At 34.4% G+C, this 72,089-nt stretch overlaps 3 protein-coding genes and 4 pseudogenes across 3 annotated transcripts; 6 read left to right on the forward strand and 1 right to left on the reverse strand.

Annotated features, from left to right (window-relative positions):
* The first annotated feature begins 10,004 nt into the window (after positions 1 to 10,004).
* Positions 10,005 to 11,723, forward strand: LOC120124364 (aluminum-activated malate transporter 2-like). Its single transcript, XM_039143066.1, has 6 exons — positions 10,005 to 10,296; positions 10,369 to 10,509; positions 10,582 to 10,854; positions 10,925 to 11,037; positions 11,115 to 11,258; positions 11,340 to 11,723. Exons 1-6 carry the CDS (start codon positions 10,005 to 10,007, stop codon positions 11,709 to 11,711), a joined length of 1,335 nt encoding a protein of 444 aa, XP_038998997.1. The 3' UTR covers positions 11,712 to 11,723.
* An 11,536-nt stretch (positions 11,724 to 23,259) lies between these two features.
* On the forward strand, positions 23,260 to 25,110 carry LOC120124442 (annotated as a pseudogene).
* A 4,014-nt stretch (positions 25,111 to 29,124) lies between these two features.
* On the forward strand, positions 29,125 to 32,432 carry LOC120124322 (annotated as a pseudogene).
* A 5,895-nt stretch (positions 32,433 to 38,327) lies between these two features.
* LOC120124443 lies at positions 38,328 to 39,702 on the forward strand (annotated as a pseudogene).
* A 2,704-nt stretch (positions 39,703 to 42,406) lies between these two features.
* LOC120124445 lies at positions 42,407 to 43,444 on the reverse strand (annotated as a pseudogene).
* Positions 43,445 to 58,008: 14,564 nt separating this feature from the next.
* LOC120124319 (NDR1/HIN1-like protein 12) lies at positions 58,009 to 58,865 on the forward strand. The gene has a single exon (XM_039143025.1). The coding sequence runs from the start codon at positions 58,142 to 58,144 to the stop codon at positions 58,772 to 58,774; it is 633 nt and encodes a 210-aa protein (XP_038998956.1). The 5' UTR covers positions 58,009 to 58,141; the 3' UTR covers positions 58,775 to 58,865.
* Positions 58,866 to 65,135: 6,270 nt separating this feature from the next.
* Positions 65,136 to 65,939, forward strand: LOC120124320 (transcription repressor OFP6-like). Its single transcript, XM_039143026.1, has one exon. The coding sequence runs from the start codon at positions 65,173 to 65,175 to the stop codon at positions 65,722 to 65,724; it is 552 nt and encodes a 183-aa protein (XP_038998957.1). The 5' UTR covers positions 65,136 to 65,172; the 3' UTR covers positions 65,725 to 65,939.
* The last annotated feature ends 6,150 nt before the right edge of the window (positions 65,940 to 72,089 follow it).

Below are 72,089 nucleotides of genomic sequence, written 5' to 3' on the forward strand. Positions count from 1 at the left end.
CAATGGATTTGATAGAGGACTTTTGTGGTTGAATGTTTGTGGGGGTCTTTACTGATAGGCTTGATTTTGCCTTGTGTTTTACCCATAACTCAGATTTGGATGGTTTCTCATCCCGGATTATAAATATTGGAGTATGGGTTATAGGGTCTCTGGGGAGGTCCCAGAAAGTCCTCTACATCATTTTCTTTTGCGCCAACTTATCTCGTGAACTTGTCGGTTGGGTTCAGTTGAAGTGCCAAACTGCTGAGAGTTGGCAACCATTGTCGAAATTAATTCTCTTGCTGCAGCTGGTGTTTTTGTTGAACTATATTTTGATATACAAATTAAGACAAAATGTTTTTGTACTTGAATTGAATTTTTTCAAATTTTTTCAAAGTTTTCAAAAATAATTCAAAGTCCATTTAAAAGTAGAATTGAGCACAAAATGATTTTCTGGACAAGAAGTATTGATATTGTTCTTACAGTATCGATACCTCATGAACAATACTGATACTGTTCATATGGTACCAATACCAAAGGTAAGGGAAGTATCGATACTCATTAGGTAATATCGATACTACCAGCATTGCTCAAATTCCAGAATGCAAAAATGATACCGATACCCAAAGGGGTATCGATACTACTCTACATAGTAGTATCAATACCATAGGCATAGTATCTATACCATCAGGCCCCAACGACTAGTAACAGCTAGTTGATTTATAAATAGCAAATGTAGTATCGACACTCCCTTTAGGAGTACCGATACCCTCTGTTATGGGAATTTTTATTTTGCATAAAAATTGATCCCTAACGACTCCAATACACTCCCAACGGCCACAATAACATTCCAACATATAAATACAAGTCGAGGACACTTGAAGAAAGGTTGGAACACTTATCCAAGTAATCAAACACAAGAGAAGAGCTTTTCACTCTTTATTACAATTCTCTTGTAAATATTTTGTTCTTGTGAGCTTAAATTTGTAAACACCAACCTAGAGAGATTTCTTTGTTTACTTCTTTTATCCTTTTGTAAAAGGGGTTTGGTTCTATCTTAGCAAATTAAAAATATAGGGAGTTGTAAAGGTTACTCTTGATCCTTGAAAAAGAAAGTACAAATTAGTGAATTTGTTAGAAAATCCTTAGTGAGGAGCTAAGGTAGTGGAGGTAGACTTAATTGAGAAGTCGAACCACTATAAATCCTTGTGTTCATTGTCTTATCTTTTACCCTCCTTACTCCCTAAACAAAATTTTATCAATTCACCCCATTTGCACATTTTTTGATTGTTTGATTTGAGCCTTTTCGATCCTAACAGTTTTGTTCACAAGAGCTCCTGCACTAGCAGTGTCTATAGTTTTCATCTCCATTGGAAGCAACCCTTCATAGAAATACAGGATGAGTGTTTTCTCGGATAATCCATGCTATGGACAACTTGCACAAAGCTTTTTAAATCGCTCCAGTAATCGTAAAGCGATTCTCCATCTTTTTATCTTATTTCCAGAATGTTTCTCCTTAATTCACTTGCTTTTTCTGATGGGAAAAACCTATCAAGAAAAATCTGAGTTAAATCAACCCAAGTATTTATAGAATTTGGAGGTAAATAAAATAGTCATTCTTTGGCTAAACCATATAAAGAAAAAGGGAAAGCCCGTAGTTTTATTTGGTCTTCAGATACTCCGTGAGGTTTCATCCGTTAACAAACCATATGAAACTTTATGAGATGTTTGAGTGGACGTTCATTGAGAAGCCCATGAAATATAGGAAGAAGATGAATAAGGCCCATTTTTAGTGTAGAATGAGTTATGCCTTGAGGAAAAATGATGTAGAGAGGTTGTTGTACGGCAGGCGCCGCAACTAACTGTCAAATCGTATGATCTGCCATTGGTTCTGGCGTGTTCTCTGTGCCTAGTGTATCTTCGGTTATTGGTTTTTCGTTTGTATCAAAGGAAGATGATCCTTCCAGATTTAATTCAACATGCTTTATAGATATGGAAAACCCCAACTCGGACTATGTTGCCTCAATGAGAATCGAGCTCGATCTCAATTTCCCTTAGTGGACTGCCGCTAAGTGTGTACACAGGAAGTCGAACATGCTACCAGCTGATTCTTCCTCCCAACTACAAATCAAAACAATTTCCGAATCAACGAGCTCTTTTTGATTTGAAAATGTTTTGATTTCAAAAAGATAGGTCAATTTCCAATCTTATTCCTCCAGAAAATTGATAAAAAACTCGAAGTTATTTTAGTGCTTTTCAATCCTCACAATACGAATTTAGTCATCGCTTCAGCCTTTGGCTAGGGAGAAATTATCTAAGTATGGAAATCATACATAGCCTCTTTGAAAATAAAAATAAAAATAAAAAACTTTGAAAAAGAAAAGAAAAACTTTTTTCTAAAAACTAGAGAAAGAAAAAGAATGATTTCTGAATGTGTTTCTAGGCTTACTCTGAGAGGGTATTTATAGCCTTCAAAATCCTAAAAATAAGGAAAATATAATTCCTAAAATAAAGAGATAATTCATAATGAAAATACTTAAACTATTTAAACTAAAATACTAAATACAAAGATAAGATAAAATATAACTCTTAAAATATTTAAACTAAATCCTAGAGATAAACATGAAATAAAAATAATCCTAAATATAATTCCAAATGTTTTATTCAAATTCAAACTTTAAATCTCCTAAGTTATCTTTGCCCGTCCACTATCTAGAAGGTGCTGACTAGATCTTATAGAAAACTGCTACTGACTGGACCTTCTAGAAACTGCCACGTTAGACTGTGTCATGCCCAGAGTCGTGTCCATGTCTCTAGCTGTGACCAAATAATAAAAAAATGCGGAATGTGCACTTTTTACTTCTAATTATTGAAAGTAAGATTCTGCACGAAAATAAGCATAATACAACCAAATCACAGCAATAAATCCACAAGATCGAAGAATTAATGAGCAAATATTATCTATTTAGAACACTCATGAATTAGTTGCTAAATGCTACACTTAAATGTACAAAATAGATTACCTTGAAACATTTATTCCTGTTACGAAGATGAACTCCATGAGAGTTTTGTTGTTATTAGCTGCCAATCAAGGCTGGAAATTAAAACAATTTGACATAAAATATACTTTTTTTACATGGTGATCATAAGGAAGAGGTGTACCATAGATGTCCCACTAGGGTTTGATTCAAATACATGACAGGTAGTATACATGTTAAAGAATGTATTAAATGGATTAAAACAGTCTCCAAGAGCTTGGTTTGTAAGGTTTGCCAAGGTAATGATCAATTTAGGATCTAAATAGAGCCAAGGTGATTACAAGTTGTTTGTAAAACACTCAGCTTTAGGGGTAGTGACTGCATTATTAGTCTACATAGATGAAATTATAATGACGGGTGATGATTTAGAAGGAATAGAGAATTTAAAAAAGTGCTTAGTGAAATAATTCGAAGTCAAAGAGCTTGGTAAGTAAAAATATTTTCTCAGTATTGAGGTAGCACATTCTCGGAAAAGGATATTCATATCTCAGCAAAATACATAATAGACTTGTTGATGGAGACATACAAGTTAGGATGCAAACCAGTAGAGACGACTATAAAGTTGATCCACATGCTTGGAGATACTTTGAAAGACGTGGCAGTTAACAAAGGCTCCTATCAGAGACTTGTAGGAAAGCTTATCTACTTGTCATACAGTAGACTAGACATAGCCTATACAATTAGTGTTGTAAGTCAGTTCATGCACAACCCTAAAGAATCATATTTTAGGGTTATGTATTAGTTCTACAATACTTGAAAGGCACATTAGACAAAGGATTTTTATTTAAGAAAGGGGATAAGCTAACCCTTGAAGTATAATCTAATGCAGATTATGCAAGGTTTATAGTTAATAGAAGATCAAACTCGGGTTACTGAACTTTCCTAGGAGGCAACCTTATGACTTGGAGGAGTAAAACACGTAATATTATGGCTAGATCTAGTGCAGAAGATGAGTTTAGAGCAATAAACCTTGGGATTTGCGAGTTATTATGGCTAAAAAATTGTATTGAAAGATTTGAAAGTCAAGTGGGAAGGTCAAATGAATCATTATTGTGACAATCAACTATTAATATTGTGCATATTCTAGTTTAACATGACCGTATGAAATACATTGAAGTTGACAGACATTTTATAAATGAGAAGTTTGACAGTGGCTTGATTTACACTACATTTGTGTCCCCTAATGATCAACTAACATATATACTTACAAAGGGTTGTCTTGAAAGTTTTTTCAGAGATTAATAAGCAAGCTTGGAATGGATGAATATGGAATGAATGATATCCATTCACCAACTTGAGGGGGAGTGTGGGAAAATCCTCTCTAAATAAGGGAAATCGTGTGTGTATAACTGTAATTAACTGGGAGATTTTGTAATAATTCAATTATTGTAATCCTGATTGTAGGGAATTAGTTTTGGGTCAATATTTCTATTATTAGCCAATTTTATAGTTTAGAGTTTCATAATTTAGATCATCTGAAGTGTATATATGTTAGTGTACTTTCATTTTATTTTAATATAATTGAATTTAGCCCAATTTGTGTTAGATTTAAATACTCGATCATCTAGAACCATTAATCTATAATAATTCTCACTGAATAAGTTTAATCACTAAGTGATCTTCAACCGATAGAATTATAGCACAATCTAGCTTAATTTCTAATTAGAATATGAGTCAATATTTAAAAATGTCTCCATTAACAAAAATTACATTAAAAATTATCTTTAAATCTCCAACAACTTATTCTTATGTAAGCCAAATATTCGTTAGAGCATCACCATCAAATCTTTAAAAACTCCAATCCTTAAATAATATTTGTTGAAGCACCTACTTCTTTGCAGCTAAAAAAGCATTACATCAAAATTTCTCTTGCATATCTTGAATATCTATTATGAAATCCACTACAACAATTTTTTTTAAAACTACATAACTTGAACCATAATTATGATACAACTTGTTATAATAATAATAATAATAATTAAAGCAAGATCAATATAGAATAAGACATGCACAATACATGAAATTTAACGAGGTTCAACCTTATTTATCTCCATAAATGAGAAGAATAATAATCCACTATAAATGTAGAGATCATGAATGATACAAATACATAATTTCTCATGTATGTAACATAAATCATCGATGAAATAACAACTTATTTCAAAAATAATAAAAATAAGCATTCTTTTTTAATATATCACGTCAATATACACAATCAGTACACCAAACAAAATCTTTTTAAGGAAATAAGCAATTCGGGAGTACAACATCTATGAAGATGATGCTAAAAATGTTAAAGAATAGGGTTAATTATTTTAAATACCACTTACCTTTAAGTTCGGGCTCGTTTATGTCACTAAAGTTTTAATTTTGTCAACTTTAACACTGACGTTTATGTTTAAATGCAATTATGTCACTCCGCCGTTAATCTATTAACGGGACAATGACATGACATCTCGTTTCCGTGACGACAATGACATAGCTCCCTCACCAAAATGACGTCGTTTTGGCACGACCATTTTGATGCTCAAGAAGCTCAAAACGATGTCGTTTTTGTTGATAAAAAACTTCTTATGAAATTCGAACCATAAACCTTTAAAACTCAAACCTAACAACCCAACCACCAAGATAACATCAGAACTTGTTATAAACTTAACAATACTATTATAAATGTTAAATAACAGTTTGAATTTTTAATTTTTATGAACACAATCTTCATCTTCTTCCTTTCTTCCTCAACAAAACCCTTTAAAGACAACCCAGCATCATTATCTGCCCCGACCCAAAGTCGGAGAAAAGTTTAAACATGAGCTGGGAAAATACATGATTTTGCTTGGTCCTATAAAAAACGAAGGAAATTTGTTTAACCTTTACAATACAAAGAGAAAATGAAAAAAAAAGGTGTAAGATTATAATAAAGCGTTTGCTTTGTTTCAAGGTACGGTTTCACTTTCAGTCTTGACCAAAACACTGGGAAATTTAGAGATTCAATGCTTCACGCCTCTCTGCCTCCCACACTGTCATTAGAACAGACAAAAGGGCGACATTTTTTATGTCTTTTTTTTTGAACGATCAAGGAACATAGAAAATTTGAAGAATTCAAGTAATGAAACAAAATGAGTTTGAATACACCAACTGATCGGAATCGGATGGCATTAATGGAAGGAAAAAACAGAGTCAAGTTCAGAGTTTTATTTTAGCAGTTAGACGTTCATAAGAATCCCAGTAAGTCGGCCGGATTTTGCGTCAAAATTCCAACAAGGAAGCACCAAAATGTGTTAAACAGAGGAACAAATCGTAATCAATATATAGTTGCATATATAAATTATATGTATGTAAAAAGAATCAGTAATTACCTGAATCAGCAGATAATGATGCTGGATTTTTCTTTAAAGGGTTTTGTTGAGGAAGAAAGGAAGGAGATGAAGACTATGTTCATAAAAATTAAAAATTCAAACTGTTATTTAACATTTATAATAGTTTTGTTAAGCTTATTATAAGTTCTTATGTTATCTGGTTGGATGTTTAGGTTTGGGTTCTAAAGGTTTATGGTTTGAATCTCATAAGAATTTTTTTTCCATTAACAAAACGACGTCATTTTGGTAAGGGAGCCATGTCATCACCGTCACGGAAAATAGATGCCATGTCATCGCTCCATCAATGGATTATCGACGGAGTGGCATAATTGCTGTTAAACATAAACGTCAGTGTTAAAATAGATAAAATTAAAACGTTAGTGGTATAAACGAGACCGAGCTTAAAGGTGAGTGATATTTGAAGTAGTTAACCCTAAAGAATAATAGTAGAATATATGAAAATATCGTTGTAAAGGGAAAAACCCTAACGTGGAATCGTATACCATATCAAGGGTTGGAATTTGAAAGAGGAGCTGGAAACTGCAAAAATAAAAGAAACATTGTTCATATAGACCTCCGGTCATTATTCCCCAAGTGCCTTGAACAACAAAATCATATGCAGGTAAATTGTATATATATTGATAATTAGTTTTAGATATTTTCAAATTATCATATATTTTTTATTAATAATATTTTTTCACACTTTCTAAAATTTTATAAATTCACATATAAAACAAGATTTACATATGTCAGTAATTATATACAAACATGAAATGAAAGCAAGTGGATGAGTGAATATTCTAGATGTCTAATCTCTCCATGGCAGGAGCAATGGGCGGTGTGATATATGAAGAAGAAAAGCCTGCCATAGCCCATAGCTAAGGTTGGATCGACCATCGTACGTTGTTTATAGAGATATGGCATTTTCGAACATCTTTTGCTGATTTTATTTGTTTCCCGTGCAGACTGATTTTAACACGGCCACCCATGCTATCCATGTTAGAATATGTTTTGATGGATTTTCATTCACGTGTGATTGATGTACAAATATTTTCTATAATTTCTCATAAAAAAAATATGAGAATCTTTAGTCGGATTATTAAAATGTCTTGTCCATTTGATATTGGATTTGATTTTCTAGGTTTTTTTTTTTTGAAATTTGCATAAATATACTTTCCTTGTTCTTGGAAATAGATTGGTTGGTTGATCGGATGTATAAGTGAAGGTGTTGATAGCTAATAACATATATTTTTGAAATTTGTTAGAAGTATTATATAAAAGGGTAAAGTACATAAATGGTCCTTCAACTATAGGGTAATACTTTGTTGAGTCCCTTTGATTATTGAAAATTATAAAATAGTCCTTTGACTATAGGACGCTATTTTGTTGAATCTCCGACAATTAAAAGTTACAAAATTGATTATCTAACTACTCATGTTTCAAGCTTGTCTTTTTCTGTTAAAAAAATTGATGGTCGCCTGAGTTGAATATTAACTTATTGAATGAAATATGATAAAATCTAATCTCATAACCGTTTGAGTTGTATTTTGTGGGTCGACACCCCGTTTACATCATGCCATCGAGTCAATGCTTAAAACATTATGTTGTCGAACCAGTGCTTGAAATCATTGACAATGCTAGTAGACATCATTAAAACACGATTTTATCATATCTCAGACAACATGTTACCGTCCAGTGCAGACGACAGTTAGTATTTTAACAGAAAATGATGAGTTTGAAATATACAAATAACGAGAATCCTCATCAACCATTAATTTATTATTATTATTTTCATTTGAATAATTCATGGGAAAATATTTTTTATACAAAGAAAAATCACATTTTTAAAACGGAACAAATGTTATGGGGTAAAAATATATATTTTCACATGTACTAATTTTTTTTGAATTAATTACTGGTATCCGATCTATTGATCGACTAATCCAGTTCGGATACTGCATAGGCGAGGGCGACCCTCCCAAAGCAGTTTGCTCTATTCGCAAACTCCAAATTCAAACCCCTGACCTTGCTTAAGGGACCTAATGCCTCATCCCACTAGACCACCTGGTTGTTGGTTACTAAACTTTAATTTCCTATATGAGTGGATTATATTGAAGCGACAGACATTTGTTTAATTTTGGGTTTAAAATCTTATACTATCCAATAATCACATTGAGTTTCAATTAAATTTAGAACCATATGAGATCAGACTCATGAACATTTAAATTTAAAGAGCATGAAATTCCTTACCTGTCGACTTAGCAGGAGTTGATGAGACTTTAGAGAATTTTCTTGTGATGAATTTGAGAAAATCTTCTTAATATAGTAAAGATGTCGGGTCTTATTTGTGAAAAAGAAAAAAAAGTTAAAGGCATATATTCTCAATTCTCGTAATATGATCGGATGTCGTCCTTTTGTTAGAAGCAAATATTTCCAAGCTTTCACATAATCATTAATTTAAATTTTGCAAAATTTAGAAAAGAGACATGGTGACCTGGATAGAATGATTGGTCCAAATAAAATCTTTGGCTGCAGGTTACATATAAGTTATTTGGCCGACAGGATACCCTAATTGAAAGAGAGAATAATGTATTGTAATGTTTTGATGGAACATTGATATTTGGGAACTAAGTTGATAAATCAAATTAGAAATTTATTCTTTCGACTTTTATTTTATACACGAGCAATATTCAAATAGAATTCGAAGAAAATAGATGCGATAAGGTAAAAAAAAGTTTTATTTTAATTCCTTGCTACTCCTAGTTAGAAAGGAAATGAATTATTACTGACGAGCCATAGCAATTGCACCCATCAAAGCAACTAAAAGAATTATCGAAATGAATTCAAATGAAAGGAAAAAAAATCTAGTGCTAAATGAATTCTAATTTGTTGATTGTTACTTATTAAATCTTGTTCTATAATTTGGTTTGATCTTGCGGTTCAAATAATCTCGTACCATTATATATCTAACATAGTAGTAATTAGCGAAGCAAGAATACTTATACAAACCAACGGAGTAAGGCCGTTAAAGTAACGATAGTTAACAGTTCAGTGATCGAATTAAAACTAATTGATAACGTAAATTTTAATATTTTGAATTTTGATGATTGAAATAAGACAAAAATAAATTAAAAGTGAATTCCGTAATAATTTACCCAAAAATCAAACTTGATTTAATCCAATAATAAAAATAATTATTTTTTCTTTGCAAATTAATAAAAACAATTTAATTGAATCAACTTACCTAAGTGGTTAAAGGAATCATTGTTGTTCTTGGAGGTCACGAGTTTGAGCACCAACGATTGTAGCAGGGTGATTGAATGTTCATTGTCAAATGGTTGAGAGTATTTAGAATAAATACTACTTTGCAATCACCTTAATTTAATAAAAAAAATTAATTCTCAAATTTAAATAAACAAAATTGACAAACAAATTTTTAAAACAGACAAATGAACACCACAGTGATTTCAATGATGTATTTTTGGTGAAAAAAATAATTTGTATGCATGTTGGTTTTCCATATGAATGGAGAGGCCCACAAATCGTGCTTTGTAAAGGCGTATTCTTACAGGCAATCTCTTTATAATAATCTCTACTCTTCCTCTTCCTCGATGCAACCTTTTTCTTAGCTATGGATTTAGAGTGTGGAAGTGAAGAACCAGCAAAACAAGGCCTGCTTGCTCGTTTATGGCCAAAGATTAAAACCTTCAGCAACAATGTCAAGTCCGAGGTGTTTGAATTCTTCACAACCTTAAGAAAGCTCGGCCAAGATGATCCCAGAAGAGTCGTTCATTCATTGAAAGCCGGGCTCGCACTCACCTTGGTCTCATTGTTTTATTATTACCAACCATTGTACGACAGCTTCGGCGTTTCCGCAATGTGGGCTGTAATGACCGTCGTCGTCGTCTTCGAATTCTCCGTCGGTATGTTTCGTCACACCTTATACTCCAAGAGGTTTTCGATTTTCTGATGTGAATAACAATTTCTTCCAACAGGAGCTACTCTTGGGAAAGGTGTGAATAGAGGATTGGCAACGTTGTTTGCTGGTGCTTTAGCTGTTGGGGCGCATCAACTGGCTAATCTATCGGGACGGATAGGTGAGCCCATAGTGCTGAGCTTCTTTGTCTTCCTACAAGGTATAATAAAACCGGCGCTTGAAAAATTTATGCACCCGAAATTCTCTTCGACTTACGGATTCTAATATGCAGCTGCGATATCGACGTTTGCGAGATTCTACCCCAAAATCAAGGCGAGATACGATTACGGGCTGTTGATATTTATCTTGACGTTCTCCATGATATCGATATCGGGTTTTCGGGACGACGAAATACTGGAACTGGCTCACAAGAGACTGTTAACCGTGCTCATAGGTGGTTCAACCTGTGTCACAATTTCTGTTTTGATTTTCCCTGTGTGGGCTGGTCAGGACCTTCACAACTTGATCGCTTCCAACATGGAAAAGCTCGGCATCTTCCTAGAAGGTACCCGATCTTTCACTACTTGGTCCGACTCGACCTATCAAATTCGAGTTCTAAAATACAATGTTTACAGGGTTTGGAGATGAATACTTTAAAATGGCAGAGGACGGAGAATCGAAAGAAGGTAGATCCTTCTTGCAGGGATATAAAAGCGTTCTTAATTCAAAGAACAACGAAGAGGCCTTGGTGGGTTAAAAATACACTTGCTCTTTAAATTCCATCTCTCATTGGAAAAGCTTGCTTAATTTTTCTTTAATTATCAGGCTAACTTCGCAAGATGGGAGCCGAGGCATGGTCGATTTCAATTCCGACATCCATGGAAACAGTACCTAAAGATCGGAGCTTTAACTCGCCAATGTGCATACCGAATTGAGTCACTAAATGGACACATACATGCTGGCATTCAAGTATTCTATCTAAAATCTCCACGTCTCAAATTCATGTATTATATCAATGCTGACATTTCATTTTTATGGTAACATTTGCAGGTAAAACCCGAAATCCGATGTAAAATCCAAGAGACATGCACGAGAATGAGCATGGAATCTGGTGAAGCGTTAAGGGAACTATCGATGTCGATCAAAACGATGGTGAAACCGTTTGCTGCCGATATCCGTATCGATAACTCGAAATCGGCAGCCAAGAACCTCAACTCTTTGCTCAAATCAGGGTTATGGGGTGATGAAAGGGACCTGTTGGAAGTGGTACCGGTGGCCACGGTAGCTTCGTTGTTAATTGACGTGGTTAGCTGCACGGCCAGAATTGCTGAATCTGTTCATGAACTTGCGACTATGCTGAATTTCGAAGCCGTTGAGCCACTTGTCTCACCGGAGACGGAACCTGAAATTGTGATATCATAGTCCAGAAGATGGGAATTCAGCTTCCACGTCCATCAAATAATAAACCTACCAATAAATACTAACCACAACTACAAACTTTAACATCGAGATCGTGTTTAGGGTGAATCAAATATTAGCCGCTACTGGAAACTTCAACCACAGCGATGAAAATGCTTAAATATTATTGTTGTATAGATATACAGGTTATTATTTGATATATTTGCGATATAAAATTAATTTATTTATAATAATATATATTATGCTACTCTCTTTCCATATCTTTTGTGGAATTTCAAGCGTCTGGTGTTTTTGATCATTTGCCCGGTTTTTGTCTGGTTGAAGAAGTCTGTTCCTACGAATAAACTCAAAGCTTTCAAATTCTTTGACTCTAGGTCTACATGTTGAAGGGGATCCTATGTTGATTCTCTTTACCTGTATGGCTAAGTTTAGAAGGTTGCTTGAAGAGCAGTAAGTCCATAATCTCTCTAAGAGTGGGGATGGGAAAAGTGCTGTTGAACATATTAGCAGCCGGCGGCTTTTATTATGGTCAAAAGGGGCTGTTAAGGGGTAATTTTTTTATTATTTTGTAATAGAGATAATTACAAAATTGAATCATTGAATTTGAGGGTATTTTCAAATATTAGTCCCTAAACTTCAACTATAAATACCCTAGCTCATTTAGCTTCAAAATCATTTCAAATCATTTCTTTCTCCCAATACTAGAGAGTTTTCTTGTGAGTAGTGAGTGTTTTGTAAACACCTGTAAATTTTCTCTCTTAGTAGAAGATCTGTAGCAGTCCAGAGACGTAGGCAAAATTACTTGTACTCGGGTTTATTTCCCAACAACCAGATTAGTGAGAATGTGAAATAAAAACGGAAAAATAATATCAGAAATTGATAACGGAGTTCAGCCAATTATGCTTAAGTCTCTGGACTGCTGCAGATTTTTTACTAAGAGAGAAAATTTACAGGTGTTTACAAAACACTCACTGCTCACAAGAAAACTCTCTAGTATTGGGAGAAAGAAACGATTTGGGATTTTGGGATGATTTTAATGCTAAATGGGTTAGGGTATTTATAGTTGAAGCTTAAGGACTAATCTTGTAAATACCCTAAAGTCCAGTGACTAAAAATAATTTTCCCATGCCTAAAATATCAATAAAATTCAGCCCCCCATTTTGATTTTCAAACAGCTGCCGGCTGCTACTAATTTTAGCAGCCCATGTGTTTGACTTTCAACAATCTCCCACTTGAAGACTGATTTTAATCTGTCTTCACACCTCGATCAATGCAACAGCATTTCTACTCTTGTTACTGTAGCATGCCAACTGAAGTTGAACACAACTTCAGTTTGTCCGTAGTCACCGTCCTGTAAACCCACTTGTTATGGACTGCTTTCTTGCCTGGTGGTAATTCAACTAATTTCCAGGTCTGATTTGACATAAGCGAGTCCATCTCATCTTTCATGGAAGACTCCCACTTGACTGAATCCTCCACCTGCATTGCTTCATCATAGCACTCTGGTACACCATTGTCAGTCAGCAACAAGTAGTGCAAAGAAGGAGAATAACGTTGGGTTGGTTTAGGAATTCTGGAGGAGCGTCTTAGTTCTGGTGTGCCCGGTTCTTCTTGAACTGCTTCAGGACTGATCTGAACATCATTTCCAGAAATCTCCTCAAACTCAGCAAATTCCTTTGTTTCAGCTTCGACATTGGAGCTACTTGATTATACGGTTGACCTGTCTTTGTACATCACATTCTCATTGAAAATGACATCTCTGCTTCTGATGATCTTTCGATTTTCGTAGTCCCAAAATCAGTAACCGAACTAATCACTACCATAACCAACAAAAACGCATTTGTTGGACTTGGCATCAAGTTTACTTCTTTCAGCAGAGTTCATGTGTACATAATAAATACAACCAAACAATCTTAAGTGTGAAAGGTTTATTTATTTTCTGCTCCAAACTTCCTCTGGTAATCCGCCATCCAAGGGAACAGAGGGCCCACGGTTGATCAGGTAAGCTGCAGTGTTAATAGCTTCATCCCATAGAAATTTGGGCAAGTCGATATGTATCCTCATGCTTCTGGCACGTTCATTCAGAGTTCTGTTCATGCGTTCTGCTTTAGGTGTTCATTTTAGACTCTCCAAAGAATAGTCACCAAAGACGGAGGAAGAACGTGCACACATGGTGAAGGTGTCGTATGCCTCAACGATTGGAAGTCTGATGTATGCCATGGTTTGTACCAGACCAGATATTGCTCAAGCAATGGGAGCTGTTAGCATGTACATGAATAATCCGGGCAAAGTACACTGGGAAGCAGTCAAATGGATCCTTAGATATCTGCGAGAAACTACAAACAAAACACTTTGTTTCAAAGGTGGATATACGATACTGACAGGCTATGTATATGTTGACTTAGCCGAAAATGTTGACATCAGAAGAAGCACTACAACGTATGTCTATACTCTAGGAGGTACTGCAGTGAGTTGGGTTTCTCAACTACTGAAGATAGTTGCTCTCTCCACAACTGAAGCAGAATATGTCACTGTTACGGAAGCCAGCAAGGAGATGGTTTGGCTCCAAAGTTTCTTGGAAGAGTTAGGCAAGAAACAAGAAAACAATGTCTTGTATTGTGACAGTCAAAGTGATATCCATCTAGTAAAGAATCCGTCTTTTCATTCCAGGACAAAGCACATACAATTGCGATATCATTTTATCCGGTCTCTTGTGGAAGATGGGATTTTGAAACTTGAAAAGATTAGTAGAGCTCAAAATCCGACAGACATGTTGACAAAGACGGTGACTACGGACAAACTGAAGTTGTGTTCTGTTCGTGTGTTGTGAGTATTATAAATTATACGCAAATAATGTGCAAGTATACACAATCGCTCAAGTAATATAATGATGAGTGAGTATCGTCTCCACAGGGATTGGGTGAAATTACAAAAGTCTAACCAAAGCAATGCACTATTCTATCTAAGTATAGTTAGTCTTGATATATACAAATGTCACGACAATATAAATGTGTATGCTGGTGTATATGGAGTGATGGTCTGATGGTGTAGCAAATGGAAATGCAGTGGCAATGATGGATGTTTAATGTTGAGTATGGTGAAATGTCAAGGCAATGAAAAATGGTAAAAACAGTAAATAAAGATAAAATGAAAAGAAAATAATCCTCACGTGACAAGCTTCTAAGAGAATGAATGATAGGGATTGATCTACGGATGCTAAACTTATTTCTCAAGTATATTTAATCTAACTGGTCTTTACTTACTCGAAAGGCTTTCCTAAAGTGTTCTAAAGAACCTAACAGAATAGGATGCCAAGGCATCTGCTCTCACTCAACGATGTTGGCAGCCTACCCTATTGATAAAGACACCCTTTTTAGTCGTTGAAATCCTATCCTAGCCTCTTCCGAGATCTAAGGGATTAAGTTATAATATTCCTAGGCCGGTTCAAAACCCCTTGAAAATACTATAACTCATTGCTTATGAGGATCTTATCTTGCGTTTCTTCCGAATACTTACAAGTATTTTTAGTCTAGGATTCTTCCGAATACCTAACCTTCATCTAAGAAATAGACATTTCCATGCCTCTTACAAGCCTAGATGGTGAAGCATTCATAAGCAAAGCAAATAAATAACCAAAATAAACTTAAATATACCATTAAAAATAAAGTTCAAACAACCATTAAATCAACCACCACCAAATAAGTTAGTTCATGGTGGAGTTCAAAATATCCAAACACAAAGTCATGAAAATATTTGTTCCAACAACCCACAAATAAATATAAAATAGCAGCAAAAAGGGAAATTGAGAAGAAGCCTTCGACGCGCCACTGGATGTCTCCTCTCGGCCACCGTGAACCACCTAGCTCGCTAGCTCCTTTCGGCTCCTAGCTCGCCACTCCTTGGAGCTTTATCAATGGAGGAATATCCCAAGGAAGAAGAAAGGAAAAGAGAAAATAAAAATGTGATTTTTGCTACCGTATGTGTCCTCATCTCTTCTTTTTTTTCTCCCCCATGAGGTGTCATGTATAATAAAAAAAATATTTAGGGGTAATGATGAGGTTGTTGGGTGCAAAATACCCGTTATACCCCTAGAATCACATGTTGGGTGTGAACCTTATCCTCCAAGTGGCAGTGGTCCTTTGGAAGCTCTGGTAGGCGGTTACAGCAGTCCTTCACGTGCAGAGACAGCTGTCCAGTGCCAGCTGTCCTTATGCAAAATTTTTTGTTTCTTTTTCTGTGCCGGAAATGCCAAGGCATTTCAATCTGCTTTAGCAACGTGTGATGCCGCGGCATTACTTCCCAAAGAATCCTTTTTTCTCGCTATTCCCTGCACACCACAAACAAACTGCACATTTCCTCAAACAGCCCATAAGAAAAAAATAGCACAACCACCAGAAATGCACTATATGCAACTACATGATCCTAAAATGCCTAAAATGAGCTTTTAAACAAACAATAACTTAAGTGAAAAAGGCCTTAAAAGTAGACTTTTTAGGAAGTTAACATGTTCAGCTTCAGTTGGCATGCTAGAATAAAAGACCAGAAATACTGCTGCATTGATGTGTGAAGACAGATTAAAATCAGTCTTCAAGTGGGAGATTTTTGAACATATTAGCAGCCGACGACTTTTATTATGGTCAAAAAAGGGGTTGCTAAAGGGTTTTTATTATTTTGTAATAGGGATAATTACAAAATTAAGTCATTAAACTTTAGGGTATTTTCAAAGATTAGTCCCTAAGCTTCAACTATAAATACCCTAGCTCATTTAGCTTCAAAATCATCCCAAATCATTTCTTTCTCCCAATACTAGAGGGCTTTCTTGTGAGTAGTGAGTGTTTTGTAAACACTTGTAAATTTTCTCTATTAGTAAAAGATTTGTAGCAGTCCGGAGACGTAGGCAAAATTGGTTGAACTCCGTTATCAATTTTGGGTATTATTTTTCCGCTTTTATTTCACATTCTCACTAATCTGGTTATATGGAAATTACTTGTACTCGGGTTTATTTCCCAACAAGTGTTGCCCGAGTAAGAGAGCTGAGTAAAGAATTGGGGGATCTTGAAAAGACTAAAAATTCTTTTTACAGGCAGAAAGTCAAGATTTGCTGGCTCCAAGAGGGTGATATGAGTACATGGTTCTTTCACTCCTTGATTACAATGAAGAAAAAACGAGAAACCATCAGGATAAGTAATGAGGCAGGGTGAAGACTAGTGACTTTTAGGGGGATGTCCTCGGAAGCAATGGGTTTCTTTAAGAATTTGATTGGTAAGATTGACTCGGTTGTGGCTGAGTGTGAAAAGAATTTACTTAAGGAGATTGTGAATTATTCTTTGCCCAAGGTTGGTGTCTTGTTGTTGACTAAAGATGTCTCGAATTGGGAGATTAGACTTGCGATTTTTCCAGCATGGTGATGATAAAGCGTCAAGACCTGATGGATATTCTCCTTATTTTTTTCAAAGCTGCTTAGGGATTATTAGGGTTGACTTTACTTTGGTTGTTCGACATTTTTTTACTCTACCTCCCTCATGCTCGCTTTTAATACTACAACAATTGTCCTTGTTCCTAAAACTATCAATGCGAGTAGCATGAAAGAGTTTACGTCGATGTATTGTTGCAATGTGGTGAACCGTACCATCAAGAGAATCTTGGTGAATAGGTTGATTACTTTCTTTCCGGCTATGATTTCTCCTCATCATTCGACTTTTATTAAGGGAGGGAATATTCCTGACAACACCTTGTTAGCTCAGAAGTTGGTGAAGGGGTATGCCAGGCGTTGTGCTATTAAGGTAGAGTTGCAAAAGGCGTTTGATAACATTGACTGAAATTATGTGCTTGTTGTTTTGATGTCTATTAGCCTGCCTGACAAGTTCATTGAGTGGATTCGGATTTGTCTAACTTCCCCTCAGTTCTCATAATTTTTAATGGCTCTTGGTGGGCTTCTTTGAGGGTACTGGGGACGAGACAGGGGATCCCCTTTCTATGTACCGATTTGTTTTGGTTTTAAATGTCCTTTCCAAGATTTTGGATTTGGTAGCAAAGAATGACATTTTTCAGTTTCATCCGAAGTGTAAGAAGGTTTCTTTGACTCACATTTGCTTTGCGGATGACCTCCTTATTTTTTAAAGGGTTCTGTTGACTTGATATTATGTATACAATGTGTTTTGGAGCGATTTTATTTGTGGTATAGTCTTAAGCTTAATGCATCTAAATAGAGATTTATGTCTTGGGTGTTTCGAATGAAGAGCTAAACAGGATTGAGGAGTGTTCAGGTTTTAAGAGATGGCAACTTCCAATCAAATATCTCGTGGTGCTCCTTGTGATGAGGAAGCTCTCGGAAAAGGATTGTCATAGCTTGATTGCGAGTATTAAGGGCAAGTTGGATCGTTGGTTGAAAAGAAGGTTTGGCTATCTAGGTAAACTGGAGTTGGCCCGCTTGGTGATGTTTAGTATAACTAACTTTTGGTTTAGATAGTTGTTTTTACCTAAAGTGGTGGCTGATCGTGTAAATCAACTTTGTATGCGCTTTTTTTTAAAGAGGAGGATATGGCGGTGATGGGTGAAAGAGTCGAATGAAACCAGATTTATTCACTTAAATTGAAATGAGGTTTGGGTGTGAAAGACTTAAAAAGCTGAAACAAAGCTTGCTTCTTCTAGTTGCTGAGGAAACTTGTAGTGGAGGGTTCACTGTGGGTTGCACGGGTCAAAGCTTATGCTATAAAGGATGAAGATGTTTGTAACTTTCAATCGAAAGGAATGATGATAACTCCGTTAAAAGACTATATTTAGGGCATTTTCACTTAAGTTATTGGTTATCTTAAAGCACATATAGGTTCATATAGATGCATTTAGGAACATCTAATTACATTTGGTGGATTTGTCTTGCCTTGGCATTTTATTTTATGAATGGTGCTATTTTATGTGGAAGGTATGGTTTGGATGTTAACGTGCAGGTTGTGCAAGGAAAATTGTTGTGGCAAGCTGGATGAAAAAGTCGTAGCATTTCTAAGTGGTGTGCAAGGAAAATTGCCATGAAAAACATTATTAAAATGTCATGGCAACTTCTGGGAGCAGAAAAGGACAAAGAAGTTAAAGATATATTCGCACAAGGCCAACTGTCATTTCACCACGTATTATTTGTTGTCAACCACCTATGAGGGGCCCATTTCCAGCTATTGTACTACGCCTCACATGTAGGAAATGTGACTTACGATACCATTGGAATTTTGGCACAAAACCCTAAGTATATTCCCTTGGTATAAATAGATTATGTCGCCACAAAGGAAGAGGGCTTTTCACAATCTTCTAATTTCCATTTTTGAGCTAAAATGTGGCTGAAAAGCTTCTTCTTTTTCTTCCTTTTATTTCTTTGTGGTGTTCCTCCATTAAACAAGCTTGAGAGAGTGGCAAGCTTGGCGTTCGAGAGGAGCAAGTGGCGCTAAGGTGGTTCATGGTGGCTGAGGAGCTCACGACAGTGAAAGTTGGGAGTTTTCTTCCACCCTTTTTGCTTCATTTCTCTTTTTATTCGATGAGTTTTACGGAACATATTGTTTTATGGTTAATTCGAACCCTACCATGAACTAAACCTTATTTGGTGAGGTTATGATAGATGATTAACTGTTTTTTAATGAATAATTGATGTTTTTATGTTTATCACTTGTTTTGTTCATTGCTTAAGTATATTACTTAGTGCTCGAGAGAAACTAAGTTAAAGATCCTTAGTATTCGAATGAAACTAAGGGAATATTAACATGAACAATAGGTTTTAGCTACTACTTAGAGAGTATCGATAATTCTCTTACCTTTGGTATTAGTACCACATGAACAGTATTGATATTGTTCATGTAGTATTGATACTGTAAGAACAGTATCAGTACTACGTACCCAGAAAACGTTTTGTGCTCAAATTCTAGTTTAATGAACTTTGAATTATTTTTTGAAAACTTTGAACAAATTCAATCAAGTCCAAAAACATTTTGTCTTAATTTGTTATATCAAAATATTATAAAATATGGTTCAACAATTCTCATAATAGCTTGTTTTTGAGAGGATTATAAAGTCATTTTAGTTAATTCCCAAGTTATCATTTCACCTAGCTTTAACGTTTTTTATTCAAATTGCCCGACATTTCCATTTGCTACACATTCACACCACCAAACCAATTCCACCCACATACATTTCATCTTGCCTCAACATATTCATTTGTGCATACCACTAACTATACTTAGATATTTTAGTATTCGTGCTTTAACTTAACTTACAATTTCCTCCAATCTTCGTGGGAACGATAGTCACTCACTCTTTATTATTTGTGTGATTGTGTATACTTGCACATAATTTACGTCTAATTTATAGTACTCACAAAACGCAACAAATGATAAGCTAGAGCTTGAGAAAAACCTTTCTTTTCGAGATGAGAGGACTGTTGTTTTTGAAAGAATGAACGTTCTAATGCTCTCCGAGTGCAGAAGATCTTGAAGGAAATCAGGACCAAAAAGAGAAAATTACGTGACAAATGCTAGTTTGGTTCCCGCTACATGTTTCGAGGCATGCTATCATTGTATGGATGATGCTCCTCGATATGCTACCAATTCGGGAAATGCTGTTACGTATGAGAATGAATGTGTGGAATTCTCTTATGCACGGGTAAGTCCATTACTGCCACCATTAGACTTGTCTGGAATGTGTTCATTTACTTTGTTTGGATGAAAAAAATATGAGATGTTTTAAAAATGTGAGTGTGTCTGATGATGTTATTATTCAGTCTATTAAGGAGGTTATAAAGACTAAGGTTTATAGGAAATAGAGAGCAAGACTTGACTCTAAGTTGAATATAGATTGAGGAATTGTAAAGTGACTATCTTATTTTTTGACGAGTACTCTTAAGCATGTAAAATTCTTTGCCGTTGGATATAATATATACATTTTATCCAAAAAAAAATTAAGTATGACACTCGAATTTAAGTTATTTTGGGAGAATAAATTCAACCCACTCCAATAGTTCATCCCAAAGACTAAGATAGGGATGACAATTTTTCCCGACTCCGACCCAATAGGAACGTATTTTCTTTAAAAAAAAATTGTGTTCGGGTCATGTTGGGTCGGTTTGGTGAATAAGATTTTCAGGTCGGAGTCGAGTTTGGGTAAAAAATATCCGATTTGACTTGACCCGACTATTTTTAATTATATAATATAATTTAACATATTTACAAAATTGACACTATTAATACTTTATGGTTTCTCCCACTCTATTTCTCTTTTGCTAACGCATATACTTTCCTCTCAAATTTTATTCCTTTCTTCTCTCAAGTCTTGAAGATCTATCTCTCCCCAACCAAGTATTTGAATATTAAAAAAAGTAACTTTGTTTTTAATTTCTTATCTAGATGATCAAAGGTTCTCTTTCAAAGTTTTTTTTTTCCATTTGTTCAAAGAAAAAACTAAATTTTCAGATATATTTTGTTCAAAGGTTTTTTTTTTTGTTTATGAGTTCTTTTAGTCATTTGTTTTTCTTTATTTTGGATTTAATATGTAAGATTGCATGAGAATAGCATTTGGTAACCGAGTTTTCTATGTGTCACCTACCAAGATTGAAGATTTGGTGTTGTAGAACAACCAAGTTTTAGTCCAGAACGCTGGTGCACTGCAATTGGGGTTATTTTTAGGGGGGTTTTTTAATGTATTTTTTATTATTTATTTATTTTTAATATTATACGGGTTGTGTCGAAATCAGGGTTGTGTTTTATTTTTAGAGTTGAATTCGAGTTGAATTAAATAATATTAAAATCATAATTGGGTGTTTATGATTTTACTATGTCGGGTCGGAGGAGGCAAAAATCCGATCCGACCCGTTGCCATCCGTACTCTAAGATGCAAAACAAGCCAAATTAAAAATAGGGTAAATTATATATTTGGTCACCAACCTATTATTTAGTTTATATTTTGATCACTCAACTATTATTTTTTTAAAATCATATTTACTGTTACGTTTTGGTTACTCGCCGTTAAGAAATTAACAGTGATGTTGACATGGTATTTTAAAATTATTTTTCAATGTTGGCATCACATTACCTTAGCTTATAGTAATATGTCAACATCACCGTTAATTTTTTATTGACGAGTGACTAAAACAAAACAGAAATATAACATTAAAAGTGATTTTTTAAAAAAATTAATAGTTGAATGACTAAAACAGAAACTAAATAATGGGTGAGTGGCCAAATAGATAGTTTACCCAAAAAAAGCAAGACCCAACCACAAGAAGGCCCGGTATGAACAAAGCTCAACACATTAATTATAAGATTTGGCATATTATGAAATGTTAAAAACAAGTATACGACCCAACATAAAATTAGTTTAGTGGGATGATGCATTAGATCCTTTAAGTAACGTTAATGATTCGAATATTGACGATTCTGAATGGAGCAAATTGGGTTAAGTAGATCGCTCTTGCCTCTGCAATATCCGATCCAGGGACGTGGCTGAGGCGGCGCGAACTGCGTGACCGCGCTGGCCCCCAAAAAAGTATATATATAGTGGCATTTTTTCAATAAACGCCATTATAGATGGACCTATTGTGACGTTTTTAAAAAAACGCCACTATTATTGTGGCTTTATTGATAAAACGCCATTATAGATGGATCTATCGCGGCGTTTGTCAAAAAAACCACTATTGTTGCCCCGAAATCGAATATATCTAAAAAATAGGGACCCCTTTATAAGAATTTGTACAGGGACCCCGAAAACCCAGTCACGGCCCTGACCCGATCTTGATTAGTCGATTAATTGACCGGATACCGATGATTATAAAAAAAGTATATGAAAACACGAGGAGAAGAAGTTCTCACTAAAATATGCATTGATTAAATTACATTTAGAACCATTTACATCAGTGATTAACTCCCTAGTATCAAAGAACTAACTTTTTAGATCCGGAACAAACATCCAAGTAATCGACATCACTACTAACCAAGTAGATACAATATTTTATGTTAGAGTACGATCTTAACAATTTATATTAAAATTATAAAGATAAGAAATTATAAATTTTCAAATGATACAAAATTAGATTATCAAAAAAATATAAAAAATATATAAGATATATAATTTAAAATTTCCAATTATACGCAACATCCCCTCGACCATCCAAGCAAGTAACCATCAATTAACTAATTTTTACAAGCTCGTTTAAGCTTGAGGTTGTAGATGTTGAATTAAAATTTGGAATTGCAATATATGGACGCACACTGTTCCATGCTGGTTGGTGGTGCATATGGGTAGCCAGCCCTGTTTGACCCCGTTGTGCCCATTGACACGTCCCCGAAATTTACTCATGTGGTTCCCATATCTCAATATCTCTTGGAAGTGGCATTTTGTCAGTCGTCAGTGTACTTCTCAGTGTCCGAGATATTCCGAGTTGTAATAACGCGCATTTAGAGCTCCAAATAAACCCATCTTCGGGTATAAATACTTGGATTCTGAAGAAAAAAAATGTATCAATCTCCTGGGTCACTCTTTTTTCACTCTTAAGTGTTGCCTTTCGTTTTTGAAATATCAAATGGAAGCAGTGACATCTTCCCAGCAGGATAGTTATGGACCCATAACTCGTGGGTGCCAATGCCTCAAGTCATTGCCCAACAAATTTTGTGATAAAACAATGGAGATCGCAAGGAAGACGAAGAAACTCGGGCAAGATGATCCAAGAAGAATAGTCCATTCCCTAAAAGTTGGACTAGCTCTTACACTTGTCTCGTTGTTCTACTGCTTTAAGCCACTCTATGATGGTTTTGGAGACAGTGCAATGTGGGCTGTTCTAACTGATGTTGTTGTCTTAGAGTTCTCTGTAGGTATGTGTACATTGTCAATCGATCAAGAAAATTTTGGACCGATATGATAGACTTTTGGGAAACATTAAACTAATATCGTTGTTATTCTTTTGCAGGGGCAACACTTCGTAAAGGTTTAAACAGGATGTTGGCCACATTAGTAGCAGGTGGGCTGGGCTTCGGAGCTCACTGCTTAGCTACCCTTTCTGGAAGGAAAGGGGAACCCATCTTGATCGCAACTTTTGTGTTCATTATAGGTACATGATTCACATACATAAACCACAAGCAGATTCAAAATATATGTTAATCATAATGGCCTTCATGTTTTTTGCAGCTGCGATTATGACATTCATGAGATTCTTCCCAAAAATGAAGGCAAGATATGACTACGGACTTTTGATATTCATATTGACCTTCTGCTTGGTATCGGTATCGGGTTATCGGAATGACCAAGTCCTGGAAATGGCCATCACAGGTTTTCCACCATCTTAGTTGGTAGCTGTGCTTCTCTCATTGTTTGTATCTGCGTTTTCCCTGTCTGGATCGGTGAGGATCTCCACAACTCTGTTGCTGCAAACATTGGAAGGATTGGCAATTTTCTTGAAGGTACCAAATATACCACTCTTTATCTTTAAACAATGGATTATTGACTGTTTTACCCCCACCCCCCCAGAATGACCTATTGATTTAATGTACACAAAACAGCCTTTGGAGATGAATATTTCAAAGTATATGAAGAATCCAATGAGAACAATAAGTCGCGTCTTCAAGGATATAAAAGTGTTTTAATTTGTAAAAGCAGTGAAGAAACTATGGTAAGTGATGAGCTAAGTAACTAGTTGATTTAAGTGAAGCAGCTTATTCAAATGTCAATGTTCATTCTGTCCCTGCAGGCTAATTTTGCAAGATGGGAACCGGGTCATGGTCCGTTCGGGTCCGTCATCCATGGAAAATGTACCTCAAAGTCGGAAACCTTACTCGGGAATGTGCTTACAAAATTGAAGCCCTTAACAGCTACCTTAACTGTAAAATCCAGGTACAACAAACACCATAATCAACCACGTTTAAACCTGACGTTAAACGCGAAGGCCTCGAATTAACATTATCATTCATTCATCTTCATTCAGACTCCGGCAGAAATCCGTGACAAAATCCAAGCGCCGTGCAGAAGGGTTAGCCTAGAATGTAGCCGAGCTCTGAAGGAAATGGCGTCGACATTTCGAAAGATGGTTCTAACAAGATGAAAGATGGTTCTAACAAGATCGGTTATCGTACACATAGAAAGCTCAAAGAAGGCTGCTGAAGAGCTCAAAAGCGTCCTCAAAACAAACATGTGGGCAGAAGCAGCAGATTTACTAGAGATCATACCGGCTGCTTCAGTCGCATCACTCCTGCTGGAAATCGTTGAGTGCACTGAGAAAATTTATGAAGCAGTAAATGAATTGGGAGAGGCCGCGTCTTTTAGGAAGGATAATGCAACAGTCCTACCCCAACAACCAGATTCTATCCGGCAGGAAACAGTCCAACAAGATTCCAACACTGTCACGCCGGTGCCACATTGTGTCATAGTAGTTGCGGAATAAGTGTGCGTAGGGATGGATCGAGGAGGTTGACGAATGGTCTTTCTATGAAACTTTTAAATTTTTATAATAATTTGGGTGGTTATAATGTAGTATTTATTCATAATCTTTCTAAATCAGCTTGAATCTATGATCTCAACTGATAATAACATTTCCTTTAATCATTAAATTTATTCAATGAATTTGGAATAATTTTTTTTTAAAAAAGGCAACATTCTTTTTTTTAGTAACTTAATTGTTAAACAAATAATAATAATGAAATAACATGCGTTAGCTCATCTAACCCAAAAACAATTCATGAGTGGAATTTATTTTAAAAATAACAAAGAGTAAAGTTTACGCCTAATAATGCCTAATCTATTCTGTTTCATATGAAATTATTATTTTTTAAATAATCATATATTATTCATATAATTTAAAGTATTTATAAAATAATATTTATTTATAATTATTTTAATTATTGACATCACACATTTTACATGTACATCTATACGAAGATTTTAACCAAATCCAATAACTAAAACATAGTTAGAGCGATCAGTTCCTAAAATTCTAACCGAAATTATCGGATCATTAGCTTTCTCCATTAAAGCTTAAATTCCCGTGGGACCCATACTCACTCCACATTAATTTTCTTTCAATAATTTTACCTAATTTCTCAACATTTTATTCAATTCTTTGCCAAACTCTACTTTATTTACTATTATTATTTATGCGATTTATTATATTTTTTTATTGTTAAAATGATTGCAGTAGATATTTTAAATATCCTTAACCGTTTGATAATGAAAATTCAATCACTGTTAAAGTTGTTGATACTTAAACTCGTGATTTCTAAGAACAACAACGATTTTTTTCAGCCACTGAAATAATTTGATTGTACTATTTATTATTTTTGACATAATTTTAAACAAAGATATTAGTTGGAGTTGGTTCGATTTTATCTACGTTATTAACTAGTAAAATATTTTATTTAAAATTTATTATGTGAATTTAATGGTAAAAATTAATATTGTTTTTTAGAGATTTTGGGTTCGAGCAACTACATCTATAGGGTATCTGTTATCAATTGATTAATAAAATTTTAAACAAATATTATCGTATAATATCCCTAAATTATTAAAAAATTATTTAAATTCAATTATAAATATATAAATTTAGTTAACAATTAAACGATTTATTTAAATTTAGTTAGAAATATATATATATATAAATACTTTTTCAATTTTTAATATAAGATTAACTGTGGTGAAATTAAAAATGCAAGATTTTTTTTTTTTGAAAATTATAATAGGAGTTATTTGCAATAGTTCTTGATAATAATGGATAATTTTAGATGTTTTATATAAAAAAATGATTTTTTATTAAGCTAATGTAATTATAAAATAGTAACCGTTTTAAATACTCATAGTTTGTTTGATAATGAGCGTTCAATCACCTTTACTATAATTGTTGATGCTCGAATCCAATATTTTTAAGAATAAAAATCATTCTTTCAATCACTGATGTAATATGACTTTTGTATTAAAAGAGTATACTTTAATGGTTTTAAATATTCTGCAATAATATAAAACATCGACGAATATTTTAATGGTTCTAGATTAATTAATTAATTGACAAAATATACACAAATAATTATAAAATATTTTTTTATTAATTTAGAGTAAATATAAGTCAGTATCTGTTTAAAGATAATTATCAACCATTTGATATCGAATACTCACGCCTTTGACATTCTGGTACTCGAAATCGAGACCTTAAGAAATAACAATAATTCTTTCACCACTGAAATCACTTGGTTTGTGCATAATTAAAAAATATATAAAATTGTATGTATTAAGATAAGATAATAATTTGCAATACGTTAAGGAAATTGCCTATGCTATTAATTAGCAAATCTTATAATTATAATGCTAATTAATATTTTGATTTTGCTGAGATTTTATGCACTATTGTCTTTTCTATGTGAAAATAGTATATCAAATATGATAATTTTTTTATTATATATTATATGCTTTAAATTTTTTAATAAAACGAAATTCTCTAAAGAACATAGATACATGTATGAAATCTAAACTTAAGAATATACTATATGTTATCAAAAATAATTTAAGGAAAAAATGGTAAAATTATGCACTTCTTAATTTTTGTATTAAAGCTAGAAAATCTTAAATAAAACATTTTTATACATAATGATTGTCGGTCAGCTGTTGCTGCTTTTGTCGGTCCTTTCTTCTGTAACGCCACATTTTAAGGGCATAAACCCGTCAACGGAAAGTTCACCAAAGCATCAAAGCGAGGGACCCTCTGCTCTGCTTACTAGTAGGAGTAATAAATTTTGCTCATCTTTTTAGGGTTCAAAGAAGAAATACCAATAAATAAAAGGGTATCGCAAATTTCATCACTCCATTGGATCATAATTCTGTTTTGGTCATTATTCTTTTACCAGGTTCGGTGATTTTTTTAATTAAATTGAGGTGATTATAAAATAATATTTATTCTAAATATTTTCACCAATCATTTGATAATGAACATTTAATCATCTTACTGTAGTCGTTGGTGCTAGAACCCATGACCTCTATGATCAATAATGATTCATTTAACCATTGAAGTAAGTTGATTCGTGCACATTTTGGTCACTAGATTCTAGCAAATTATTTCATTTTTATTATTCGACCACTAAACCATACATAAATTATAAAATGACATGATAATTTATACTAAAATAATATTATTTTACAATTTTAAAAAAATACTTTTGTAATAAAATGATGTCATTTTAGATTTACATAGAAATTATTTTTTCTTTTTAGTCTATTCTTCTCTTTTTTCTATCTTTATCAATCTATATTTTGACTATTATATTATTCGTCATTTCAATTAATATTGACACCATTGAATCTAAGTTCTTTTTTTTTATTGAAAAACACTTCAAATTTTATAAATATAATGTAAATACTTTGATTTTTTAATTATTTAACACATATAATCTGTTATTGAATGATATATTATTTAGTCTAAAAAAATAGTATTAAAATATTCAAATAAAAGCCTGATTATCAAAGATTTGTCAAAGTAAAATTTTTATTCTTTAATTTCTTTAAAACTGATAATCCTTTCTCATATTTAGAAATGAGCAGCTCTTCTAAAATGAGCTAATTCTATCAATAAAATATGTAAGAAACCCCATAATTTGAAACATAATTAAAACAAATTCTTATATTTTCTTAATTATCGTTTAGTTTAATTTTAACAACCCCTAACTTAAAACATAAACTAAATTACCGTTTAATCTTTTTAATAATTAATATTTATGACACAAACCAACTTAGCTAAGTAGTTAAAGGAATCGTTATTGTTTTTAGAGGTCACAATATTAAGCACCATCGATGCAATAGGGTGATTGAGCGTTAATTGTCAAATGATGAAAATATTTAGAACAAATACATTTTTGTAATCATCTTAGCCTAATCAAAAAATAATAATTAATATTTATAGAGAAAATGATTCGAGAAATAATTAAATAAAATAAATTTAAAAATGAACAATAATTGATTTATTTACTTTAGTTCCTAAATGATTAAAAACGACTTAAAATTAAGTGATTGAATTAAAAAATTGAAATTTAATGATTAAATATACGAGTAAGTCAAACTTGAGTGATAAACTTTATAGTTTAACCTAATAAAATAAAACAAACAAATAACCTCCCAGAAAATCCAATATTTATCCTTCACTTTACTCACTGGTCTCCTTCTTGAACTAATAAAGAAAATTTTCGTTTTTGTTTTAAATCTGAGATTTTTTTTTCCAACATTTTGTACCAAACTTCGTTTACTGTTCTTTTTCCTGTAATGACCAAAGCCTGATCACTTCCAGGTTCTGTTCTTCTGCCTTTTAAACAAGATTACAAATCTGGTTCTCCAAATCTCGTGACTGTTAGAATTCCAGTATCGGTTTTCTTTGAAACAGCATTGGAGATTGTAAAATTCTTTCCTTGTCCTTTTTCCTTGGGAAAGGAGCAACTTTGCCATGGAATTTGTTCACCAATGGTTGTTCTATTTCGGTGTTCTCGCATTTTTCTTCACACTTGTTTACAGTGCAACAGATCCTAATGACCTGAAAATCTTGAATGATTTCAAGAAAGGTTTGGATAATCCCGAGCTACTTAAGTGGCCTGAAAACGGCGGCGACCCTTGCGGTCCACCGTCTTGGCCTCATGTTTTCTGTTCCGGCGACAGAGTCACTCAAATTCAGGTCCAAAATCTTGGTCTCAAAGGTCGTCTTCCTCAAACCTTCAACCAGCTTACAAAGCTCTATAATTTAGGGCTTCAAAAGAATCACTTTACTGGTAAATTACCAACCTTTAGTGGTTTATCAGAGTTGGAGTTTGCTTACTTGGATAACAATGAATTTGACACTATCCCTGCTGATTTCTTTGATGGACTTAGCAGTGTGCGTGTCTTGGCTTTGGATTACAATCCCTTTAATAAGACCACTGGATGGTCTATTCCTACTGAATTGGCTAATTCAGTTCAATTGACAAACCTTTCTTTGGTTAACTGCAATGTGGTTGGTCCATTGCCTGATTTTCTAGGCAAGTTGCCTTCTCTTGTTGCACTGAAACTTTCTTATAACAGATTGTCCGGTGAGATTCCGGCGAGTTTCGGCGAATCTCTGATGCAGATTTTGTGGTTGAATGATCAAGATGGTGATGGGATGACGGGTAACATCGATGTGGTTGCCAATATGGTGTCCTTGACTCAGCTTTGGCTTCATGGGAATCGATTCACCGAGAAAATCCCGGAGAATATTGGGAACTTGACCTCATTGAAAGATCTTAATCTCAATAGGAACCAGCTTGTTGGTTTGATTCCGGGGACTTTGGCCAATATGGAGCTGGATAACTTGGTATTGAACAATAATCAGCTGATGGGTCCGATTCCGAATTTTAAGGCCGGTAACGTTTCTTATGATTCCAATTCATTTTGCCAATCTAAACCTGGGGTTGCATGTGCCCCGGAAGTTAATGCACTTTTAGACTTCCTTAGTGGTATGAATTACCCTGTAAATCTTGCTTCTCAATGGTCCGGTAATGAACCTTGCACGGGACCGTGGATTGGATTGAGTTGCACTGCGAATTCTCAGATTTATGTTATCAATTTGCCTAGACATAATCTTAGTGGTACACTTAGTCCTTCGGTTGCAAAGTTAGAGTCATTGATTGACATAGGTTGGGGGGAAACAGTATACATGGTACTGTCCCTGAAAATTTCACCGAACTGAAAGCTTTGAGAACGTTGGATCTGAGCGGAAACAATCTTGAGCCTCCATTACCCAGATTCCGTGACACCGTGAAGCTTGTCATTGATGGAAATCCTTTGTTGTTAGCTAATCATACAAGTGAGTCTCCGTCCCCTGCTAGTAGTCCATCTCCTGCAAGTTCGGACTCTCCACCGAGTGATCAATCAGGTGGTACCAAGTCACCCCCATCCGGCAGATCACTCCCCCGAGTAGAGCTAAGAATTCTAATTCATCAATTTCCCCTACCATTCAAGGTGAGTCTCGATCGAACGGTTTCCAAAGATTTAAGGTTTTGATTGTTGCTGGAGGTGCAGCTGTCGCCATCTCGGTTCTTCTAGTGATTCTGTTTTCTATATTCTGGTGTAAGAGGAGAGAAAAAGCTTTTGACTCTACTAGTTCTATAGTGGTTCATCCTAAGGACCCATCAGATCCTGAAAACATGGTTAAGATCGCTGTTTCGAATAACACCACCGGAAGTTTATTTAGTAAAACTGCTACCAGCCCCGGCAGTAGTAATAGTAGTGCAACGCAAAGTTCTCATGTCATTGAGAGTGGAAACTTGGTCATTTCGGTTCAAGTACTCCGCAAAGGGACCAAGGATTTCGCCCAAGAAAACGAGCTCGGCCGTGGTGGGTTTGGAACTGTTTACAGGGGTGAACTGGATGATGGAACAAAACTAGCAGTTAAGAGGATGGAGGCTGGCGTGATAAGCAGTAAAGCATTGGATGAATTTCAGTCAGAAATTGCCGTTCTTTCTAAGGTCCGGCACCGACATCTGGTTTCTCTCTTGGGGTATTCCATTGAAGGTAATGAGAGGCTTCTTGTCTATGATATATGTCTCAGGGTGCTCTAAGCAGGCATCTGTTCCATTGGAGGACCCTGAAATTGGAACCTCTATCTTGGAGGAGGAGACTCAGTATTGCACTGGATGTTGCCAGAGGAATAGAGTATCTCCATAACTTGGCACGGGAAACGTTTATCCATCGAGATCTCAAGTCTTCCAACATCCTTCTAGATGATGATTTCCGAGCAAAGGTTTCCGATTTCGGGTTGGTGAAACTCGCACCCGATGGAGAGAAGTCTGTGGCAACTAGGCTTGCTGGCACATTTGGATACCTAGCACCTGAATATGCCGGTGAGCAATCTAATTTCATTTCCAAATATTTGGTCTTCTTTGACATTGAATTCCTTTTTCAGCTTCGCAAAGTGATCGACAACTGAAAACCGGTTCATATAGGATTATGTTTTCGACAATATGTGTTTGTGCATCTTATTAAAGTTTATTCTGTTGGCTGCAGTAATGGGGAAAATCACTACTAAAGTGGATGTCTTCAGCTATGGAGTGGTGTTGATGGAACTATTGACTGGATTAACCGCACTCGATGAGGATCGATCAGAGGAAAGCCGTTATTTGGTCGAGTGGTTTGGCCGAATCAAGTCAAACGAGGAGAAGCTCATGGCTGCAATTGATTCCGCTTTGGAAGTGAACGAAGAAACCCGTGAGAGCATATCCACAGTAGCTGAACTAGCCGGGCACTGCACTGGAAGGGAGCCTTATAATCGGCCAGACATGGGCCATGTGGTGACTGTTCTAGCAACCCTAGTAGAGAAGTGGAAGCCAGTCGACGATGAATCGAATGTTATTCCGGCATCGACTACAACCAGCCACTTTCCCAAATGTTGAAGGTTTGGCAGGCAGCCGAAAGCCAAGGCCTGAGCTATACAAGCCTGGATGATAGTAAAGGAAGCATTCCGGCAAAGCCTTCCGGATTTGCCGACTCCTTCACATCTGCAGACGGTCGATGATGGTTGGTAATCCCTACAACAACGAATATGCTGTCCGTGGCACAATTAATTTTATTTCCATTGTTCTTGAGACATGAACATGTCATTACAATGTGTGTAGATAGAGATACTGTTTTCCATATACCTAAAGTTGATGACTCAATTTTCCAACTTTAAGACGAAACGACATGAACCCGAAACGAATACATGAATTTCCGGGGTCCGTTTTTCTTTATACATTGACTTATTATTGCTTCACATGGTGCTGCTGATGTCTCTTTTCTAACACGTTGATCTTTGCAAGACTGTAAAAGTCATCCGCATGCCATCAACTGTCGAAATTACAGTTAATGATTTCAACTTCCATCTTTTGTTTTTGTCTAAACAAAGGATAATGTTTTATGTTCTCAACCACTCGTTTCTTAATAGACAAATATCTTGTCTGCAATAATTCAAAACTGTACCGAACTGTGGATTGGAACCAGTCATTGATGGCGATTGGGATTTCATGTGCGGAGCATGAAATGGCTACTGCTTTTTTCGTTGGTGTTGGGAAAAGGCATGTGCCGATGCATGAGCTGTGTTGGTTCCTGTTTAATTTTTATGTCCCCACTCTGTCTTTAACTTGGTCTTTTTAATGTTTCACTGCTTGTTGTTGCAACTACCTTAGGTTCTTTATGAGACTTTTCCGTTTCTTGCGCTATGGTCCTTGCTATTTCTGCTCCATTTGTTTTATAAAGGGGTAAATAATTTCAGCTATTCAATTTGATCATCTTTTAATTTAGTCCCTTGATCTTTTCTGTGAACATTAGTCCTTGAACTTTGTAACTTTTTTAATTTATAATCATTTGATATGCGTAATTTTTATATTTTTGTTTGTCTGCATCCGTAACACGTATGTTCGTTGTCAATTACTAAGAAAGATTTTGAAGAGATAGTATTATTTAATCCTTTACACTGTTTAAATAATAATAATAATAATAATAATAATTTCTTTGTATAACATACCAAAAAATATTGAATTGATTTATTATTATATTAATCTGTATTTATATTTTGATGTGACCTAACGTGTCTGTGAAGAAAACACTTGCAGCATTCATGTCCCATTTATTTATTATTATTTTCATAAAATATAAAGAGAAGTGTATTTTCTTAATATTAGAAAGGGGATCCTAAGTTGCAGGTCTTTTGTCACACTCAAACCATGGCCACAAACTTTGAATATTTGCTATTTGCTATTTGCTATTTGCTATTTGCCAAGACCAGGGCCCCCTACTTATCATTTATAACTCTTTGGGTACCATACCAATTACCAAACCTTGTATTTTAAGTTTATAGTAATATATTGTATAAGAATAATACAAATATCAACTAACACGTCATATTTGATTTAATGTGTTAAATATTTATTATAAATCGATAAGTAGTCGATACTATCTATTTTATGGGCACCAGTGTTGGGATAATGTTTTTCGGTTTTTTAATTCTCAAATAATGTATCGGTCGAATTATTTCTCAAGATAGCCATTTGTTACAGTAAAGATGAATACGTCAGGATTTCTACGCGTCTTTAAGCTGAAACCTAGTAAAGGCAAAAGTGTTGTTGTACAGATTGGAGGCCAGCGTTGAAGACGCACGGTAGTCCCGACGTTTTCACCTTCAAGACGCGCGAATTGCTAGGCGCCTTCTACAAGACGCACAGATTGCTACACTTCATCTTGGACTGTAGCAGATGACCTATTTAGGGAAATATTTGGCAGATGCACTACTTAGTGAAATAAAAATCCTTCAAACATTATTGAAGCATTTTCCCTATTTTATGTACTTAAGTATTTAAAAAATTGTTTAATCATTTAAATTTGTCTTAAATATACAAAAGGTGTCAAACGTATGTCTTTGATTACAGTTTAGTGCCTAACATTTATTTCGTTCCCGGTGGTGCCTAACATTTTATTTTGTAACTCAAATTGGTCAGGCAGTGACAGCCTGTTAAGTTTGGTCGTTAAGTGACACATGTCACAACCTAGTAATTTTAAGAATTTTATTTAAAATTAAAAACCTTCATTTCAACCCATAAATATGCGTCGCCTACCGTCTTTTTCCGTCGACGAAGCTCCCTCCGACCTCCATTCCCCCGACAATCAAAACTCCTATGAATTCGTGACCGATAGAAGGTTGATCGGCTGTCGGAATCGCGATTTTCATACTAGGGTTCGCGGGGTATAAAACGTTGATTGGTCGTCAATCAGTCACGATTTTATGGGGATTTTGGTCTCCAAGGGGATGGGAGATCAGGTGGAGCTTCGTCGTCGACAAAAGGCGATGGTCGACGTGGGTTTAGGAGTTATATGAAGATTTTCAAAGTTTTGAGTTTATTTCAAAATTTGTGTTTTTTTAAATATATATATATATATTTTAATTTTTTTAATTTTAAATAAATTTATAAAATTAGTAGGTTGTGACACATGTCACTTAAGACCAAACTTAACAGACTGTCACGGCTTGGCCTAATTTGAGTTACAAAATGAAACGTTAGACACCAAATTGGAACGAAAAAATCATTAGGCACTAAACTAGAACCAGAGACATGTCTTTTTGTATATTTAAGTCTAAACTTTTAGTATGTTTTTATCAATGTTATCAAAACCGGACCGGACCGGCCTGTTCAACCGTTGAACCGGAACGGTTGCCTGTCCGGTCAGCCTCCAAAACCAATTTTGCAATGAACCGGTAGAACCAGTGCGAACCGGCGGTTCACACGGTTCTGGTTTTTTTAAATTAAACCAAACGACGTCATTTGTTATGATTTTTTTCAGCCTCAAATTTATATTCTGATTTTGCATCTGGATTAATCCATCGTAACAAAGACAATTCGACCCGGTAAATATTACTTTATATTTTCTAGTTTATAATTCATATTTTTACGCTTAAATAGTTAAGTATAACTTGTGTTCTATACTTCTATTTTTTATCATTAAATTTATTTCTTGTAGATCAGTGGTGGGCTTTATTTGGGGTTAGTGCTCCAATTTTGCAAAAGTTGGTAATCATTCTTCTTATCCAAACTTCTTCATCTTCTGGATGTGAGAGAAATTGGAGTGTCTTTGAACGCATCCATACAAAGAGAAGAAATAGACTAGAACATCAAAGACTAAATGATCTAGTTTATGTTACTTATAACTTGCGTTTAAAGAATAAGTATAATGTCAAAATATTATTTCAATTCCTTATCCTTTTAAGTATAATCAATTAATCATTAATCAACTTCTTTCTTGATATTGTGATGTTTAATTTTAGGTTGCCTAAGAAGCCATGTTATGATCCTATTGATTATGAATCTATTGATCATGTTGATTTTTGGGTAATTGAAGAAGAAACACCTCTTGAGCTTGATATTGATGAGATTGATAATTTTCTTTATCATAAGAATGCAATTCCAGTTGGTCAATCATCAAAAAACAATGAAGGTTAATCTTTGCTTATTTATTTTAGTTATATAATTATATTTATTATTTAATATGTTTTACACTTTTACTTTTAATTGTTAAGTATTGTTTGGAAATTTAAATTTAACTTTGTATTTGTTTATCATATTGCTAGGTGATGAAGATCTTGATGCTGTGGACTTTCAAGTTCAAAGTGATGCTATGGAGTTCAAGTTCAAAGTGGTGATGGCGATGGTAGTTCAACTAATGAAAAAGCTTTTTCCAATATTTTGGAATTCGAAAGAATCAATTTCAATGAATATTATGATGATTCATACTTGTATCAAATATGTATTTTTTTTATTTAGTTGTTGATGAAATTCATTAGGTATTGACCTTAAATATTATGTTGCAGTTGATTTGAATCATTTTGTTTCACTTGATATTATGGTATTTAACTTATATATGTTATGAATTGTGATATTTTTGTACCTTTTAATATTATGAACTTAAAAAGAGTGTTATATATATATTAATAGAGAAAATAACCTCATTGACAAAAAATGCTTTATAATATACGATTTTAACCAACTTTTTTTGGATTTGCCAAAATGACCAACTAAATCGCAATGCGATCGATAATTCGCAACGCGATCTCCGGTATCGCAAATCAGTTTCCAGATTCGCAACGCGAACTTCGACTATCGCAATGCGAACTTCGACTATCGCAATACGAACTTCGACTATCGCAATGCGAACTTGGACTATCGCAATGCGAATATGTAAATCGCAATGCGATAGTCGACTATCGAAATGCGAATATGTAAATCGCAATGCGATAGTCGAAGTTCGCATTGCGATAGTCGACTATCGCATTGCGATTTACATATTCGCATTGCGATAGTCCAAGTTCGCGTTGCGATTTATTCCAAATTCGCAACGACTGGTGGTATTACATTTGTTTCTTAAGAATTTTCTCTAAAAAGATAGTATTCGCGCGGACGTGTCGAAGACACGTATTACCACGACCACGACCCGACCCGAGACGAGACGGGCGGCGGCGGCACGCGAGAGTCCCCCTTGTTCTCTATCACTCAACAAGGAAGTGGGAAAGCCAAGCCTTAAATATCATTCCCAATAGTGTTTCCATTACTATGTGGGATTGAGCATTACCAACACTTGTTTCCAATACAATGTGATTATTCAGGAAACAATTAACAATCATGCACCTTAAAACAACTGAATCAACAACTAATTGCATTAGTATTATACGATTAAATATGTCATAATTAAAAGTCAATCTACAATCAATCGCGATTATTGCAATTTTAAGCAAAACATTCAAAAATAATATCACTATTTAAGGCTCAATCCCACATAGTATTGGGAACAAGTGTTGGTAATGCTCAATCCCACATAGTATTGGAAACACTATTGGGAATGGTATTTAAGACTTGGCTTTCCCACTTCCTTGTTCAGTGATAGAGAACAAGGGGGAATCTCACGCGCCGCCGTCTCGTCTCGGGTCGGGTGGGGTCCGGTCGGGTCGTGGTCGTGGTATTACGTGTCTTCCACACGTCCGCGCGAATACTATCTTTTTAGAGAAAATTCTTAAGAAACAAATGCAATACCACCAGTCGTTGCGATTTTGGACTATCGCAACGAATTTGGAATAAATCGCAACGCGAACTTCGACTATCATTTTGCGAACTTGGACTATCGCAATGCGAATATATCGCAATGCGAATATGTAAATCGCAATGCGATAGTCGACTATCGCAATGCGAATATTAAATACAATGCGATAGTCGAAGTTCGCGTTGCGATAGTCCAAGTTCGCATTGCGATAGTCGACTATCGCATTGCGATTTACATATTCGCATTGCGATAGTCCAAGTTCGCATTGCGATAGTCGAAGTTCACATTGCGATAGTCGAAGTTCGCGTTGCGAATCTGGAAACTGATTTGCGATACCGGAGATCGCGTTGCGAATTATCGATCGCATTGCGATTTAGTTGGTCATTTTTGCAAATCCAAACAAAGTTGGTTAAAATCGTATATTATAAGGCATTTTTGGTCACTGATGTTATTTTCTCATATTAATATTGCTTTGAATATTATGTAAAATTAAAAAAAAATATTATTTTATATAAACCGATTCAATCACGATTTAATCATGGTTGAACCAGTGAACCAGTACCTTCACCGGTTTAAGGTCCGATCCGATTTTAAAAACATTAATTTTTATTTTAATCACTCAATTATAACTACTTTTAATTTAACCGTTAAACTTTTGTATTTGTTCATTTAAATTAATTGAAACGCCGTTTTTTTATCGTTGTTTAAAAATCATGTCAAAAGTTTTGGTAGTTTTATGTAACACAACTTAAACTTTTAGTTTTTGGATTCTTTTTGATTCAGTGATGAATAATTTTCATTTACATTCAAATGGTAAATAAATAAGAAAAACAATATATGTCGATCCTATTCGGGAATTGAACCCACACTTAATTTGGACCTAAAGCGTGCTTTTGGATCAGAACAGGTAACTCGGGCCTGGTTTAGACAATGGGTATAAAACAAATCCCGTCATTTCTGATACAAAACAATGAGCCTTCTTCCCGCCTTAACATCTTCTCATACCTAGTCAAACCCTCTCACCAAGATCAAACCTTATCTTCTCTCCCGAATCACCAAATCCCCCTTAAACCCCTAGAATCTGTAGTCTCATGGACCTCTTAAATTTCTCTTTATTGCCGCGCTGGCCAACTATAGGATGCCGCCCAAGAGTTTACACGCATGAGACTTGCCGGTGTTGAGCCAAATCATATCACATTCGTTACCCTTCTCTTGGGTTGTGCTGAGTTTCCTTTAAAAGGTCGTCATCTGGGTTCTTTGATTCATGGGTATGTTTGCAAATTGGGGTTAGACAAAGAAGACGTGATGGTCGGCACCGCGCTTGTGGAAATGTACGCTAAAGGAGAACATGTGGAAGTGGTTAAGTTGGTTTTTGGTATGATGAGAGTGAAGAATTCGGTGTGTCATGGAATACGATGATTGATCGGTGTATGAAGACTCGGGAGTTTGAGAAGGCATTTGAGGTGTTCGATGAAATGCCTCAAAGAGATGTCATTTCATGGACCGCCTTGATTAATGGGTTTGCTAATAGGGGTTTTCACGAAGAAGCGTTGGATTGGTTTCGAGAAATGATAATTTTCGGGGTCGAGCCTGATTATGTGAGCATCATAGCTGTTCTCACAGCTTGTGCTAATTTGGTACTCTTAAGTGTTGGCTTATAAGTTCATTGCTTTGTTTTGAAACAGAGTTTTAGAAACAACGTTAGATTAAATAATTCATTGATCGATATGTACTCGCGATGTGGGTGTATAGAATTCGCTCGTGCTGTTTCCGACAAGATGCAGCAGCGAACATTGGTCTCATGGAATTCAATCATCAGAGGGTTTGCCGCTAACGGGTTTGCCGATGAAGCTTTGAAATATTTTGATGCAATGCAGAAAGAAGGGTTTAAACCAGATGGTGTCAGCATTACCGGGGCGCTTATTGCTTGTAGCCATGCAGGTTTAGTAGAAGATGGGCTCTGTTATTTCGATATTATGAAAAGAGTTTATAGGATATCCCCCAGGATCGAGCATTTCGGTTGCATAGTCGATCTTTATAGCCGCGCCGGAGAATTGAAAGAAGGATGAAACGTAGTACAAAATATGCCTATGAAGCCAAATGAAGTTGTATTGGGATCGTTGCTAGCTGCATGTAGGAATCATGGGGATATTAGGTTAGCCGAAAGGATAGTGAAGAAACTTGTGCATTGGACCCTGGTAGCGATACGAACTACGTACTGCTGTCGAACATGTATGCAGCAGTTGGAAGATGAGAGGGAGCGACCATGTTTAGGAAGAGAATGAAAGCACTTTGGATTCGAAAGAGACCAGGTTTTAGTTCAATTGAGATCTATGGCTGTGTTCATGATTTTGTTGCAGGTGACCAGTCACATAGGGAAATGGACTGTATTTACGCAACACTAGAGTTGCTCACCTTTGATCTAATGTCATCTGGGTAGGGGTGTTCAAAAATACCCGTCCCAATTGACCCGACCGATGATCTTACGACCCAAACTAAAAAAATCAAGTATTTTTTAAAAAATTACCGACCTGAAATTTTTTTGTTCGGGCCCGGGTCACAAAATTTCATTTTTCAAGTACCCAATTACCTGAATACCATGTTATAATTATTTTTTATATAATATAATATTACATATTCAATTATTAATAATTTTATATATTAAATTAAACTAATAAAATTAAAAAAAACACCCACCCAATAATTATATGTTTAATAATTAATATAATATTTTTTAATAATATAAGTTTTTTTTAAATAATAATTAAAAATAATTAAAACCGGGTACTTGATTACCGAATTACGGTACCCGTAAAATCTGAGTACCTGGTACCAGATACTCGCAATATCCAGGTCGGGACACGAACTGAAAATCTAATACCCAAAGACCCGGATACCAGGTACTGGATTGAATACATCTGGGTATGCTCCTGAAATTGTTGAAAGTGATTAAGCTTATCAATGAGTAACAAGAAACAAGTGCATTGATTCTTTCGTGCCAAATTACTGGCAATATAAGTTTTTTTTAAAGGCCTAATGGTATTTGAGGTGGTCAAACTTTTGGTTAATTAGTATGAATAAAATATAAAGTTTAATTGAATCATATAAACTGACTATAAAATCTAAGATCATGTGTATATATAAAATTACCTTGAAAATGAAAATTCAATTTTTTTTTTAAAAAAATTATCATATTTGAAAATCTTTTGTATCTATATTTTTTTCTCTACAAGTTTCTGATAATAATGTTTCATTCCACAAATAAAAGATGGAGACATTTTGCGTTTGAGATTCCTGACCATTTGGATTTCCCTTTCAGGCCAAAAAAATGGATCTGATATTCCAATAATCATGAAAAAACAGAACTTGAATCTGATTATCAAACTATATATTGACACTGGTCTTGTTTGTGCTGATATCATAATATAAGATGTTGACAGACATGACAGGGAATAGTTGCAATAAGATAATCCCAGCATCAGCACTGTCAAATCCTTAATTGTCCGTCAAACATGTATAGATTTGGTTGAGAAAATACAGCAGATGCCGTTAGTTATATTTTGCAGCACCAGATACCATATCTGCTGGCATGCACCCACTGCCACCCCTCCATTGAATCTCTTCCAATCCACAATTGGTTCTATAACTACAAACAATCACATATCTCTCTCTCTCTCTCTCTCTCTCTCTCTCTCTCTCTCTCTCTCTCTCTCTCTCTCTGTTTGCTTTTAGGGTTTAGGCCATTTGATCAAATTCAACTTAAAAGCATTTTCATTTATACAAAGAACAAAAGGATAAGAGACCATTGCAAGGTCTCTTCATGATTAAAACAAAAGGTACTCTCTTCCAAAAGAGAAAGATGGAATCCTACAAAGATTTATATTTCACTGAGGTATCCCAAACACTAGAGAACATTAGCAGGTAAGTTTAAGGGTCGGTCCTTGGCTTCTTAGGGCTTCCACCATTATGGTGCAATGGATCTGGTCCTGATGGCACCGTCCTAAAGTTTTCCCTGTTCCCAGCACCGGTTGTGGATCTTTTGTTTATCTTCAAATCAGCCTGCAGCAGCATCTGCAAGCACCAGTTTTATAAGTTTCTTTCAAGTTATGCATTATGAAAAACGAGAAACAGTAAGATAAAAAAAAAAACTAAGCAAAACAACCAACCTTTCTATTTTGAACTGGCTTTTCATAGAAGCCTCCACGTCCAGAAACGCGGCCTGTTAAACATGAGAAAGATAAGCTCATAGACATTAAAAACTAAACCCCAAACAAACAATAAATAGAACTCGAACCACAAACTCCATGCAGAACCAGCAAGCATAAGACGAGCAGCTTCAATGACCTAGTTGCCATTGTGTATCAGAAAGAATGTTCTCCTGATAACCAAGAACTAAACGAGAGAGAAGACAGATAAAGGTGTGAATAACAAGAATAAGGGTTGCTCAATTTATATAGCGTTTGAGAATAGTAAATGATTGCATGGTGCAGCCGTTTTCAGCCATTTTCTTTGAGAAATGACTGAGACTTTCGGTTCTGATAATATGGCGCCGTTTCAAAAAATGTCAGTCATTGTCAACGTCACTCTACACAAACGCGCCGCCGCAAATCGTATATAATCTAAAAGATGGTGATAATGCCATTTTTATATCAAAAACCTGGATATGTTATACCGTTATGGTTTCTCATTCCATTATTACATGGTTTTTTAAGTAGATTTTGTTACGAGTCCTTAAGAGGAATAAAGATTCCATTTAACACTGTAAAAACAAGTAGTGATTATTTTCATGCAGAGTAGAGCTGATGATGGATAATTATGGTTAAATGGTGCTTTTCTGTTTATTTTCGACGTGGGATTGATTGATGGTGATAGGGTGGCGTTCGATGCTCTTATCCCAGATGGAAATTATCAAAGGTTTTATCTTTCTAACAGGTAAACTACTTGAATAACCACTTAATTATGGGATTAATATCATAACGATCATTATTTTTAAATTTGTGTTGACATTACACTGAACTTAACTGCCCTTAAACTCTAACGAAAGGGTGATGTGGAATTTAGTAAAAATTTATATAATTATACATTTAATCTTTAATATTTATATATTTTACTAATTTAGTTCTAATTTAAATTTAATTTTATAATTATAAAAAGAAAGGGAACCGCAAGTTCTTCTGCAGAGATCTCAGGTTTTGAACTCCTGACACACCGTTGGTACGTGAGTACCTTGAGATCGAATCGAAACTGTTGTTGATCATTTGCGGCGGAGGTGGCAATGCGACGTCGAAACCGGGGTGAAAAAAAAAGGTTGGCACTGGGAGTGGTGGCAGCGGAGGAGACTGCAGCAGCAATTGTGGAGAAACGGGACACGTGCTCAGATTATGTATGGCTGTCGTAAGAGCAGCTGTCACGATCAGTGCGGGAAATGGTGGCGGGATCAAGGAGAGGGGAAGGGAGATCGAGGACGGAGAACTTGGTTCTTGGTAAAATGCAACGACGTCGTTCATGCGGCTCCTCGCTCCACCGTCATGGCTGCTGCTGGAACCATTAACGGCGCCACTCTTCTGCAAATAAAAAACCTTTGAGCTTCAACAAAATAGTTTATCAGACAGAAAGAAGCAATGAAGTACAGAGAGAGAGAGAGAGAGAGAGAGAGAGACTTTTGAGATTGAAGAGAGAAAATGGTAAGCAAATTTGCCTTCAAGCTTTTACTCATGCATGACCCAGTTACTCTTTTGACCTTTAGGAGCCCTTCCCTGTAAAAAAAACGAGGGTTCTCTTCATTCCATCATGGGCAGACGTCTTGGAGCTATAAATCTCCCTATCTTTCCTAATAGCCTTCCAATAACCAGCCTCGATTGCTCGGTTTATCCTCAACCTCGTTGGGTACTTCATATCTCTTAAACTGAAGAAATACCACTCTTTCTCTCCCATCTTTGCGATATTCCATAACCAAAAAAAAAAAAAAAACTGTAATCAGATTATATTACAACAACAATTAAAATGTTTAAAGGTAATCATTGCTACAAATTTCCAATTAGGTCTTAAGAATGTTTTGTCCTTGGATTAAAGGAGTTACGAAAAAAATACATACCAGGAAGTTCCCAAGGCTCTCACTTGAATTTAATGTAAATTTTATAACTAAACAATAATATTCTATCTGTCCCATAAAAACTGTTCATTATTGATTTTTTTTCAATTTTTAAATTTTGACTAATTATTATTTAAAATATATAATTGATAAAAATATGTAAAAATATATTTTAAAAACCTTCGATCAATTAGTTTTCAAATATATATTTTATAAAATTTAATTATTTAAAATATATAATATAATCAAGGTCAAAGTTTACAAATTTTGACATTTATAAAGTAAAAGGGACAGTTTTTTATGGGATGGAGGGAGTAATTTCTTATTTATTAAAAAAAGTAAAAATATTTAATATAAAGTTAAAAATAATTTTTAAACAATTTATGAAAAAAGGCATGTAACATATAAAAATATTTTTGTTTTTATATTTAATACAAGATGTAAAATTAAATATTATTTAATTTTAAAGAGAAATTCTACATTAAATTCAATTATTTAAAAATATTTTTTATATTACTTGATTCTTCCATAAATTTTGTTTAAAAATATAAAAAATATTGAATTGGTTTTAAAAATAAAATATTAAATTTATTTTGATTTGTTTAAAAAATATAAAATATTGAAAGTTAAATATCATTTGAATATTTTTATTTCTTCATTTTTATATTAGTAATAATATTATGAGATGAATAAATGTTGGTGTAATTACCAATTCAAGTGAAATCGTTGGCTCAATGGTATGGGCACCCCATTTTCATCTTGGAGAACCCAAGTTAAAACCCAGTAAATGTAAGTTATCTTCTATTTATTTTCTTTTTAATCTATGAGTACACGTGTCATTATATATTTGATAGATATAATTTTTTTTGAATTAAAAGCAAGTTCAAAACAGGCTAGTTAGCCATTGTTTTACAATACGGTGGACCAAATTTGTCCCTATCGAAAGAGTGCGAATGTTATCAGGGGGAGTGTCGTGGATAACTAAGGAGCAGCTGGAGGAATCACTGGCAAGCTTTGCTAGAGCATCTGCAGGGAAGTTTGTTTCTATAGGAATCCGTTTGAAGTCAACAGCCCAAGCTCGATTGCATAAACCAAGAATGGCGCGGACAAGAGAAAGGGAGTTAATAGTAGCAGTTGGGTCTTTGAGCATTCGAATTGCCGACGCGTAATCGGATTGAACCTGAATAATCTCATACCCTGTGACCATGCTACAGTTAAACCTGTGTAAATAGCCAAGAGCTCTGCTTAAAAAGCATCTGTAATACCAATTCGTTTAGAAAACCCAAGAATCTAGTTGCCGTCATTGCCTCAAACCAGCCCCCAATGGAGCAAGAGCCAGTGGACGAGGAGCAAGTGCCATCAACATTTAAACAAATGTGACCGATTGTAGCAGCTTTCCATTGAACAGACTGAGACATCACGGAATTCACAGTGATTTTGCTATTATTATAGTGATTCACCCAAGCCATGCTTTTCTGCATAATTGAGTATATAGACGGAGGAGAGGCATTGAAGACAAGTTCATTTCTATTCTTCCATATGTTCCAGGCAAGGGACACAGAGACTGAATTCCATGGGATAGCATCATTCCCAGCAAGCTGGTGGGTGTTAAGGTTCGTAACGAACCAAGCAGTGTTATTTTATAATATCTCCCAATTTAAGCAAGAACACTCCATAATGGAGTGCAATTATAGCGGGTAATTGATGCAGGGAATAGATCAGTGATTCTATATTTTTGTCGACGAAAGACAACCCATAAAGAATCCAATTTGGTGTTCAATTAGAAACTCAACTTGAGAATAAATGCCACGTTATGACCATGAAGATTTCTGAAGCCTATGCCACCATGATTTAAAGGTTGACAAAGGGTCTCCCAATTGATAAGAGAAACTTTGTTCGTTGATGAAGAGCCACCCCAAACGAATTTACGGATTTGTCTCTCCAATTCATTACAAACTTCTTTTTGAAGGATCATAGATTGCATAGAATAAACCGGTATAGCTTGTTAAACTGCCTTTGCCAAAGTGATTCTCCCAGCTATTGAAAGAGATTTAGCAGCCCATCCACTCAGCTTTTTTTTGTGTGGATAATTTTGATTTGTTATTACCCAAGACTGCAGAAAAAAAATGCTACAAAAACCAGTTCAAACAATGGAAACAGAAACAGGGGTAATCTATATACAACAAAATCAAACTATACCCCAATGGTTACAAATATCTAAATTAGTTATATCTAATCTAATGACATTTCTATTGCTTAATTGAGACCCTACAATCTGTTTGATTGAGAGCAGAATAGCATCCTCGGATCTAAAACTGCCTCTGAAAATCCTTCGATTCCTTTCCTCCCATATAGTGCAATTAAATGCGCACCAAGATAGCTTGAGGATGTTGGTAATTAGAGAATCTCCTTTCCAAGTTGCAGTCGTCCAAACCAATAAGTTAGACCAAGTGAAAGGAGGTTTGTGAATCCCAGAGAGAAGGAGAATAGAGTTCCAAATGGAGGCAGCCATCTTGCATTCTGCAAAAAGATGATTTATGGTTTCGCGACCATCAAAACGGAGAATGCATTGGTCGTTAGTAGCTAGACCGAACCTTTGGTGGGAAGACGATCCAAAATCACCATACAAGATAAAATGTTGTGTTTCGGTATATGGAAAGAGTACCAAATCAGTTTTTGCCAATGAACATTGTTGTACTTCTGTCAAACCTGTTCCCAAATATCTTTGGTGCTCGTGACTCCTGTAGAAAGCAGTGGTTGAGCAATACTACGAAGCTTCATTATTTTCCTGAAGCTCCAGCTGAAGGTAGAGGATTCTTCCATGAGCCAGAAATTCTGTTGCTTGATTACATAACTTTGTAACCATGCTACCCATAGTGAACCCTCCACAGCAAGAAGATTTTTGATAAGAAGGATCATGCATACTTTGTTCCAAGATTTAATGTTTTTTAGGCCTAATCCTCCTTCAGACTTAGGCGAGCAGATTGTGTCCCAACTTACTCTAGCTCCAGCAGCAGGAACGTTTGATCATTTCCAGAAGTATCTCGAACAGATTTGCTCAATCTTGTTGATGATGGATTGGGGCAATATAAGTTGCCTGCATAACTCAGTTTTAGTCTAGACCATTGGTACAGTTTGGATTTGATCTTATCGATAAGGGGCTGACAGTCTTTAATAGATAATTTCCTGGTTACCAAGGGAATTCCCAGGTATCTGACAGGCAAAATTCCATGCTTGAAACTAGAAGAATTAATAATATTTTCAATATGAAGAACAGAGATGCCAGTTGTGAAGATCTCACACTTGAGAGCATTTAGTTTAAGACCAGAAATCTCATAGAAATAGTCAAGAACAATTATAACTCCCATGACATATTCAAGGTTCCCTTGCAAAATATTAACAGATCATCAACAAAAGTTAAATGTGTAAGGTCGATTTTCTTGCATTTAGGGTGGTAGCCAAAAATCCCTTTATCGGCAACATTATTGAGGAGTTTAGATAAGACATTCATAACAAGAACAAACAATAAAGGGGATAAATGATCACCTTGTCTGAGTCCTTTTGCGCCCTTAAAAAACCCAATCAAGCTTCCATTAAAGGCAATGGAATAACTAGCAGTTGAGTAGCAAGCAATAATCCAGTCAATAAGTTTACTAGGAAACTCTAAAGCCTTGAGGATATTCGGAATGAGGCCCCAGTGAATTGAGTCGAAAGCTTTTAGAAGATCTATTTTCAGTGACACCTTGGAGAAATGTTTTTCCTCCCATAACCTTTCACTATTTCTTGAGCAAGGAGGGTATTATCGGCTATACTCCCCCTTTGATAAAAGCAATTTGATTAGGAGAAATAATGTTAGGAAGCAAATGAGAGATCCTCTTTACAATAATCTTTGTAATGGCTTTATAGATGACAGAACAACATGATATGGGGCGAAAATCCGAAACTTTACTAGGATTAGGGATTTTGGGAACTAAGACAATAGTGGTTGCATTGAAAGCAGGATAGATGAGTGAATCTTGAAAGAAAAATTTGATAGCCTCCGTCATTTCGTCTCCAATCACATGCCAAGCTTTCTTAAAGAAAAGGGAGTATAACCGTCAGGACCAGGAGCCTTGTCATTACCTTGACTGAAAATAGCCTCTTTAATCTCTTCATTGGTGACTTCCTTAGTAAGCCCTTCGAAATATTCAGGGGAAGAGATTGGTTGTAGGAGGTCTTTAAGCAAGCAGGTTGAGCAGTCTTTAACTTAGAGACATAGGTAAAAGTTTATTGAAAAAATTAGTAACTTCAACGGACATGTCGTCAAAGGAATCCAATCTTCTTCCCTGGTCGTCGACTAGGACTCTTATGGTGTCACGTTTATTTTTGGTAGCAATGACAGAATAAAAGAACTTGGAGCATAATGATTTTTTGCTTTTTGTTTGAGAATCATAGCCTCGACAACTTCTAATGTGTTTAACTCTCTTTGTAGCTCGAGTTCTTTATCAATAAGCTCAATACCTCTAAGGGTTAGAATTTGTTGTTTCTCAATCTCTTCTCTTTTTATTCTAACCTGAGCTGAAATGTCACTAAAGTAGTTCTTGTTAAGATTTTTGAGGCTGACTTTAAGCCTTCTAAGCTTGAGAAAGAGTTTCTTCAAAGGGTTGCCTTGACTAGCTTGGTGCCATGAATGACTAACAATATTTAAGAAATTTTGATGCAGAGTCCAGCAGTTGAAAAATTTGAAGGGCTTGGGTCTGTTAAGTTCAATCTCTTTATTTTGAGTCAACCAATGCCAAGCAATGGTCGGAAGGACCAGGGGCTAAGAATTCCACAAAGGAGTGAGGGAAATATTCAAACCACTGGGTGTTGGTGAGAACTCTATCCAATTTTCTAGTAAGGAAGTTTTCACTTTGCTTGTTGCTCCAAGAGTAAATTGGACCAAAAAATAGATGATCGAGAAGATAAAGATCATTAGTGACTTCTTAGAATTCAAGCATATCCGGCGAAGAAATCAGACCTAGGCACTTATGATTGGAGCTTTCATTTGGGTACAAAGTGACATTAAAGTCACCCCCAATATCCAAGGACAGTCGGGAAACCTTGATTCAATATTTCGCATGTCCTGCCATAGGCTTCTTCTAGCTATTCCATCGTTGTGACCATAGATCCCATTAAGCAGAAAATGAGCATTCTGAAATAAACATTTAACTGTAATACTTTGAGCTGAGACATAACATAAAGATAAATATATTCCTTTCCTCCACAGTAACCAAATCCTACCATTCTCTGCATAGTTATAGTTGCATAGTACATTTCAGTTCTCAAATCTAGATGCAAGTATGTCATCCAATTTAACTCGTGTTTCCAGCAAACACATAATATCAATTTTAATAAGAGCAGCTCTCCTTTGGACTTTGCTTTATTTAAGAGGATTGTTTAATCCTCTAACGTTCCAAAAGGAAATAATCATTTTGCAGGGGGTGAGGGGGCGTTTCCCCCATTTTACTACCTACTGGTGCATTTTTAGCTTTGTCAAGGTGAAATTTCTTTTTAGTTTTGAGCTCTCTGATCAATTCTGCAACCTCTAAAGCTGTTGCTCTTGTTTTTTTTCCCCATGTTCTCAGAAACAAGAATAGTATCTTCAATAGAATTTAGAATCTCAAAACTGTTGCTGTTGCTTGACCCTGCTACAGAATTTCTGCTTTTGACTTTCGGAGGCTTCCCTAAATCCCTTTTTGAAGAAAAAGCCATCTCATTAATACAGACTGATAATTCTGGTCGATTGTTGAGTTCATCAGCTTCATCAAAAACTGGTTCGGTAACATGAGGGGGCTTAAGGAAGGTAAAATAGAATGAGCATCCAAGGAAGAAATGGCATTGTCAGAAGGTGGAAGTTCATAGACAAGTTGGTTGCCTACATTTTTTTCCACGTGAATAGAGTCATTAGAATTAACAGGATCAACAGCCTTAGTGAGCACTAAGGTATCATTGCAGGACGTTTAATGGGACATCGAAGAAGATGCTAAAGAATCATTTTTCCTCCATACTTGAGAAGTGTTGGAGGATATAAGATTAATTTTGCAGCTTTTAGAACTATGGCCAAATGTATTACAAGCTTTACAACAAAGAGGAAGCCATGGGATTTCAACCGAAATTGTAGTTTCTTTACCAGTATTTAGAACTACATCTATAGACTTAGGGATCACATCAGACGCCTCTATTTCAACACAGACCTTGGCGAATTCCAATCTAGTCTTAGAGGCAGTGATAGAGTCCATTGACAATGAGAAGCCTATGGCACTAGCAATGTAACTCAAACCATCATTTGAGAACAATTCAAGTGGCACGTTGTATAAGTGAACCAAAATCGGGATTCTGGATAAGTTAAAGTGGAGTTTTTGCATATTAGGCTCCCAATTCCTAAGGATTAGAGGCTTGTTGAAAATATGCCAAGGACCGTTTTCCATTACCCAGTCTCGTGCAGTTTGAGATTCGAAGGAAAACAAATAGAGGTTGGGTCTAGGTAACTGACCTGGATATTGGCTCCTTGCAAAGGTTTTTTCCATAAGCCTTCGATGATCCTTTGTAGGGTTGCGAAATTTGGAGCTGACCCCAGAACTTGACCTACAAGAGAGTGCTTCCACTCAGAGATTCCTCCTTCAAACACTTCCGGCGGAGGGTGAACAGTCGGGACACCATTTCTCTCATTTGGGGGAAAATACTTGAGATGATGATTTATAGAACATCGGAACAATTTGCGCCAATCCATGAATGGAAACAGGCAGAGTGAGGAAAAACAGAAGAAAAATAATAGAAAACCATTGAGAAGACAGTCGAATAGTCAGAGAAATTTCAGTACCCATTAGATTCGAGCGCCCAGAGGGTTTCGAGAGGCGCCGTCATTTCTCATCCTCAAAAAACGACGGGGTGCAGATTAATATCCCCCAACTTGTATTTTACCTTATCAGTGATGAAAGAAAAATCAACTTTAGTGGCTCGTTGGTGGGTGACCGGGACCCCCAAATATATACCGAGAGAGTCTATGACCTGAAAGCCCAAAGAGGTGTTAATATCATTCCGTAAGTTAATCTCGATATTTGGCGAGAACCAAATTTGAGATTTACGTCGATTAAACTTATGGCCAGAGAAATCATCAAAAGTGGTCAGAATAGAGATAAGAAATGTGGCTTACTGAGCGTCTGCTTTAGCATGCAATATGAACGTAATTAGAACGTTAAGAATAATTATAACGTAATTAATAATATGTAAAATTATTGATCTCGGGCAAAATTTGGTGTCTACACGTTCATCACAGGGACCACACACGAAGTACACATACACGAACGATCCTCTAACAACTTTAGAAAGCTAGAAACTCAACAGCAGCAAAGACCCTGTGGAACAAAACTCACTAGCTCAGGAGCATTAACTCAAAAATCAGACCCATATAATAAAACAGTGAAATGCAATGCCAGAGAAGAAAACTCAGCACAAAAACCACAACATCTCAAAAGACCTTGTTGATGAGATAAAGATAACGTGGAGCAGCAGAGGACAACGACTAAGCTATGAATAAAGCCAAGAGTCCCATACATATAGAGAAGCAATATAACAACCCAAGGAAAATTCCTTCAACGAAAAACAAAGAAAAAATGAGGCAAGAAGAAGAACATGGCAGACCCTCAAAAGTTGATCACCCGAATATGGATAGGACAACACAAAGGAGAGCACCACGAAAGCCAAAGCCAGTAACCTGAGGAACCGGACTGACTTAGGATTTGACAGCTCAGTTAGGGTTTACAACACTTGAAACATTTGACAGAGAAAGAGACATCATTGATCGAGATTGGGGATCACTATAGAACAAACTATCACGGCGTTTTCAAACAAAACGCCACTATAGTTCAATATATTGCGGTTTTTAAAAAAAGCTACTATAGAACGATTCTTTTGCGGTGTTTGTTTAAAAACGCCACTAAAGAACGATCATTTTGCAGTGTTTGTTTAGAAAAGTACTAGGTTTTAGCGGCGCTTGTCTAAAAACGCTCAATATATGAACCCTATTAGGCGTTTAATATGTTGCGACATTTGTGAAATAAACGCCGTTAGAGTACGAGTTTTAGCAGCGTTTATGGGGAAACGCCGTTAATATTACCATTTTGCTGTGTTTTGGATATAAATGCCACGGTATGCATAAAATTAGTGGCATTATTTTGAAAACGCGCAACAAACGCCATATATACTTGTTTTGTTGTAGTGAATGTTTAAATTATTTAATCATTCCCTCTTTAATTATTTTCATAACAAACTTTATTTTTTGCATATTTTTATTTTTATTTATTATAATCATTTAATTTTTTATTTTACAATTAAGTCATTTAATTTATATTAATATCATGAACCAATCGATCTCACTTGTTAAGATTAAGAGATTGTCTAATAGTTGAGAGTCTTTGAAAATATACTACCTCATATTCATCTTAGATCTATAAAAATGTATTAATAATAAACTTTATGTTTTAACCTTTAATTATTACTAGAGAATTATTATTCAATTTGTGTGACAAATAACATACTTTTTGGTTTTCTTAATTTTATTTTAATTTTAAAAATTATAACTATCAATTTAAAAAATTCTAAATTATCTAAATCTCTAAAAGCCTCAACTTTAAATCTTGTATATTACATGTCATCGTCAAATCAATTATCACCCGTTGATCTTTTTGTTGTCGGACTCTCACTAATTGATCATTTTCTTATTATTTCACATCATAACTGCACAAAATTATTATTTTTTCACTTAATCATCGAATGTTCGTCGTCATCGATGAAGTTACACAGTTGTTTGAATCAAAATTAAGTCATCTGAATTTTTTTATTATCATTCGTCATTTGATCTTTAGTCTTTAAGAGGATTTGAGAATTTTAGATTGATTGAAAATTTAATCTTTTAAAAATTATATTATTTAAAAATTAATATTAATTAGAAATTAATTATTAATAAGAAAATTTAATATTTTAAAAATTTTAAAATTATATTCTTAAAAAATTAATATTAATTAGAAATTAATGTCACGAGTTAAATAATTATTAGTTAAAAAAATTTAACCACAATTAACAAAATAAACTTAAAATAATAAAGAAATAAAAGTTTAAGAATTTTTTAATAGAACTCTAAATATTTTAAATAATAATGAAATAAACGTTTAATAATCTCTTCAAACTTTAATATTTTGTTGGACTTTGTGTCTCATAAAAAAAATTAGTGGTATTTGTTATACAAACCAGTGTTGCTCATAGATGGTTTATTGTTACTAAAGGTTTGATTATATATTGATCTATTATAATTAATTTTTAAAAATAATACGATATGAACGTTTTAGTTTTACAATTCATGTTATAAAAAAGTGTAACACTTAATACATATTTACACCGGTGTAAGTATATACATCTTCTAATATCTTAGTACTTAACTATAAACACATAATTATATGGTGTAACTTGTAAGTATATTTTTTGTATTTTAAAAAAAATAAAAATATATATTAAATTATTTGTGTACAATTTTATTAAAAAAATATAAATTAGAAATAATAAAAAAATTATATTTTCCATAAATTTTAGTAATAATTCAATATATCATCAAAGATTTAAAGATAAGTCTTTAACATACATAATATAAATGATTATAAATTTTAAGAATATAACTAAAATTTACTTCTAATTCTATTAATATTTTCCCTAAAAATATAATTATAAATTTAATTTATTAACTGTTAATCAACGATTAACTGTTTATCAAACTTTGTAATCGTAACCTTAACTAATATTTTTAGCGATTCGATAAACTGAATATTTAACATTAAAAATTCAATTAATTAACCTGTTAAACGTAACAATTATACTGATTAACGATTAAGATTAACAATTTCAGTTTTTTGAACACTCCTAACACAAACATCCCATACGAGGTCATATTTTAAACCTATTTAAGATAATGTGGCATGTGGTGCCTAGAAATAACCAAAAGATTTTCTTTCAAGTACCCACAAAGATGAGAAATTATTTGATGGACTCGATTCACCATGTTATTTGTAGTCTTAACCAATAAGATTCATTCTTCTCAAAGTAACTTTCAAATAAATATCCATTCCTTATTTATATGTAGGAAAAATGTGAAGATTCACCTTAAAAATGAGACAAATAAATTTTATTAGTAAATACTATAGGTAACGTGGTGAATTAAATCCATCTAATAATTTTTCTACAAAAATAATTGGACAAATATACTTTATAGGCTTAATTCATTTTTGACCATTTCTAATGATATGTCCAAAACTGTTTGATTCGTTGATCTTGAGTAGTAAAAATTGTGTCATAAAAGAGGGAAAAAGAAGAAGATCAATTATAAATAGTATCAACCTTTTTCTCGAATGTGTTAAGAAATATTTATAGTAATATTTATTGCGTGTTTCAGTTGTATGATTGTTATAACTATTCATAGATCAATAAACCAGAAATATCTGTTGGTTAAATCTTAAATTTCTCTCAGATAAATTATGTGGATTTATTAGAGATCGTGTTTATACAATGTGAAAGACTTAAAAAAATTATAACATCCCAAATTAGGGGTCAAATTACGAGTTTCTAAAACTTATAGACAAATTTAGAAAGAATAGGAAATTTAGGGACCTAGTCCTAAATTTTCCCATTTTCAGTTAATGTTGAAAAATAGACCCCCGATCGTCTTCTCCAGTGGAAGCTAAAACCCCCAAATTATCTCCCCCGTCGACCCTATTTGTCACCTGATTACGCCGCCGTCCGACCACCGTTCGTCACTCCGACACTACCAATAGACTCACCGTTGAACGGTGATCAAAACCACCCCTAGCCCGTCTTGAAATGCAGTTGTTCACCGTGGAAGACCAAGAAAAGCCCGTTGAAAAATCCCCGTCGCCGAGTATATCTTTGATGATTCCGGCAGCCTCCAACGTTATCTTGCCTCACCGCCTGCATCATTGGATTCACTGTTGTCATGCGCTCAAGACCCGACCGGTTTTGTTTACCATTGACGCGCCGTCGTCGATCCATCGTTTGGGTAAGTTACCAATCGGTTGTGGGTGAGTTTTGGTATGGTTTAAGTGTGATATTGGATTGGGTTTTGATGTAATTGAAGCTTTGGTTGAATTTGGAGTAAATGGAAGCCGACCATATCTCTTCTCGCCGGTTCACAAGCCCCCACGTGCCGCCAGGTACGCGTGGGGCTAGTCCCTAGCTCTTGATCATTCTGGCTGGACCGGCCCGAACCGATCAACCCGGTTTGAACAATACCGACCCACTTGCCCGACCCGAACCTCTTTGACTCAACCCGTTGACTTTGGTCAGAGTTGACCGGTCAGACCGTTGATTTTGACCAAAAAGGTCAAAATTTTTGGAAAGCCCTATTTTTACGTTTTTCGACGTCCTGAGTCCGAATCCGAAGTTCGTTTTGCTAAATTCGCACCCGGTAAGCCATTTTTCAGAGATTTACCTTCATATTCAATATGGTTTCTAAATTAAATTTAGTTTCTGACATAAATTTGGTTGCTTTGTATATGAGGAATTATTGGATGTTGAATTCAAGTTTGAGACTGATCAAATGGAGTTTAAAGGGCCGATCGATATGATACGAAAATCGAGGTAATACTCTATTACCCTTTGTATGCTTTCCGGAACCCATTGATAATTGGTACATGCATAAATGAATATAATTGGTTCATGAGATGTAATTAATTATCATTGTACTCAAATTAAATTTGCAATAAAGAAGGAACACTGTAAAAGCCCTAAACGACTCCAAAAAGAAATAGGTAGACTGATCAGAAATAAACCTCAGTTCAATGATTTAATCAGTAAATCAATAAATCTTAGAACGCGTAAATTCTGATTAATCTCGTTAAAGGTTAAATGTTGGAAATATTTGGAATGACATTACCAAAAATAACACCATGTGATAAAATTACGAAACTGTCATGGTATTGAAAAAATGACCAAGACTTCCCCTAGTGGTGAAATTAACCTCTAGTGATCAAATGAACAAAGTACCCTGAATGCTAAAGGAACTAGAATACTTTCAAGCCTAAGTTACCCGAAGTATGTCACTGACAAAATTGAATGAAATGACTATAATACCCTTAAAGAGTAAAAAGCAATATGGATGACTATGATAATAGAGACGACTTGAGAACTTATATCATGATCCATTGGAATCTTGGAATCACTGATTAAACTTCTGGTTTATTTGGAATCCCCCTGAAGTATAATATGATTCAAAGCACATCTAAGCACTAGAATAACTAATACCCTCAACTCTGAAATGAACAAATCAACCTCGAATACCAAAATGACTAAATTATATAACCTAAGTACCCTCAATGACCTAGGGTTAAGTGAGTGACTTGGATAAGTCTAGAAACATCGATGGTTATATATATATTGTATTAGCCATAAGGGTTTTGAACCACGAATCAAACACATCACATTTCCTGATATTATTGAAATGTATAAATGAAATAAAGACCATTGGAATATTTGTTCGTCTCCTTAAGACATTCAGCGATGATTCTGAAGATGATCAATTTGACAAGAGATGTATGCATTGAAAAGTGAATACCCTGAAAGTGTAACGATTTGACAGGTTGACAGATATCAGTGATGGGAGTTATCAGTTTGAGTTAACTCGATATTTTCCGATAGATCGACACAAATCGTAAATGCCTTGAATCTTCGTTTCTCCTTGATTAGCTCAAAACTCTATAAATTCTTCAGTCTAAAACAGCTCTGATGTCCTGGATAACGAAATTACTCCTGTCATATTTGAAAACACGAGTAACTCTGATGCAAAGGATTCTAAATACCTTTCTGATTACATAGTAACTCCGAAAAATATTCGAATAGTTTATGATTCTGATAAATCACATTTTGAATAACTGATGAAATTGTCAGCTATTAAACCCTATTATGGAAATCTAATTTCTGAATTAAATCAGTTTACAGAAGTTCATAACTCCCTATCTGATAAATACCAATCACCTCCGAATAAAATCTGGAACCTCTAGTGTGTTCCCGGATCATCATGGATGTTTTCTCTAATTATAAAAACATTTCTCTAATTTTAAAAACATGTCTATATTATCTGAAATATAGGTTGATCTCCGATTTCTGTTATGAACTTTGATATCTGTTATGATCTCTGATTTCCGATATGATTTCTGATCTCTATTTTCAAACTGAAATTTATTTTTATACGAGGTAATCTGGGACTATGGTATGACTGAAGACACTGGCAGGTTCAGTCGTTGTTGGTAATTCCTTGTATAGGTTTAGTACCGACTAATAATTTCTTATGGACCTAAGGTGACTATTGGGTGGGCTCCTGTGCCTAGTAGGCTTAGTGTTAAGACCTTATGGACCCTAAGGCACTTCCTTAGGGATGACACCACTACTATGTGCTTTTGGGTAAGACCTTATGGACCTGAAGATACTCTCCTCAGGTGGGCACCTACACTTCTACTAGGGTAAGACCTTATGGACCCAAGATGCTCCTTTAGGTTGGCTCCTACGCTCTTTTGGGCCTAGGGTAAGTCCTTATGGATGCACCTCTAGGGAGCTGCATATGGCGTTCGGTTGGAGGTATTACTATGGTTTTTGAAAAATACGTTTTAAATGGTTACTGTTTTAAAAAGATCTGTACCTTTTTACTGGTTTTGTGGGAACACACTAGATACCCTATTTTGATCTCTTGAATCCAGTTATCCGAAATAGTTCCCTATGAACTGAAAGCTTATTGTCTGTTACTACCTGAGATATCAGTGGGACCTCAGCTCAGCCTAAAAGTCTGTAGATGTCTGAACCAATAAGGAAACATATACTTATTTGTTATCTGCATGTTCTTCAGCATCTTCTGATAGTTCTGTATTACTGAGCTTTCCAAAACTTACTATGTTACTCACCTTTTCAGGTTGAAAGGATTGAACTAGTGCAGCTATCGACATCAGTAAAAGAGTTCCACCGGCGTTGCTTGCGGAGTACGATACACGTGATTAGGGGGCATGTAGCTTGAATTTTTTTTTATATCCGAGTCTGAAATCTGTTTTATTTCTGAATATTATTAAATTTACCGTTGTGTTTATAATTTTTTTTTATTTTACATGTTTTAAATTTTTTTTAATTTTATGGGATTGTTACAGTGATCGCTCTGGTGGCCCTAATGTAATGCCTCGGATTAGATCGGGTCACCTGCATCGATCCGTGGGTGTTACAAAAATTATCCGAATAAGTCAGAGAAATCGTTTTAGAGCATTTTTGGCGAATAACTAATAATGTATACAAGGGTATTACAAAAACCTTTAACACCAATTAGGAATAATATCCCTAGGAAATGCTTCTTTTAACACCAATCATAGAATTGCATGTAAAATGCATCATTGCTCGAAGGTAAATTTAAACATCCCATATTCATGTTTTGGTTTCCAAGAGAGTTGAATTCTTGGTGGGTCCAAATGGGACAATGGCCTTGAAGTAAAAGGAGTATGCACCCACCAAGATAAGGTCTCACTAAACATACACACTCATTTTGCACCACCCATCTCCCCCTTTCCTCTTGAAGTCAATTTCCAATCAACACTCAACAAATATATTCGGTGGCACATTAAATTAGTACCCATACCCCCAAGCTTACACACACATCTATCTATATATCACTCTCGTCTCACTTTCACTCTTCCTCTCCTTCCAAAACCCTTCTTCAGATCTTCTCATCTCCACCATGGGTTCCAAGGACTGCGGCCGCCACGATGACAACCGTGAGCTCGCTAAGCGTGTATCGTTAGCCATTCTCGGGTTCTTAATCGTCTTAGTCATAGTCATTTTCCTCGTATGGGCAGTTCTCCACCCTGCCAAGCCCCATTTTATTCTCCAAGATGTAACCATCTATGCTTTCAACCTCACACCACCCAACTACCTCACTTCGAACATGCAGATCACCTTAGCCTCGAGGAACCCCAACGACCGGATCGGCATTTACTACCAAAGACTCGATGTCTTGGCGTCGTATCGGAACCAGCAGATAACTCTACCGACCCTGATCCCGAGAACCTACCAGGGCCATGAGGATGTCACTGTATGGTCCCCATTTTTGTTAGGCAATGCAGTGCCGGTGGCTCCGTTTCTCGAGGTGGGTTTGAACCAGGACATGAATGCTGGGATGGTGCTGATCAACGTTAAAGTGTTCGGGGAATTGAAATGGAAGGTTGGGACTTGGATTTCAGGTCGATATCAAATGAACGTCAATTGTCCGGCTTACATTTCGTTTAGTGATCGAACTAAGGCCATCCAAGTAGGTCTAGCTATGAAGTATCAGCTTGTTCAAAGTTGCAGTGTCGATATTTCTCTTGATTAGTTCATCTTTTCCTTAATTATTGTTGCTCATGTGACTTATATATACCATGTTTAATCTTCTTGCTTCTGCAACTTTCTTCAAATTAAACGTTCATTTCGATGAGAAAACGAGTACAGTTTTTGGATCCTGTTCCATGGGAACAAAGGATTGAGTAATTAGATTCACGTTCTCTAAGGTTAATTTAAAGAGTAAAAATTTGGTTAACTTTGTTCATTGTTGGGATACTACATCCAATGGCTGAAGACCAATTCCAAGTCCCAGCAATGTTCTTGAAGCTGTAAAGATTTGTGAGTGCCATGTTATACGTAATTAATGCTTTATTGCTTCACCTGCTTACATAGCTGCTTCGGAATTATTGTGGTTTGGTATAGTTGGAACTAGTACTCATTGAGATGGGTATGCGTCAGGTTGGGTCGAGTTTTTAATCAATTCAATCCGGTCTAAAAATATATACTCTTTATTCAAAATTTGATTTAATTCAGGTTTAAGGTGACTACATTCGACCTAAAATTTAATTTTTCTTTTGAAATAAAATTTGAAATTGAACCAACATAAATATATTTATAAAAAAATCTTAATTTTATTCGATAAATAGAAATATAATTGAAAATAATTAATAGAAAGATAAGAGTATCATTGTAATTATTCCTATATATATAAGATATAATTATATTATTTTTTGAGTCTCATTAGATTGAATATTTTTATCTTAAACTCAAACCTGACCTAACTCGAATTTATTCTCTAAAGAAATTCAACCTAACCAGACCAAAACTTGAGTTTTTTTAAAAACCCTAGCCCAATAGAGTCTAATTGGGTCAAAACTCAGCGAATGTAGTTTATTTCTAGTATGAGCAAGTACCAATTATGAAATCTAAATTTCTTTATATTAGTTATTTATTTTATTGATGTTCTTTGACTTAAAATTTTATTTATATCTATTTAAAATTTCAAAATTTTTGTTGTTCAAATTGATTTCCAATCCTCCATTGTCCTCAATATTCTTGTTAGCTCGAGAAATAATCTTTAATAAATTGATTAGGTTTAGGTTTGTCGGAGATAAAGACAATTTTTAATTTAGATATTTATTTTAGTTGACGTTATTTTTAAAAAAATATAATATTTACTTTTATTAATCAACAGATCACATATAAATAATTAAAAAAAGTAATATATATATATATATATATATATATTAAAAAAATACCCATAAATAAATCCGCTATATTGTCACATGGGCAGTTCTACAGTGCGACACCTTAATATAAGGCTAAAATAAGGCGCTACCTATTTTGTTATTGTTTAAATAATAAAATCGGTAATATTATTATTTTTACCTAAAACATCATTTTTTTAATATTTTCGGTCATTTTTTAGCGCCTAGTAATGTTTTCTGTTATTTTTTAGCGCCTAATAATATTTCTAATCATTTTTTTGAAAATTCGGTTAAAACGTCAAATAATAATAAAATCGATCATTTTTTAGCGTCTAATAATGTTTCTGATAATTTTTTATCGATTTTGTTATTTAAACAATAACAAAACCAATAACACTTTTTTAATCGTATATTAAAATTGCTGCATGTAACCATTCCCCATTGTCACATATACCTAACAACTAGTTTGATTCTTTTCCAGCTAACTTGACGTAATGTTTCTAGAATGGAATGGAATGATACCATAATAATCAATAATATTATAAAATTCTATTTGGGATAAAATCAGATTAAAATGTCAACAATTTTCATCCTTAAACTTCAAATTATCAAACAGAAACTCAAAGTTTATTAGAAAATTTTTATCCACGTATTGCTATCTTGCAAAAGCTCATCCACTCACTTGTCACAGAGCACACTGACACCGTATCAATCGGTGTGGTATAGTACCACGTGTTAAATGAAAAAAAATAAAAAAATAATAACACTTTCAGTAAAAACAAAACATGAGAATGAGGAATCACCAAAAAGTAATTAAACTCAAAATTAATTTGATTTTTGTACACAATTCGAAGCATCAATTGCAATGCAGATTATGACATGACAATTCAATCTGATCACAAGTTGATTTTTGTCTTGTAGCATATGTTTGAGTAAATTTCGTTTTATTACAATCATATTTATTTCTACTGAATCTTCTGTTGTCATGTGCAGTTACTTTTAACCATTTAACCATCTTTTTTTCTTTCTTTTTTTACTGGAAATCTGTTGTTGGGATTGAAAGCTGAAATCATAAAGATGGAAAGAAGGATTAGATTCTCTCTCCTTATAGCTTCTGATCGCATCAAAACAAACTTAAATAATTGAGGGAATTGGGTAGGCTGCTCAGTGAAGATGAGAATGATGAATATTAGTATTCGTGTAAAAATATCATGTAATCATATAATATATCATTGAGTAATTCCATCTCAAAAGATAAGTGAAATTCGTAAAGAGAAAACATGATTTATTTGCACACCATATATATATATATATATATATGTATGTATGTATATATATATATATATGTATGTATGTAGGAAGTGCACACACATTTCACTCTTCTTTTTCAACCTTCTTTCCTAGCCACCTCCCAACAAAGGGGTGAGAGACACAGTTGGAAAGAACCTTATAGGAGATGCAGAATGTGCCAAAGCAAAACTCCCCACTCTCTCTCCGATCGCATCGGTGATCAACTTACATAAATAACCATTAGAATATGAATTATTTTTTCATCATTTAAATTTTAAAATATTATTAATAGTATCATTGTATAATAAATCAGCTAATCCTTTATTAATGATTATTACTTGACTTAAGGGTTACCTTTGCCCTCGTTGTATATCTAATTTATCATTTTCACCCATATCGTATTTTCGTATCAATTTAACCCTCACAATTATTTAATTGCATCATTCTATATCATTTTCCTAACTTAAAACCCCAAATTATACATTCTAAATTAGTATTTAAGGTTTAGGGTTTATAATTTAGGGTTTTAAGTTAGGAGTAGGATATAAAATGATACAATTAACATTTCAAGGACTAAATTAATACGAAAATATAATAGAGGCAAAAATGATAAATTAGACCTATTACATAGACAAAAATTACTCTTTTACCTTATTACTTTAATCAGAAAAGGCCGATATGATACGTTTGATTAGTTTATTTGCCACCGTTTGACAATAGGATATCACATTTGACAGATTATTTAAACCCTATACGAAATCCTCATTAGACATGATTCCTAACTCCTAAATAAACCCTATTTTCAAATGAGAGAGAAGAGTGGAAAAGTGTTAAAGAAAAAATAGAATCAAGAGAGAAAAGAATTGAAGATCAATCGACACATGGATGGACCGAAGGAAGTGTTAGAAGTGCAATCGTAATTTATGAAAAATTTAAATTCATCTATAATTTAAATAACTCTTAAACTTTTAGGACGTTTGTATTTTAATTACCCAACTAAAAGTGTCACGTCAATAAAATTTAAAGGATGGTAACAACATAGACCTTACTAAAAATAACCTAAAAGTTTGATAATTATATTATAATTTTCAAAAGTTGGGTGACCAAAATACAAATGTCCTAGAAGTTTGGGGACTATTTCTATACTTTACCCTTTTTTATATTTTCTATTTATAATTTTATTTTTCACCTCTAAATTTTTGTTATATCTTCTTATATTTACACATTTAACGTAAAATCTTGTGTTTCTCTGAATCACCCATTGAGAGCCTTCTTTGCCCTTGAATCACTGCCTCATAGCGGTATCTTTTAAAGCAAGAACATTTTTTGCGCCGTCACTGGTGGCTGCTACTACATGACCCTTCTGCTTCAAGCTCTGTGCCCTTAGGAGTTTGTGGAAAGGCGATGATCTTGCCATTACTCAAATAATTTCGACCTTTGGCACTTCTATTTTTCTGTGAATTGAATGCCTCAACATGGATTATTTCATAAACACTACTGCTTTTGAATCATTAATATTCCAACACTGTGTCATTCAAAGCCCAGGAAATTAGTGCAGCTTTCTGGGTTGGACTCTGGAATCGATGTGGGATTAGGTTATAAACTTTATCAATTGTGTTTAAACATACCCCTTCACTTGGTAACCAGAGGATCTTAGATGTTATATCCAAGCTCGAAAAATTATCAATACGTTCCTTCACAAGTCAAAACTCAGTAACCCTCATGTCGTTTAATGTAAGAATGTCGGTTTATCAGTGCAGATTATGGTGGTTGAACCCCTAGTTTCATAGGCAGAGTTTTTGCACCATGGTCCTATTTTTCCTATACACTTCTCTTTTACTCCTCTCTCTTATTTAAAATTAGAGTTCATTTAGGAATTGGGATCCTTTTTAAAGAGCGTTTTTGTGGGAGTAAGCTGTGATCTATCATGCTTAAACAGTGTCAAGTAAGCTAATTAAACATGTCACATCAGTATTTTGTGATTGAAATAACGCTTGTTAAGGGTGGAGGGATTCATTTGTTACAAAACAATAATATTAATGACTCATTGTATAACCTTTAAAACTTTAATAATGAAAAAAGGAAATTTATTCATTGTAAAATGATCATTTATATAGTTTACCTTTCATTTATTTCTTTGGTACAAATCCAGGAAACAGGGGGCTAAATTTGAGCGTACGTGTCTTAAATTGCATTCAATGTTTCAGAAGAACTCCAAAGCTATTTCCTAAAGGCTAAGACATGGTGGTTCATAGACGTAAACTTGAAAAATTTTAAATTAAGTTTGATTCCAATTAAAAAATCAAGATTTAAAATTATTAAATTTAATTTAAATTTAAATTTAAAAATTCTAACTCCATTTAAACTTGAAAATACTTAAACTCAAAATATTCAAGACTTAACTCGAAATATTATAAAGTTTGAATTATTGACTAATAAACCATATATTATTTAGGGTAAACTACACATTTAATATTTAAATTTTCATTTTTTTCAAAATCATGCATAATGTTTAGTTTTATTTCATTTTAGTAATCATACCATTAAAAACTTAACGTGATTACTACTAAACTATTAGTTTTGGTCCATTTTGATACCTAAACTTTCAAAAAAATCAAAATTTAACGTTAAATTATGAACAGTGATACTAAAATGAAATAAAAATTAAACTTTAGGTATAATTTTGAAAAAAATTAAAGTTTAGGTATTAAAATGGATGCAATTGATAATTTAAGTATTAAATGCGTAATTTACCCTATTATTTATTGATACTTTTTATACAAACCAAACCAACTTAATAATTAAACAAAATTTTGCTATCCATTGAGATCCTAAATTTGAGTACGTCGTCCATAGAAATATAGAAATATTAATTTTTAAATGATTGAAATATTTCATATAAATAGTATCATATATTTACCTCATATTAATCAATTTCTTTATTACCTCATATTAACCCACTCAAAAAATAATATATAAAAAAGATCAAAATTAAATTTAGGCTTAAATATACAAAAGGTGCCCTACCTATGCTCCTTTTTCTAGTTTAGTTTGTAACGTTTATTTCGTTCCAGTCTGGTGCTTAACGTTTAATTTCGTTGCTCAAAATGGGTCAAGCCGTGACAGACCGTTAAGTTTGCCCATTAAGTGACAAGTGTCACAACATCGTAATTTTAAAAATTTTATTTAAAATTAAAAAATTAAAATTATATATATTTTAAAAAGAAAACACAAATTTTGAAATAAACCCAAAACTTTGAAAACCTTCATTTCAACCCCTAAACCCATGCTGACTGTCGGCTTTTACCGTTGACGAAGCTCCACCCGACCCCCTCCCCTTGGCGACCGTTGATCGATCACGATTTCATGGGGGTTTTGGTCACCGAGGGGAGGGGAGGTAGGGTGGAGCTTCGTCGACGGTAAAAGGCGGCGACCAGCATGGGTTTAGGGGTGGAAATGAAGGTTTTCAAACTTTTAGGTTTTATTTCAAAATTTATGTTTTCTTTTTAAATATATATATAATTTTTTAATTATAAATAAATTTTTTTAAAATTATCAGGTTGTGAAACGTATTACTTAAGGCCAAACTTAACGTCATTGATAACCCGGACACCTAAATGTGTAACGGAATGAAACATTAGACACCAAACTGGAACGAAATAAAGGTTATACACTAAATTAGAAAGAGCATAGGTTGGGAATTTTTTGGTATATTTAAGTCTTAAATTGAAAATAATTATCAAATTGAAACCCAAATATATTATTTTATCTAAATAATTAAAATATATTCATAAAGAGAAATTTAAACAAAATTCGGGAGTAGCTATTAGGATTTTTCAGGACCTAAAAAACGTTGAAAAAGACCGGTAGACAATACAAATCTAATCCATTCCCATTTCAGTTATACTAAATTTATAATAGTCTCCTCCTCCTCTCTACGACTCTACCTTTAATGTCTTCCAACAAGAAAAAGCTGTGGAAAACCCTGTTCACACTCGATGCAGGCTGTGGGTGTAGCAGACCCAAGCTTTCCGACGCTTACCAGCCAAAACCCAAACTCCGAAACCCATCAAACGCCCCGATCGAAGACGATGATCTCACGTCCACTTCCTTCTCTTTCAACAACGTCGACGCCATATCATCGTCGTCCACCACCGATCATCTCAACTCCGATTCCGAATTACCCGATCATCAAACGTTTCCCAGAGCTAAACTCGGCAGCCATTGCTCTAAAATCGTCGACAGCATCGCCGTGGTGAAGGATTCCAACGACCCCTACGGTGATTTTCGACATTCCATGCTTCAAATGATCGTGGAGAAACGAATCTACTCCGAAGATGATCTCCAGGAGCTGCTTCGGTGCTTCTTGGAACTGAATTCTCGGTGCCACCACCGTGTTATCGTCGAGGCTTTCACGGATATCCGGGACCGGATTGTTACGGTGGCGGATCAGGAATCGTGCTTTGTTCACGGTGGAGGGCTTGAGAGAGCTCGCGGCATGTGAATACATTCAATTCGCACGTGGGAAGAAGCTGCCCCGCTTGGCATTTTGACAAAGTCAAAACTGCTATGCGCACGTAATTGCCATCGGTAAATTCATCTTACGTTGGTGGTTTATATACGGTTTTGGGGAATTTAGTCAATGATTAGTTTTAATTTCTCAAAATGTGTGTTTTTTCATATCTACGAACTATGCTTAACCAGGACCTAAATGAGGATAGTATGCTACGAATTGTTCATGAAATATTCGTATAATATTTGTTGGTGTTTGTTTTATTAAGTTTAAACGATTGTGAACTAATTTTTTATGTTCATTTATTAAATGAATGAACACATACAATGTATATTTAATTCGTTTGTATTTACGAACGAAATCATTTATGAGTTCGTTTATCAATTTATTTGATTATGTTCATGAACAAACTCGTTTAATACCTCGTTTATAAACCTGTTTATATTTTTATTTTTATATATTAAATATTAATGATTTTATCGATTAAAATGAACATATGATAAAATTTTGAGTTCAAACTATGAAAGTTAAGGAGTTTAAACACTAGTGACGTGGTTTTATAATTTTTTTTAGCTTGCAAATGATCTTATTTGCGAATATTAAATGAACACTAAACAAACATATAAATGAACACTAAACAAACATATTTTTGCAAAAACCAATAACTATGTTCGCTAACATATAATCGAACATGTCCGCGAATGAATATAAATACCTTTAAAAGTAAATAAACGAACATAAACATAATATTATTCGTTAAAACTTAATCTCATTTACACCATTATGGTTAACTTTTGTTTTCGTAAATAATGTGATTTATTTTTAAAAAAAGACTACATTGATATGACTAGTAAAATGTATTTTTTTTATATATAATTGGATGAATATTAATATTTTTTTCTCAATCTTTAGACATTTTAAAATGTATAAACAAATTTCCAAGAAAAAGGGTTGGTTTAGCACCGAAAATGAATAGAAATAATTGAATTATATAATAAAGGAAAAACACATGATGCATGGATATTTTATAGAGTTTGACCTAAATTTTTATATATTAGAAACTGGGTTAAACGTACACTACAAGTCTATATACTATATAAAAAGTTCATTTTTGTTCTTTTCATTATAAAAGGGTCATTTTAGTTTTTGTATATTTTAAAAAAAGTAAATATGTTGATTTAAAATATTAAAATTACAATTGATTGAACAAATACTTTAATTTTAATATTTTTAATTATTTTTTAGTTTTGAAATTTAGTAATCGAACTCTCTTAAAAAACAAGAGTAATTTAATTTATGCAATTTTTAAAGTGAAAAAAATAATAACAATCTATAATGAGTTAATGACGTTGACCATTTAAATCAGTACATTGACACTTGCTCAAATCAGTATATTGGTGGCACATGAGCTTATTCATTATATGAACTCTTCAAAAAATGGTCCGAATAAGGGTGCTGGTATTAAATTAGATATGGAGAAAGCGTACGATATAGTGGAATGGTCTTTTCTGAGAAAGGTTATGTTAAAGCTAGGTTTTTGTGTTGATTGGGTAAATCTTATTATGAGATGTGTGGAAACCGTCTCATTCTCTGTTCGTATCAGTGGTAGTCTCACTAAGGAGTTTAGGCCAAATCGAGGGTTACGACAAGGCGGTCCTTTATCTCCATTTTTATTTCTTTTCTGCACTCAGGGGTTATCCACTCTATTTAACCGTTTGCAGGCTCAAAGGAAGATTCGTGGAATGGGGGCAAGTCGGAATGGGCCTAAGGTAACTCATTTATTTTTTGCTGATGATAGCCTTATTTTCATTAAAAACTCTTTACAGGAGGCCTCTATTATTCGTGATGCTCTTGGTGTTTATGAAGCTACTTCTGGTCAAAAGGTGAATCTTGAGAAATCGACATTATATTTTAGTCCAAGTACGAGACAAGAATGTCGTGATCAGATTTCAAGTATCTTGGGTATTGGCGAAGTGCCTGATTTGGGACACTACCTTGGTATGCCTCTTAACATTGGAAAGAATAAGAGAAATACATTTGGTTATTTGAAAGAAAAGGTTTCTAATAGAATTGACGGGTGGACGAAACATCTTCTTTCATTTGGAGGTCGTGAGGTATTTCTTAAAGTTGTAGCCCAAGCTCTTCCTCAGTATATTATGTCTTGCTATCGGCTTCCTGATTGTTTAGTTCAGGATTTGGTGAGTAATATGAGGCGTTACTAGTGGTCAGGTGATGTTAATAGACGTGGTTGGCCAATGATTGCTTGGAAAACAATGTGCAAACCCAAAAGAGAAGGTGGGATAGGATTTCGGGACTTGCATAGTTTCAATTTGGCTTTATTAGGCAAACAATTATGGCGATTTATCAAGGATCCAGAGAGTTTGGTGGCTCGAGTATTTCGTGCTAAATATTTTCCCCATGGTGATCTGTTGCATGCTACTTTAAAGGATAGAAGTTCTTATGCTTGGAAAGGTTTATACCATACATTATAAGAGATGCGTGGGGGTCATTTTTGGCGTATTGGTATACGAAGTAATATACGGGTTCACCATGATATCTGGGGTGGTTCAAAAGTTGTTTATCTCACAGGGAGTTATTCTAACTCTGATCTTAATCCTATTTATTGTTCTGATCTTATGATTGATGGCTCTAATGTTTGGAATGAACCTTTGATTTATAGGTTGTTTTCTAAGGAATATGTTAGGCAGATTCTTTCAGTTCTTATTGCACCTTATGCTGAAGATGTTATTGTTTGGGCTAACCATGATTCGAGTATTACTCAGTTAGATCTGGTTGTTGGTGGTTACAAAAACGACATCATGATAATGAGAGGAAGTCTAAACTGTGGTCAATTATGGTTAAATTGAAAATTCTTCCTAAGATACGTGTGTTTGCTTGGCGGGTTGCCCGGAATGCATTACCTATGGGAAGTCGGCTTAAAATTGCTGGTTTTGGTGATGGAATTTGTCTTATGTGTTCTAATGAGGAGGAGATTGTTATACATGCCATGTCCTGTAACTTTGGAGACTTTACGTCTAGCATATCTGCTCCCTTCTATAATTTTAAGTACTATGGATAGTCCTTTATTATGGATGGAGAAATACTCTCTATTCTAGGAATTGATGCTTTTGCTGGTTTTTTTTATAATTCTGTGGAATGTCTGGAATAATCGAAACTCATTTGTTCATTCTGATAGGTTGCAACCGACATGGATCTTGGTGGCTAATGCAAACATACTACATCAGGACTATTTAAGGGCGATTAGTGTGGGGATGAATAAACAACGGTCTACAAATACTGCTAAACGATGGACTCCACCTTTGGAGGGAGTTATCAAAGTGAATGTTGATGGTGCCTTTGTTGCAAAGCGTCGACTGTCTGTGATTGGAGTTGTTGCTCGTGATAAGTATGGACAGGTGTGTGGTGGTTTGGCCCAGTCTTCTATTGGATGTTTTGAGGCGGGTTTTACGAAACTATCTGCTTTACTAGCTGGTCTTAGAATGGTTTGTGATATGAGATGGTATGATGTTCAGTTTGATACCGATTCCTTGATGCTAGTTCATAAAATACACGAACTTCTACATATATTTCCACCCTCAGATTGTATGTTCAAGAGGCTCATACTATTTTTCAGGACCATCCTCATTTTTGTATTTTATATACTCCTAGAGAGTGTAATCAGGTTGCTCATGTATTAGCCAGTTGGGCTTTAAATTCGGGTGGTTTTTTGAGTCGGTTTGTCCCGACAACATTGTTCAGAATTTTAAAAACGATGTCATTGATCTTTGATTAATATAAGTTGGACACTCTTTTCCCCTTACTAGGTTTAGATTGGGTTTTTAATGAGGCCCATGAGTTTCATTAAAAAAATGTGATTGGATAAATTGCTTGAAATGTGATTAGGTGTGTATATTGATGTGAATAACTTACAATATTTTTTAATTATATTTAAATATAAAATTTGTAATACCCAAAATTCCGGGTTAATAATTTTAGGTTTACCCGAGAGGTAAGTGGACCCTGTGAATTTTATAATTTAAGTGTTAGGCCGAGTTGGGCTTAATTGGGTTGGATTTAGGCTCAATTAGCCATAAAAAAAGGGTCTTTGAATAGTGGAAAGAGGGGAAAGACCAAAAGCGTAATTTCCCTATTTTTGCAAAGATGAGGGTTTTTATAACTCATTTCCATATTCTCTTCATTTCTTCCTTCATTTTCATTTTCATCTCATTCTTCCTCTCTAAGTTCCATAACTCAAATATAAGTTCTTGAGCCCCTTTTCATTATTCAAATCCATCCTTAATCTTTCCAGCATCATTTTTTAATGATTCATGTCTTGGGTTCTTTCTAGCTAAAGAAAAAGTGGAGGTTTTCAACCAAATCATAAAGGAAATGAGTGTGGCTAAGCAAAGAGCTTCATTTCGGGTTTCTAACATCAAGGTAGTGTATTTCTAATCCTTTGGAGTGTTAAGGCTTTTTAAATATGAAGAAATCGCTAATGTAACACCCCCAACCCGTATCCGACCCGATACGAATTTGAGGTGTCACATTGACGATTCAAAACATATACTTTATAAAACAATAGAAATTTAAACTTTCATTAATATAAAGATAACATTTTACCTCAATATATTCAAAAACATTTCCAAAATCGATCAGGGCATACATACTTAATGACTTTGTTTATATGCCAACATGTCTGTTACATAAAAGACATACTTTACAAATATTTATGATCTGATTTTCGAGTGGAGATATGCTTTTCTGTAGGTCCTAAGCTTGATCCTCTTGATTATCAGCACCTACGTGTAAAACACTTACACGCTAAGTCATAGACTTAGTGAGACATGTAAATAACTAATGGAACTATAACTACTTAACAAATTCATGTACATATCATACCACACAATGTTTATATACACACATAGATCATCATTAGTATGCTAAACAATAGTTATATTATTATCATTAATTCATTTTATCATATGAACTTGTACTTATCATTTCTATACACATCATAAAACAAGTAGATCATTTCACAATAGAACACACATAATCAAGCCAAATTTATTTATTTATTCTCTTTAAAGCACATGTACACTTATGAGAACTTAAGGTATGCGAGAACATAGAGGTTGTTCACACATGCTGTCACCACAGCTCGTATAATTCCCACTAGGGGCGTGTAGAATTTGTCCCGAATGACTATTATGTCCCGAAAGACTACTATGTCCCGAAGGACCACATATCACTTATGTCCCGAAAGACCACTCCTTAAAAACCATATAAGTATTCCAATGGACCAAATAAGTGTACCGAAGTACCACATATATATTCCAAAGGATTACATATATGTCCCGAAGGACCACGTAGAACCCTCAACTCTTGACATGCTAATTATTCTCTTAGCTGTCATGACACATAACATGGGCATTATTAATTATATTTATCACACATTCTTATGTTCATATCACATAGGCATATAACTCATACTTCTTATCACATATCATGTAATATTCTCATAGAGTCTCATTTCTTCTTATCATATATCTCATAACACATGTTCTTATCATATATATATATATATATAACATTCTCGTAGAGTCATTTTCTAACATTCATATAGACATGTAATCACATATATCATTTTCACATATCTTTCATCATATCTCTTATCTCTTACCTCTTATAATCATATAATTTATTATTACACATGGATCATATTCACATCATTTATCACATATACATGCATTCACATAGATCACATACGAATATGCACTTAACATCTAGACATATGTATTTACTCCTATCCATCTAGCATAATATCACTACATACTTATGTTCCAATATCCATATAACCTAATAAAGGAATTAGACTTATCACAAGTCTTAATTCCATAGCATAACTTACACTTATTATCATGTACTCACCTTGGTCTCAATTTACAAATTCCAAGCTCTTGATTCCTTCTTGTAATTCTTACTCTGACGGCTTATCCGAACTTTGCTTTTGATCAATATCTACATTAATATAATCCAATGAATATCTGGATTGAAAATTACTTGATAAAATTCATATCAAAGCAAACTAAATGAAACATTAATTTACACTTTCATGTTTTGAAGTATCGGTACTACCCTAACAGTACCGATCTACCCTTCAAGACATCGATGCCTCCTCATGGTATCGATACCAATCTGGCATTAGATGTTTCAAGGGTATCGATACCATCCTTAAGGTACCGATACTACCCTTAAATATTGATACCTCTTTAACAAGTATCGAAACTACCCTTACAAAATATTCATATTTAACCTAAGAAGTATCGGTACTGTTCATAAGGGTACCGATACTCGAA

This window comes from Hibiscus syriacus, unplaced genomic scaffold, assembly GCF_006381635.1.
Source record: "Hibiscus syriacus cultivar Baekdansim isolate YM2019G1 unplaced genomic scaffold, ASM638163v2 tig00110418_pilon, whole genome shotgun sequence".
In the NCBI taxonomy this organism is placed as follows: Eukaryota; Viridiplantae; Streptophyta; class Magnoliopsida; order Malvales; family Malvaceae; genus Hibiscus; species Hibiscus syriacus.

Coding starts and splice junctions, on each gene's coding strand:
- LOC120124364 (XM_039143066.1), top strand. CDS start 10,005: ATGGATTTAGAGTGTGGAAGTGAAGAACCAGCAAAACAAGGCCTGCTT. Junction 10,297..10,368: donor CGTCTTCGAATTCTCCGTCG/GTATGTTTCGTC, acceptor TTCTTCCAACAG/GAGCTACTCTTGGGAAAGGT. Junction 11,259..11,339: donor ACATACATGCTGGCATTCAA/GTATTCTATCTA, acceptor TAACATTTGCAG/GTAAAACCCGAAATCCGATG.
- LOC120124319 (XM_039143025.1), top strand. CDS start 58,142: ATGGGTTCCAAGGACTGCGGCCGCCACGATGACAACCGTGAGCTCGCT.
- LOC120124320 (XM_039143026.1), top strand. CDS start 65,173: ATGTCTTCCAACAAGAAAAAGCTGTGGAAAACCCTGTTCACACTCGAT.